The 65,015-nt window shown below is 51.3% G+C and overlaps 1 protein-coding gene and 3 long non-coding RNA genes across 8 annotated transcripts; 2 read left to right on the top strand and 2 right to left on the bottom strand.

Annotated features, from left to right (window-relative positions):
• Positions 1 to 4,875: 4,875 nt before the first annotated feature.
• Positions 4,876 to 15,776, bottom strand: LOC119877653. Its single transcript, XR_005380159.1, has 2 exons — positions 15,442 to 15,776; positions 4,876 to 5,148 (listed from the first exon to the last, which is right to left on the bottom strand). It is a non-coding gene; the product is annotated as an uncharacterized LOC119877653 (long non-coding RNA).
• A 117-nt stretch (positions 15,777 to 15,893) lies between these two features.
• LOC111092862 lies at positions 15,894 to 20,186 on the top strand. Of its 2 annotated transcripts, none has more exons than XR_005380158.1 (3): positions 15,894 to 16,036; positions 17,003 to 17,211; positions 18,142 to 20,186. It is a non-coding gene; the product is annotated as an uncharacterized LOC111092862 (long non-coding RNA). The 2 variants fall into 2 exon arrangements; XR_005380157.1 differs by having other exon boundaries at positions 16,938 to 17,211.
• An 8,542-nt stretch (positions 20,187 to 28,728) lies between these two features.
• On the top strand, positions 28,729 to 64,611 carry GALNT6 (polypeptide N-acetylgalactosaminyltransferase 6). 4 transcript variants are annotated; one of them, XM_038577704.1, is made up of 12 exons: positions 28,729 to 28,836; positions 35,180 to 35,424; positions 40,489 to 41,082; positions 42,515 to 42,687; positions 52,749 to 52,898; positions 53,960 to 54,194; positions 56,942 to 57,059; positions 58,379 to 58,579; positions 59,110 to 59,241; positions 59,814 to 59,915; positions 61,081 to 61,233; positions 62,254 to 64,611. In XM_038577704.1, the coding sequence occupies exons 3-12, from the start codon at positions 40,592 to 40,594 to the stop codon at positions 62,365 to 62,367; spliced, it is 1,869 nt and encodes a 622-aa protein (XP_038433632.1). In that variant the 5' UTR covers positions 28,729 to 28,836; positions 35,180 to 35,424; positions 40,489 to 40,591; the 3' UTR covers positions 62,368 to 64,611. The 4 variants fall into 4 exon arrangements, with proteins under 4 accessions (XP_038433632.1, XP_038433635.1, XP_038433634.1 ...); XM_038577706.1 differs by lacking the exon at positions 28,729 to 28,836 and adding an exon at positions 29,298 to 29,320; XM_038577705.1 differs by lacking the exon at positions 28,729 to 28,836 and adding an exon at positions 32,696 to 32,950.
• Positions 43,230 to 46,284, bottom strand: LOC119866361. Its single transcript, XR_005380160.1, has 3 exons — positions 46,051 to 46,284; positions 45,793 to 45,929; positions 43,230 to 44,730 (listed from the first exon to the last, which is right to left on the bottom strand). It is a non-coding gene; the product is annotated as an uncharacterized LOC119866361 (long non-coding RNA).
• Positions 64,612 to 65,015: the final 404 nt, after the last annotated feature.

The raw sequence follows: 65,015 nt of genomic DNA, 5'->3' as shown, positions 1-65,015 counted from the left end.
GGGAGAGGGACGCCGGGGAGGGGGGGCGGCTGGCGGGACCCGGGCTGTCGGGAGGGGGACGGGGGGAGGGATGGGGAGGGGGGCGGTACCTGGGCTACCTGGAGGGGGCTGCCCGGGAGGGGCCGCGGGAGGAGGAGAGGGGAGGGGAGGGGAGGGGAGGGGAGGGGGGGCGGCGGTACCCGGGCTAGGGGAGGGGGGAGGGGGAGGCGGCGGTACCCGGGCTAGGGGAGGGGGGAGGGGGAGGCGGCGGAGGAGGGAGCCGGGGGAGCCTACCGCTCCGGGCCCGGTTGCCCGGGAAACCGCCGCCCTCCCTTCGGGGGCCTCTGGGCTTAAAGGTCCTCCCGACTGCTCGCTAGAAATTGAAAATCTCGTGCTATTTGCGGCCGCACCTGACCCTCGAAAACTGGGAAAGTGTCGCTTTTGTGTCACTCTGATGTTATGACTTAGGTCAGGCCCCGGGGATTGCAGAGGGAAGTACCTGAGGAGGACCGGCCTTCTAAAATTACTCGTGAAACTCGGAACTAGTGGCCAGATGAAGAGGGCGTTGAAGAGAAGTGGGCGGGCAGTGTCAGGCCCCCTCCAAGGCTCACTACCTCTTAGGTCTTCTCCCTGGGTCTTAGGCTGGCAGAGAAGTCACAAGAGTTGAGCCCAGGTTGATGGCTGAAATCATTCTGCAAGAACGCTTCCAACTTTTCCGAGAAATGATCTAAGGCAAATTATTATCTAACAACAGAACTACTGATCTAAGGCAAGGTTAGAAAATCATGAGTAATGCATTCAATTCGATTTGGACTTGAAAGCAAAGAGATGCTGGCCACAATCCAACCAATCTTCCGTTCCCAAGAGGAGGCAAGGGGCCTTTTGCTTTACATGCAGTATCACAAAAGCCTGTAGGTGAGTCCATATTATTAGAGGGGGAAAAAACGGTCCAAAGGATTGTTGGCCTCAAAAGAAATTACGTTTGGAGAACATAATAGTCGGGTACATGTTACATTTCAACCCCTGCCTAGCACAACTTGCATTGGCCCTGACATTTGAAACAAGGTTGTGCTTCAGTGTCCCTGGGGCAGAGCCATATTTCTGATCTAAGGCCCCTGGTCCTGTTTCTAAGCCCACGGGGAGCCTGCTGCAAGGCTCTATCCCGGGACCCAGGGATCACAACCAGACGCTCAACCCCTGAGCCACCCGGGTGCCCCTGCCCATCAAAATCTTAACCATCTTCCAAAGTCAATCTCAAAGGTTATCTCTTCCAAGAAACCTTTCTTTATCCCACTCCAACACCTCTTAGAGATATCGTCTCTCCCTTCTCTGAAGCCTCACAGGACTCCATACCTTTCTTATGACAGTTACCATGCTATGGTTATTTAAGTACTTCACTTATATGTTTTTACCTTACTATATAATATTGTAAGTTTTTTTAAGATAATTTTTTATGGGGGATCCCTGGGTGGCGCAGCGGTTTAGCGCCTGCCTTTGGCCCAGGGCGCAATCCTGGAGACCCAGGATCGAATCCCACGTCGGGCTCCCGGTGCATGGAGCCTGCTTCTCCCTCTGCCTGTGTCTCTGCGTCTGTGTGTGTGTGTGTGTGACTATCATAAATAAATTTAAAAAAAATTAATAAAAAAAGATAATTTTTTTATGTCCTTCTGTACTCCACAGAGCATCAAAGAATGCTGGGCATATAGAAAGTACTCAATAAATATATGTGCTTTTAATTCAATCAAAAACATATTCAACACCTACTAAGTACAGGCCTAAATGGCACTGAAAATGCAGACATTTAAAATACAATACATGGGGATCCCTGGGTGGCTCAGCAGTTTAGCACCTGCCTTCGGCCCAGGGCCTGATCCTGGAGTCCTGGGATCAAGTCCCGCATCGGGCTTCCTGTGTGAAGCCTGCTCCTCCCTCTGCCTCTCTCTCTCTCTCTGTCTCTCATGAATAAATAAATAAAATCTTTAAAATAAATAAATAAAATAAAATATGTATCTCCAAAGGGCTTATAGTCTCATCAGGGAAACAGAAAACATGTGAATATGATGACAAGATAATAAAACATAGAATAAGAGCCATATGAGTAATGTAGACAACAAAGATTATAAAAATTCAGAAGAGGAAATGATCTTTATGACTTGGGACACTTCAGGAACATGACACAGAGGACATGGGTTAGAGCTAAATCTGAAAATAATTGAGCCAAGGTAAGGAGAGCAAGCATCTCGACTACTGGACAAAGACTTAATAATAGGAATGGGGGTGCCTGGGTGGAGCAGTCTGTTGAGTGCCCAACTCTTGGTTTCAGCTCAGGTCATGATCTCATGATATGGGATTGAGCCCTGTGTTGGGCTCCATGCTCAGGAACTGAGCTATCAACACAGAACTTTCCCTCTGCCCCTCCCCTCACTCGTGTTTGTGCGCACTCTCTCCAAAATAAATCTTAAAAAAAAAAAAAAAATAGGAATCTATGTGGCCCATTCAGAGTAAGTCATGATTTGAGCCAAAGCAAAAAGTCAGAGAGAACAGTAGGAAGTACAAATTGTAGTCTAAAAAACCAAACAGGATTGCCTGGGTAGCTCAGTCCCTTAACGTCAAGCATTGGACTCTTGATTTTGTCACTAGAAGTCCAATGCGCTATCCATTGCGCCACAGAGCCACCCTGGACTCTTGATTTTGGCTCAGGTCATGATCTCAGGGTTTTGAGACAGACCCTCCCTCCTCCCCCTCCCCCTGTTGGCTCCGGGCTGGGCATAGACCCTGCTTAGGATTCCCTTTGCCCTTTTCCCTCTCCCCCACTCCTCCCCGCACCCTCCAAGCACACTCTATGGCTCTCTCTAAAGAACAAAAACAAAAACCAACTATGGCTAAATTATGAAGAGCCACCCAATTAATTCAGACTTTACTTTTCTCCAGGACAGAAAGTAAGACTGCTGAAAGTTTTGGAGAATGCTTCCATGTACCAGGACCCAGGACCCAGGCTTTGTTGTATAAATGCATTGTGTTATGTGATATTTATAATATCTCTATTATATCTCCATTTCACTGGTAAGAAAACTGGGGCTTAGGGAAGTTTAGCAGCTTTCTTCAGGTCAGGCAATTATGAAACTGGGCTTTGGTCATTTATTAATTCAAAATACATTTCCCAAGGACCTTTGTGTTCAGGCCCATGTTACATGTCTGGGAAAGAACAATAAAACAGGCTCTTGGGGCACCTGTATGGCTCAGTCAATTAAATATCTGTCTTCAACTCAGGTCATGATCCTGGGGTCCTGGGATCAAGCCCCAGGTCATCAAGCTCCCTGCTCAGTGAGGAGTCTGCTTTTCCCTCTCCTCCCCGCTGTCCTCTCACTATCTCTGTCTGTCTCTGTCTCTGTCTCTCTCTCTCTCTAAAACAAACAAAAAACACAACAAACAGGGTCTTGCCCTGTTGGGCCTTACAGTCTAGTGGGGAGACAGTAAGTAAGTAAACAGACAACAGATTATGATGGCTGCTAAGAAGTCAATAGCAAGGTCATGTGATAGAGGGTAATTGGCATGGGGGGTGGGGTGAGCTCCTTTAGATGGGGTGATCATAGGTGAGAGGTCCTCTGAGGAGGTGAATCAAGGATGAGTCTGTCTGACTCGAGTTCTTGGCCACCATGCAATCCTGCCAGCATCTGGGCCTGGTGGGTTACAGGAGGTGAAGCTGGGGCAGGGGGTCAGATAGAATGACTCCGGCAACCTGGTAATTCTGGAGAAGCCAAGGATGCTGTTCAAGGGGAAGATGTGCCCCGAATTCCCCACTCCCCAAAAAGATAGCTCTGAGCCATGGGGGTAGGCCCCAGCGGACAGAGGAAGGGAGAGGGCTAAGGAGGTAGAGAATCCCTGGGAGCTCTGGTGGCTCTATTTTCCTCTTCTTCAAAGGTGGAAAAAGTCAGAGCCTCTGGCCCTTGACTCCAAGGTCAAGAGCCCCATCTTCTGGTCTATTGTGCAAATTACAAAAGAAATGAGGCCACAGCGCCAGTCTCTGAGGCTACGGAAGGCAGCTACTACGTGAGGCGCTGCAGAAGACAGGCTCTCCTCTGGGCAGCACTGTGGTGGTCTCTCCTTCCCGAAGGAGGCCGGCTCCTTGGCTCCATGCCTCAGGCTCTAGGATTCTAGCCTCTAATGCTTCCTAGGCTGCTTGGAATAGTGCAAATACGCAGCTCTCAATGTGGCCAGCAAACAGGCTCTAGAGGAGCTGGAAGGAGGATATTCGGCTGAGGACATGGCCTCACAATGATTATTTGTTCTAAAGAAAGCAGAAAAAACAGTGGGATAGAATGCAGAGCTTCTTGAGGCCTGCACAGGGTGCTTGGCCCAGAAGGAGGCCTACAATGCGCAGGAAAAAGCAAAGTGTGCATAAACAGAGACTACACGCAAGAGCCCACACACACCGACAAGAAAGCAAGGAGGCATGCCACTCGGATGACCTCAATGCTTGCATCAACTTCGTGGGGTAGGTTCTATAAGCCCATTCTATAGGTGAGAAAACTGAAAACTGAGGCTTAAAGATGTAACTTGCCCTTGTCACACAGCGCGGTTAAAAAAATAAAGACACAGGGCTCTGAGCTCGGATGTATCTGATTGCAGAGTACACATGCTTACCCGCTCCCTGCCTCTCCCATGGGTCTGTCTGGGGAAGAGAGCATGTCTTGGACCCCCTGGGGACATGATAAAATCAGTGGGACTCTCTTTTCAGGTAAGTACACAAAGCCCCAAATTTCTCATTTCATTGTAAGGGAGTGTTCACAGCCTTCCCAGGGAAGCACCAGGCACCTTACATGTATTATCTTTAAATATTGGCTGAAAATAAATAAATAAATAAATAAATAAATAAATAAATAAATAAATATTGGCTGAAAAACATTAAAATTCTTTTATTCAGAAACAAAAAAGGCAAAAACACAAGGAACTCAGAATGTCTGAGCAAATGCTCTCACATAATTGCAACCAATCTCTTCATCAAAAGCATCTTAGGGGATCCCTGGGTGGCGTAGCGGTTTGGCGCCTGCCTTTGGCCCAGGGCGCGATCCTGGAGACCCGGGATCGAATCCCACGTCGGGCTCCCGGTGCATGGAGCCTGCTTCTCTCTCTTCCTGTGTCTCTGCCTCTCTCTCTCTCTCTCTGTGACTATCGTAAATAAAAATAAAAAAAAATTTAAAAAAAGCATCTTAATTTCCCTATCATGTTACCATATCCCTTGCTCCCTTTAAACTGCCAAAAGAGCCACCAGAACCGAGATTCTAGTCTTTACTTGCTATTAAGTAGCTCCCAATTCCCAGCTGTGCCGTATACCTGATTTTTGTCGCCCCCACCCCACCCCACCCCTTCCTCTTAATCACACAATCTAAACCCAAGCACGGATTAGAGGAAAAGGCGTCAGGATCCAAGGAAAGACTTAATTAGGGCTTGGTGGTGCTGCCGTCTGGGAGCGTTTCCTGTGAAGGGAGGGGGAGAGCCAGGCTTCCTTGTCAAGCTGATGAGGTTGTGCAGGTGCATGACCTGCCTTCAGCCCTTTGCCAAGCGTGCGTTCAGTTTCTCCGTGCACAGCGTGCTGCAGGCTGGGACGCTACACGTCGAGGGAAGAACAACGAAGTGCCACAAAGACTGACTCCTGACTGGCAAATCCTGCCCCCTCGGTTGGTCGTCGTCAACACCATCCACAGAAATTCCCAGGCTGTGCTCCTTGACACGCTGCTCGGGACTAAGGCTGTAGTGGACAGAACCCACCTACGATGGCAAAAACCTACCCTCTGCGTTTTCTAGAATCACGAGGAAGTGGTTTGGGCCGAGGCAGAGGCCGGGGAAGGGGAAGGGACCAAAGAGGAAGCAGAGCACAGAGGAAGGCAAGCCTTTGAGGAAAGAAGGCTTGAGACTTCCAGATGCAGGTGGGCAATCACTCAGGGATTGGGGAGAGCTGGGTGCTCGCCGAGAGCCCTTTGCCAAGTCCTTGATATCAGATCCAAATACGTTTGCATTAATTAAGCACATCCGTCTTCTCTGTTTCTAACTAAACCCAGTCCTGCTTCGAAATCGGGTGGTTTCAGGCAGCCCTGGTGGCCCAGCGGTTTAGCGCCGCCTTCGGCCCGGGGTGTGATCCTGATGACTCGGGATCGAGTCCCACGTCGGGCTCCCTGCATGGAGCCTGCTTCTCCCTCTGCCTGGGTCTCTGCCTCTCTCTGTGTGTCTGTCATGAGTAAATAAATAAAATCTTTAAAAAAAAAAAAAAGAAATCAGGTGGTTTCATTCCACATCTTACCTGCGTGGAGATAAGACCTCTTGAGCTTGAGCTTGTTAGACTACCTACAGAAATTCTTGCTTCACTTTTAGCCAACGTGCCTAGGATATCCTTAAGGTGGCAGCACATTCAGTACCTCGCATTTGTATAATCCTATATGCTCAACCTTCTTTTTATTTTTTAAGGATTTTATTTATTTATTCATGAGACACACAGAGAGAGGCAGACACAGGCAGAGGGAGAAGCAGGCTCCCTGCGGGGAGCCCAATGCAGGCCTGGATCCCGGGATCACAACCTGAGCCAAAGGTGCCCCTCAACCTTTTTTTTTTTTTTTAATCACCTTATCCCATTTCTCTTCAATGGGTCTGTAAACGTACACAGAAGCATGAGCTTGACTAGACAGCTGAAGTGTGGCTGGAGTAGGGACTTGCCCAGGCCAGTTAATAGCAGAGCTCGGTCAAGAACTACTAATGCTTTCCACTTCACTGTGTGGCTTCCTAGAAATATAATTCCACTCAGCCACTTCCTGCACAAAATTGAATTTATTTCAACTGAACAGCAAAAATGAGAATCAACTTGAGAATTGACATTAACTCCCCATAGCAAAAGCCCAGAGTCCCTCCCCGGCTACCCCTTTCCTATCAGATGACAGTTTCATATAATTTCCACTTTGGGAAGCTTGTCAGTGATACCCATTCATTAGTTTACTGAACAAACTCTAGTGAACTTCTGGAAATAACTCTTACTGCTTCTTATCTCTAGAAGCACGCGTTAAGTAACAGATATAAATTCAGTCCAAGCTACTTACTCCTGGAGAAACATCCCTGAGGTCTTTCATTTTGTAGTTAATAAAAAAGAGACCCATTCAGACATTTGCACTGGGGCAAAATGGAATAGACATAGATTTTGATTTTGAATGTATTTCCCTGATTTATCCTTTCCTACCTTTAATCTTTTGCCAAACTGAAAAGGCCAGCCTCCTCCTTAAAGAATGCAGAGTTTCTCTGGTCTTTTCTTATAAAATGTAAGAGGGAGTATTTGCTAGCTTTACCAAGAACAACCAGACCTATGAGATGGGAAGCCAATGAATAGCAGAGAAAAAAGTCCTTAAAACAGATATAGAAAAAATCAGCGGGGATCCTTGGGTCACCTTCAGCCCAGGGCGTGATCCTGGAGACCCAGGATTGAGTCCCACGTCAGGCTCCCTGCATGGAGCCTGCTTCTCCCTCTGCCTGGGTCTCTGCCTCTCTCTCTCTCTGTAGCTCTCATGAATAAATAAATAAAATCTTCAAAAATAAATAAATAAATAATTTTAAAAAGAAACAATCAGCTTTGTGTGGGATAGACAAAATGAACTAAGGTTGAGGCGCCTGGGTGGCTCTGTCAATTGAGTGGCTGCCTATAGCTCAAGTCATGACCTCAGAGTCCTGGGATCAAGTCCCACCACCGGCTCCCTGCTCAGCGGGGAGCGTGTTTCTCCCTCTCCTGCTGCCCCTACCCGCCCCACTCATGTTTTCTCTCTCTCAATAATAAATAAAATCTTTTAAAATTGAAGAAAAAAAAAAGAGCAATATAGGTATAGAAACAGATACGCCTAGATAGAGAGGAATAAATATGGCAAGATGTCAACAATTGTGGAATCTAGTGGAGGCTTTACAGATGTTCATTGTCCTTGTTTTTCATATTCCCTCTATGTTTGAAATTTTTCATACTGTATATAATTCTTGAACCACTCTGTTGTACACCTGAAACTAATATGTCCACTATAGTTCAGTTTTTAAAAATGTTAAAATCATACTGTTCTCTCTCTTTTTAAAGATTTTATTTTTCAGTCATCTCTACACCCAACATGGAGCTCAAAACCACAACCCCGAGATCAAGAGCTCGATGCTCCACTGAGACATCCAGGTGCCAAGGTGTTATTCCTTAAAATAAAACAAAACAAAAATTTCTCCTGAAAAAAAAGTTGAAAACCAGAGGGCCACAAAAGGTGGGGGACAAAAGTGAAATAAAGACATTTTTGAAAACACAAATAATTAAACAAAAAAAAGACCTCCATCAAACAGGCAAATTCCCAGTCCAGTAGGCACTACTTTAGGACATCTCTGCCCTGAGCTGGCCAAATGCCAAAAGTACAGATTGTCCCCCAAAATATAAGAATCATGCCTAAAGCAAGATGACTCAGTGAGTTTTAAAGATAAAGGATGGACAAAAGCATGTCACATAAGTGAAAGAAAGAAAGGGGCCGGGGGGAAGAGGAAGGAAGAAAAGAAGGAAGAAAGCAGGAAAGCATGATCTTAGCTTCTGGTAATTCAGATTTCAAAGCAAAAATTACAGGCACTTTATAATAATAAAGATTTACTTTACTGGGATCCCTGGGTGGTGCAGCGGTTTAGCGCCTGCCTTTGGCCCAGGGCACGATCCTGGAGACCCGGGATCGAATCCCACGTCGGGCTCCTGGTGCATGGAGCCTGCCTGTGTCTCTGCCTCTCTCTCTCTCTGTGTGTGACTATCATAAATTAAAAAAAAAAAAAAAAAAAAGGGTCCCTGGGTGGCGCAGCGGTTTGGCGCCTGCCTTTGGCCCAGGGCGCGATCCTGGAGACCCGGGATCGAATCCCACGTCGGGCTCCCGGTGCATGGAGCCTGCTTCTCCCTCTGCCTGTGTCTCTGCCTCTCTCTCTCTCTCTCTCTGTGACTATCATAAAAAAAAAAAAAAAAAAAAAAAAGATTTACTTTATTGTGGGGATCTAACAAATACCTGTGCAACCAAATAATATAACAACAAAGTTTACTAGAAATACAAGAAAGAATCAACACATGTATCATTAGAAGAAGAGTTTCTTTTACCCCTCTTAGACTGTGACAGAGCAAGATAAAAATTTAAAAATACACTTGAGTAATACAATGATGATTGATCTGATATACATTGAATTCTATATTTTGAAAACAAAAAATATATCTTTTCAAGGGCTTATGGAAAAGTCACCAGAATTGATTATTAGGCCAAAAGAAAATGATATAAACTCTATAGAGTAAAAGACATTCTATTACGATGATGTAATAAAACTTGAAAAATTGTTTTAACTCCACTAAATAGAATTTTTTAAACTCTTAAGTAAGTCATTCATAGGAAATGAAATTACAGGGGCACCTGGGTGGCTCAATCGGTTAAGTGCCCAACTCTTAATTTCAGCTCAGGTCATGATCTTGGGGACGTGAGATGGAGCCCATCAAGGAACCTCACCTTGGGCACTGCTGCTCTATGCTCAGCACAGAGTCTGCTTGTCCCTCTCCCTCCTCCACTGATCCTCCCCTCATTCTCTCTTTCTGTCTCTAAAAATAAATAAATAGGGGCACCTGGGTGGCTCAGCATCTGCCTTCAACTCAGGTGGTGATCCTGGGGTTTGGGGATCGAGTCCCACATCAGGCTCCCCTGCAGGGAGCCTGCTTCTCCCTCTGCCTATGTCTCTGCCTCTTTCTGTGTCTCTCATGAATAAATAAATAAAATCTTAAAATAAATAAATAATCTTTTTTTTTTTTCTGGAGGGGGTAATATCCAAAATGTATAAGGAACTCATACAACTCAATAGCAAAAAAAAAAAAAAAAAAATGATCCGACTTAAAAATGGGCAAAGGACATGAACAGATATTTTTCCAAAGAAGACATACATATGACCAACAGTTATATGAAAAGATGCTCAATATCACTCAGAGATCTGCAAAGCAAAACCACAATGAGATACCACTTCACACCTGTTAGCATGGTTAGTATCAAAAAGATAAGAAGTAACAAGCATTGGTGAGGATATGGGGAAATGGGAACCTTTGTGTACCGTTGTTCATGGGAATATAAACTGGCATAGCCACATGGAAAAGAGTATGGTGTTTCCCCCAAAAAACTGAAAATAGGACTATCATGTAACCCAGCAATCCCATTCCTGGATATACACCTAATGGATATGAAATACTTTTCCAAGAAATACCTGCATCCCTATGTTTATTGTAGCATTATTCACAATAGCCAAGGCATGGAAATAACCTAAGTGCTCATAGACAGATGAATGGTTAAGAAAATGTAATATATATACATACACATACACACACATAGGAATATTATTTAGGCATGAAAAAAGAAAGTAATCCTGCCCTCTGTGACAAAGTGGATGGACTTGAGGGCATTACAGAGTGAAATAAGTCAGACAGCAAAAGGAAAATACTATATAGTATAGTATAACTATAACTATAGTTATATAGTATTATATAACTATAGTTATATAGTTATATAACTATAGTATAGTTATAGTATAACTATAACTATACTATATATAGTATATAGTATAACTTATATGTGGAATCTAAAAAAGCCAAGCTCATAGAAAGAGTAGAATGGTGGTTGCCAAGGACTGGGGCGGGGGTGGGGATAGGGAGATGTTGGTCAAAGTGTACAAAAGTAAGATAAGTTCTGGGGACCTAACGTACAGCATGGTGACTATAGTCAGCAATAATGTATTATATGCCTGAAAGGTATGTGAAGTGATGGATGTGTTAACTAACCTTATTGTCGTAATCATTTGGCAAGCCGTCCAAGTCATGTATCAAATCACCACATCGTACTCCTTAAACTTGCACAAAGTTATACGTCAATTACATCTCAAAAAAGCAGGGGAAAAAATGTACTCAAAACTAATTCTTGAGGCACCTGGGTGGCTAAGCGGCAAAGTAGCTGCCTTCTGTTCAGGTTGTGATCCCAGAGTCCTGGGATCGAGTCCTGCGTCAGGCTCCCCACATGGAGCCTGCTTCTCCCTCTGCCTATGTCTCTACCTCTCTCTATGTGTGTCTCTCATGAATAAATAAATAAATATTTTTTAAAAAAGAAAGAAAGAAAAAGAAAAGAAAGAGAAAGAAAAGAAAAGTAAAGAAAAGAAAAGAAAAAAAGAAAAGAAAGAAAAGAAAAGAAAGAAAAGAAAAGAAAAGAAAGAAAAGAAAAGAAAAGAAAGAAAAGAAAAGAAAAGAAAAGAAAAGAAAAGAAAAGAAAAGAAAAGAAAATCCAAACCATGGAGGGCAGTGGGCAGGCATAGGGACAATAAGAAAGTTTCAAATACCCTCCATTAAAAGGAGAATGAATTCAAGCCCAGAAGCTTTTGTGGGCGATTCTTACCAGAACAATCCAAGCCACCTTATTCTTAGCAGGAAAACACTACAAGTATTCCAGTAGTCAGAAACCAGTTAAGAATGATCACAATCACCTCCATTACATAATGGATAGGAAGGGGTTAGCCAATGGATGTCGGTAATAGAAAAAAATAAAATATACAAAAAAAAAAATCAGAAAGGAAAAGACTGTATAAGCCTAGAAAACCTACAAGAATCAACTGAAAACTATTGCAAACAATAAGACAATTCAGAAAAGTGGCTGGGCATAAGATTATTCTACAGAAATCAATACCTTTCCTACACACAACTGATTAGCTAATAGAATGAGAGAAGATTCCAATTACAGTAATAAGCAAAGAGAAAAAAGGTCTTAGCAAACAAGCAACATGCGAGAACTGTATGAAAAAAAATCGAGCACTACTGAGTGGCCCAAAAATCTTGAGTAAATCGCAAGACACACCCTCTGTTTGGTAGGAAAAACTCTATTTTATTAAAGACGTTAATTCTTTTACTCTTCTATAAATTTTAGGACAACACAATAAAATTATCAACTGGGTTTATTTATTTTGAGGGCAGGCAAAAATATCCAGGGAATCTTGAAAAAAACCAAAAGCATTATACTGGGAGCTTCGTTCCTTGAAGAACAGCTGGGAAAAGGCCCTGCAATGGCTCCCTTGACAGGAACACAGCTCTATGCCTCCCTCCAGACCCGCAGTGCTGCTGTGGCTCTAGCAGCCCACACCTTCCTCCAGCCACAATCCTGGGCAGCCTTGGGTCTCTAAGTAGAGACGTAGGGACGCCTGGGTGGCTCAGCAGTTGAGTGTCTGCTTTCAGCTCAGGGCGTGGTCCTGGGGTCCTGGGATCGAGTCCCACATCGGGCTCCCTGCATGGAGCCTGGTTCTCCCTCTGCCTGTGTCTCTGCCTCTCTCTCTCTCTCTGTGTCTCCCATGAATAAATAAAATATATATTTTTTAAAAAGCAGAGACATAAACACCATGTTCCCACTTCAGAGCACTGGGAGCTCCAGTCCTTACTGTCTGAAAGCTCTGCCACACATCTGAGAGATGCTGTTCGTGCTCTAACTGGGCCCTCTGCACCCACCCCCAAAGATGCTGAAATCCTAAATGGCACCCCCCGCCACCGCCACTGCTGCCCCATACCTCAGAATATGACTTTATTTGGAAACAGAGTCGTTGCAGGTGTAATTATTTAAGATGAGGTCATAGTGCAGTAGAGTGAGCCCCTGAGCCGTGTCCTTATAAAAAGACAGCCATATGAAGACACAGAGAGACTCAGGGCGACAGCCATGTGGACGCCAAGGATTGGACTATCCTCCTCTTCTCTCTACAGTCCTAGAAACTACCAAGACTGCTGGAAGCCATCCGAAGCCAGCAAGAGCCAAGGAAGGGTCCCCTACAGGTCTCAGAGGGAGCCCTGAAGATTTCTCAGGACCGTGTGACAATACATTTCTGTTTGAAGCCTCCTAGTTTGTGATATTTTGTCATAGCAGCCCTAGGAGACTAACACAATGTCTATGAGCAGGATCTTTTTTTTTTTTTTAATTTTTTTTCTATGATCAGAATCTGTGCGCTGCATACCACTGGGGCAGGACACTGAGCAGCTGGCTGTGGGAAAACAAGAGGGTTTTCAATGGAGGTTTCTGACCAGTTCAGCTAGGAGTGTGCTTTCCCAAGCAAGGAGCCCAGGTTGAGGGACACACCCTCAGGGCCTGACATGGCCCCGTACCTTTGTCCTTTCAAAGGCCTCCAGCTCACCCAGCTTCCGCCTAAGGACTGACAGGTCTGGGCTCCCGGCCCAGTGCTACAGCAAGCCTGTTGAGCCAGCACCACACTGGTGGTTACTCAACACTTGTAACCCCAGGGTTCCTGGGGAGAGAGTGCAGCCCCACAGGACCCCAGACTGGACTTTTGGATCTGATGTCACTGCAGATAGGGCCTGGAGCACGAAACTCGGTGGACTAGCTGGGGCATGTTATTTGTACTCCAGATTAGGAGGGCCACCGAGGTCACACACTCTACCTGCACCTCTCCCACTCACCCGCCTGGTGAACTTCTATTCATTCTTCACGAGCTACGTCATGTCACCTTTTCCTCCAGCAGATGAAGTCAATGGCTCCCTCCTTTGTGGTCCCCCCACCCGACCTCCTACATATGTTCCTCTGCTCCTGTTGTGATTCTGTAAAGCTGTAAATACACCAGGGCAAAAGGAATAAAAATAAGAGAGGAATAAAAATAAGAATCAAGTCTGACGAGTATCTGTCCTGCAGAAAGGTGTACACAAACAAAGGAATTCTCTAAAGAACCCCAGTGGGGAAGAACTACTGGGGTAAGTAGGGGATCAAGGTTTTTGAGGAGAAAGAGGCCAATGGGATCGCTTCTTACGGCCTTGCGCTGTGGTCTCTGTGGCTTCCCTCACTTTCTTGGACATTCTAAAGAAATCACAACAGAACAGAAAGAAAGGGTTCGGCAGATAGGGACTCTATATGGGAGGGAGGGACTCTGGTTCCCATCTCGGGCTCCCTAGCACATAGCACTGTACTCCCTACTTACTCCATAGTGGTCACGCTCTATGGCTTCCACGGTGCTTTCAAATGCATTATAACCTCTCCAAAGGCGGATAGAATGCTAGAATGTTCTTGCTTATTCCAGGACAAAAATCTCTCACCTGAGATCATTTTATTTGTAGCTGGTGATCTCCCTCATTAAACAAAGAGTTCCCCAAGAGACATGCTTGTTCTTTGCCTTGCTCTGGCCCTCACCCCATTTACACTGGAACCGCCCTCAGTAAATGCAGCCACCGTGGCTGCCACCACCACAGTTCTTACTTTCAAGGAAGCACCCTGATAACCCCATTACTTCTCTCTGGTGCTTTCTATCCCATTTCTCCCGGGAACCAGGCACTCCAATTTGTTTAATGCCATGTGATCGGCTGCATCCACAGCACACTTTATGGCCTTAATTTAATTTATTATAGACATTGTGACAGGAGTCTGTTTTTCTGAAAAGCAGGTCACCTCTTACTTATTTGGCCATCAGCCGTCTCCTAGTTGCCAAGGGTGGAAACTTTTTACATCTCTTTTCTAGTAATGGATAATATTTCCTCCTGGAATAAGAATCAAAACCTTAATAATGTCTGTAGCCTTTGACCCAGCAAGTTCCACTCCTAGAAGTTGACCCTAGGAAAATGACCAGAGCTGTGCATAAAGGGGATTTACAGCAGCACTATTTACAGGTAACAGTGGAGACCCCAGAGTGGGATTTGGGTATAACCTTTCCAACGTGAAGGACATGTTTGACCATAGAACATTAACAGCCCTGAGCCCAAGGTTGAAATGAAGTAAAGAAATGGTGATGTGTCCCGCTGAGCCAGCACTAACAAAGACGAGGTACGGCAGGCCCTGAGAGGCTTGGAGATAGGCCAGACATTTGACCAGACTCTTGACTCTCTAATCTTGGGGGTCACCTTGTCTCCCAAGGGGAAGTCCACCGGTTCCCCTGGTTTCCCGTGTATCTGCAAGTCCTACCAGGGAGACGGTCTGGTTCAAAGGCATCTCATAGGCTAAAGCCTGGAAAGATGAGTGATCCATCCTTCCCACTCGGATATGTCCTCACCTCCCACACTATGACTCACCACTTGGCTCCCCTTCTCTGCTCCCTAGAGATCCAAAAGCATCATTTTCTAAGTGTTTCCTGAGAGTTTCTCTCGGCTTCCTCCCTGCCAGGCTTGGTTTTAAGTGAACACAGACAGAACACTTTCACCAGATCCCCCTAGCAATAAGTTAATTCACCAGATCCCCCTAGCAATAAGTGTATATACTATTTATTGGTCCGATTCTTTGTTGCAAATAACGAAAACACACTCAAACAATTTCACCCAAAATAAGAAGAAAAGAAGAAAAGGAAAGGAGGAAGGAAGAGAGAGGAAAGAAAAAAAGTTGAAAAGGGAGATGTCTAGGAATAAATGGCTTCAGGCACAGCAGGATCCAGGAGCCCAAAAGTCTTGCTCTTTACCTTTATGCTCTGCTTTCTCAGTGTTGGCTTCATGCTAAGGCTGACTCTCCTTCCTCATGCTATGGCCAGGATAGCCATTAGCAGCTCTCAAATGACATCCTCTTCCCAGCTGATGATTCCATACTGGTTGTGTGGGTGAGGCATAGGACACATGGGCAGGGGGAAGGGGATCCTTTTTTTCCTTTTTCCTGCTAGTTCTAGGAAATATCTCAGAGAAGGTTCTGAGTGGTCTGGCTTGGGGTTTAGGGCCCAACCCTAAACCAATCCCTGAGGCTAAAGGATCCCAGGTCTACCATCAGTACTGGGGAGTAAGTTGGGCCCCATCCGAACTTCATGGACTGGGAATCAAAGAGAGGTTGTCCCCTGATGATGTGCTAGACAAGGAAGGCGGTCCTTTGCGCTTGTCTGTCCCAACCCCTCGTGCTTGGTTAAGCTTCCCAATCTCTCCTACATTTGGTGAGGAGTCAACTTCTAAAGACTGGCAATTTTATGCTCAAGCGGCGGCCCCGGGTTCCAAAGCTGTTGTCAAGCTGCAGGAAGCCCCCGACACCAGATTTGGGTCTACTCTTAGAGAAACAGCAACAACAGCTAAGCAGTAAGAGTCCTAGGGTTTGTCCTGCTTCCCTTAGCTACCCGAAGACACAGACCACTACGGCAGGCCCTGGGCAGGAATGGGGACTCCCGGGCCCTGACCCCTGGGCTGGCACATGTCATTGCACAGCTTGTGTCCTGACACAGGTCTGCATCTGCCCAGAGGAAAGGGGGGCCTTTTAACAATCCATACAGCTTTTAAGAATTCGTGAGGCTTCTTAGGAGCTAATGGCCACTTACACGCAGCTGGGGTACAGATAGGGGGTGCTAGTCCCAAGGCTGACACAGGAAGAATTTCAAGTTTGGACTTAGACCTGAGTGACGTGGCTTGAGTATCAGCATGATTGCTTTATGAGGTGTGTTTGTGTTCCTGGGTATGATGTGGCTGGGCTGTAAAGGTAGCGAACCCGCAGTGCTGCGCTGCTCTGGTCCTGCAGGCATCTTGCTCCCCATCGACTGCCAACGCCTCCAAACTCTGGGGTGGGCGTGTCTCTGTGAACTGACGCAGGAGGCCGTGGGGAGCGGCCACCACCCACCTGGATGTACCTTTGTCTCGTTTCTATCCTGTGCCCTGCTTTCAGTGGCTCTGGGAGTAAACCAAAATGAAAGAACTTTGAGCCAGGATCCAACTGGTCATTCTTGCCTAGCCTCAAACCCAGACCAAACTTCATGGGTCAGTCAAGTTCATGGAGCTGCAAGGCTCCTGCTCAGACTCTGAAAATGAGTAAATAGAACTTTCAGGTGGAGTTACAGATGCATACCAAGAAGTCTACACGTTGACCCTTTTAGGCTTGAGTGGCCCCAGCACATTTAGTAGAGTTCAATGGCTCTCCTGGCGGGGGGAGAAGAGTGGCCTTGGGTGCCTGTGTTGTTATTGTTGTTGTTGTTGTTGCTGTTGAACACAGAGCGTCTATCATCTCTGAGCAAGTAAGTGATTTGCATACATCATCTCCTCTAAAATTCACGGCAGACCCACATCATCTCTGAGGTTAAACAACTTGCCCACACGACAGAACTGCCAGCCCCGGAGAGACTTCACGCAATCACCCTCTGACTCTTCAGAAAGGAGCCTTGGAAAGGACTTGGAAGCTCCACACCTCTTCCACACACCTTGCCCTACCCACCTCTTCCTTTTGGCTGTTCCTAAATTATATCCTTTGATCACAAACCAGTAATCTAGTAAGTAAAATGTTTCTCTGACTTCCATGAGCTCCTCTAGCAAATTAATCGAACCCAAAAGTGGGGGGATCTTGGGAATCTCTGATTTATAACTAGTCCGTCAGAAGCACGGGTAACAACATGGGTCTGCAACTGTCATCTGAAGTTGGGGTGTTGGGAGGGGGCAGTCTTGTAAGATCGACCCCTTAACCTGTGAATCTGAGACCAGCCCTGGGCAGTTTCAGAACTGAGTTGAATTGCAGGATAGCCAGCTGCTGTCTGAGAACTTGTCGATGTAGGGAAGACTACACACGGGCACGCACGCACGCGCACACACACGTCAGAAGTGGGCCCAGGAACAGGACTGTGAAAACAGGAATGTGTTTTCTTTCCCTCACCAAGCATGGATTTTTCTTAGTACCACTCCTCACCGAATACCAACTCCCCTGTCTGGCAGCAGGTCCCACCTCTGAGAAAACCTGTGCACATCCCCATTGTGTCCAACTGTTCCCACCACCTGTGGGGAGTTGATGCGGCCACACTGATAATCAGTAGTTGCTTTTTTTTTTTTTTTAAGATTTTATCTATTTATCCATGCGAGACAGAAAGAGGCAGAGACACAGGCAGAGGGAGAAGCAGGCTCCACGCAGGGAGCCCAACGTGGGTCTCGATCCCGGGTCTCTAGTTCACACCCTGGACCAAAGGCAGATGCTCAACCGCTGAGCCACCCAGGCGTCCCTAATCAGTAGTTCTTTAAAGTGTTTCTGTAAATCTCTAGTTTTAAATACCAAAATCTATTTTAACCTGCTCTCAGAAAACATGAGCCACACTCCTTTCATGGAGAAAGAAAAGCTGATTCTAGTTTACAGTTTGCTTCCTTTTCAGTCTCTCCTCCTGATCTCTGGGTGTTCAGAAATCACTGAGATCAAAGCCCTCTGGATTTCTCCACAGCTCCAGGTGGAACCAACCCAGAAGAGAACAGAGGGATGGTTCTTGGCTCTGTGCGTCCATCCACTCTCCCCACCACATCTGGGCAGGAAGGACCACTCTGTACCCACACCCTGCCTTTGGAGAGTGCCTCATTTTATAAAGGCTGGATTTAAAAATCAGACATCTGGTAGCTGGAAGTGCCAGGATTCAACCCAGGTCTCGCTCCAAAACTGTTTGCACTTTGCCAAAATTCTATGTTGTTGACATGTCTGTCTACCTAGAAAGCCCAAGAGGATCCATCAAAACCCTATCAGGGCGACAAAGAGAGCTCAGCAAGTTGACTGTGTTTCAAATAACTTTAACCATTTCAGACAATATGATGAAACAATTTACTCCTTAAGGTACCTGCTCAGATCGGGGTGACTCCTTCTCTGGGCTATGTTTCTAGAATCAAAAGAAACCAGCAAGGGTGGCTGCCCCTGGGGAGGAAACTAAGTGACGGGGAATGGGAGTAGGAGGGAGATTTATATCTCACTGTTCAACGCTTGATTGTTGTGCCCTATGAATATGTTACCTATTGAAAATCAAAATTCCATGGGATTAATAAGCGGTGAGGCAAAAAGTTCAGGATATCAGAGCATCTGGCTGGCTCAGTCGGAGCAGAGGAGCATGCGACTCTTAATCTCAGGGTCATAAATTCGAGCCCCACGTTAGGTGTAGAGATTACTAAAAAAAAATAAATAAATAAATGTAAAAGAACTTTTTAAAAAATGTTCAGGATATTAGCAGGGATATTAATGGGACATTAAACATCAGGACGTTAGAACTACTGTTGAGTTATTCTATCACCTCTGAATAATTTTCAACCTAAAAGAATATTAAACAAGATTTAGATGCTACTAGGTACAGAGGTAGAAGCCTCTCTAATGAAATTTACTGTTTTTTTTCAAATGTCTAAGAAGATAGGAACTCCCCCTCCTATTTTTGGGGGATAGATTAACAAAGGTTTTGCTGTTACCTGGAGGTTACTTTGCTCCAGAGGATAGTTTATTACTCCTTTTATTACTTCCCTCTGGATAAAATGACTGTCAGGTTAAGATCCAATTACCTCTGTCTCAGAAGGTTCAATGTGCATTTCTCTTTCTCTCTCTCTCTCTCCTTTTTAAAGAAAGCTATTAAACAATAAGACATCATTAATTTGAGGCAGAAAGAGTTCTCACAGCAAAACCTTAAGAGCATTTAAATGCTTTATTCTAATAATTAAAGTTCTCTCTTGCAAAGGGTACACTTAGATCCAGGGCATCTTGAGTGCTTTTATGGAGAGGAGTCCATGGTCACAGTTCACCAGTCCCATGAGATTTTCCAAAAGAGGAAGAACTATTCGTTGTAACATGGAAGGAGGCTTCTGTTATGTAGAAGAAAAACTGACCAAGCGTCCTCTGGAATAGATAATATTTACACCAGCAACCAAAATATAAAATACCAAGAGATCTTTTAAAGAACTGCACAGGGGATCCCTGGGTGGTGCAGTGGTTTGGCGCCTGCCTTTGGCCCAGGGCACGATCCTGAAGACCCGGGATCGAATCCCACGTCGGGCTCCCGGTGCATGGGGCCTGCTTCTCCCTCTGCCTGTGTCTCTGCCTCTGTGTGTGTGTGTGTGACTATCATAAATAAAAATTAAAAAAAAAATAAAGAACTGCACAGATCTGGGAGGGAAAACACCAGGAAAAAAATTTCTGATCATCAAAAAATAGGGACTTGAATAGATGGAGGGATTTGCAGAAAGTACCGACAAAGACCTCATACCCTGGCGTCACAGGCACCTGCTAAGCCTATAGACAGACAGCTCACTTGTAAAAATGAGGTGCCTCGCAGTACCTGCTACAGCAGTGAACATCAGAGAGATGCCTGCAGAGCGGGGGCACTGGTACCTGTGAGGCGGTCTGTGTCACGCTGGGTTTCACAGAGGATAAAGATGCCAGCATTTTCCTCAATCAATGGGGCAGAGGCCTAGACAAGTTAGGTTTCTTGACAAACTGTATTTTCTTTTTTTTTTTTATTTTTTAAAGATTTATTTATTCATGAGAGACACACAGAGAGAGGCAGAGACACAGGCAGAGGGAGAAGCAGGCTCCACGCAGGGAGCCCAGTGTGGGACTCGATCCCAGGACCCTGGGATCACGACGTGAGCTGAAGGCAGACGCTCAACCACTGAGCCACCCAGGGATCCCCTTGGGCAAGTTTCTTAACCTCTCTGTTTCCTCAACACAACATGAAGGCAATATCTGCTTTCAAGGACTGTTGTGAGGGTTAACAGGTGCCCCAACAAGCTGTATTTTCGAGCGGATTCTCCAATGTCCACAGTCACACCTCCTGCACGGCTGCCGTGTTAGTCAGATTCTCTAGAGAAACAGAACAAGTTATGCAGAGAGAGAGAGAGAGAGAGAGAGGTTTATTTTAAGGAATTGGCTCATGCGACTGTGGGGGCTGTCAAGTCTGAAACTAAACTTGCAGGGCAGGCCAGCAGACTGGAAACCAAGGCAAGGTTTCTATGCTGCAGGCTTGAGGCAGAGCTGATTCTTCCCAGGAGAAGAGGAGCCCTTCCAGCCTTCAAATGATTGGATGAAACCCACTCATGGGCCCCCCCGGGTGGCTCAGCGGTTTAGCACCTGCCTTCGGCCCAGGGTGTAATCCTGGGGTCCCGGGATCGAGTCCTACATTGGGCTTCCTGCATGGAGCCTGCTTCTCCCTCTGCCTGTGTCTCTGCCTCTTTCTGTGTGTGTCTCATGAATTTAGAAAGAAAGAAAGAAAGAAAGAAAGAAAGAAAGAAAGAAAGAAAGAAAGAAAGAAAGAAAGAAAAGAAACCCACTCATATCATAGAGGATTATCTGTTTTACCTAAAGTCCACTGACTATAGATGTTAATGACATCCACAAATACCCTCACAGCAACATCTAGACTATCATTTGACTAAACAATTGGGTGCCATAGCTTAGTCAAGTTGACACAGATATTGATCATCACAGCCACCTCTTAATACAAGGGGTTCTCCTGAACCTACCACTCAGACTATTACCTCCTTCCAGGAGGTGTCCAGGCAGGTATCTCCTTTGAGATTCCCCTAACACAGATGGAGCTGTGGCATCTCACTTTCCTATGGCTAGATGACTACTTTCTGTGGTCCCTCCTTGCTTCCCAGGGTCGTTATCACATACACACACAGACACCGACACACACACACCTACTCTTGGAGGTAAGGAGCTACTTCAAGCAGAGGTGAGGTATCCCACAAATACCCACCAAAGTGGCTTTCTGGCTCCTGTCACCCTTGAGGAGCCAAAAAGAAGGAAAGAAAAACATGTACAGATTCAACCTCCAGCTACACATAAAAGAAAAATTTTTTTAAAAAATGAGCCTTAGTCTCCTGCAATAAGGGATCGGCTAGAAAAAAAAACAAAAAACAAAAAAAAAAGACTTGTCTACATAACAGACCACTATGCAATGATTAATGATCTTGCATGAGATTATTTCATCACCTCACAAAATATTGAGAAATACTTAGTCAGAAAATCAGGTTATAAAACAGCATATTCAGTATGATCCCAGCTTGTAATATGCATATAGTAATTACATACATATGTAACTCTGTACATATATATAAAACTGCATGACTATTTATATAGTTACTTGACATAGATTTGTAATACAAATTATTATTTTATATACCAGTAAATGAAACATTGCTAATCAAATTATAATATCATCATTTGTAGATACATCTTGATCTCCAGGTGCCTGATGGCTCAGTCTGTTAAGCTGACTCTTGATTTCTGCTAAAGTCATGATCCCAGGGTCATGAGATGGAGCCCAGAATGAGGCTCTGTGCTCAGTGGGGAGTCTGTTTGAAATTCTCGTCTTCCTTTCCCTCCACCCTTCCCTGCCTCACTATTCACACTCCTTCTCTCTTAAATAAATAAATCAATCCTTAAAAAAGACATCCTGATCTCAAAAGTGTAAAAAAGTGAAAAAAAAGAAGCATCTCAGAATTGATGAAATATATATGTGCATGTGAATTATACATAGAAAAAGCCAGAACATATTATACCAAAATTGTAACAGAGGTTATTTTTAGATGTCCTAATTATGAATAGCTTATTTTTTGCCTTTGTGATTTTCTGTGCTTTCTAAATTTTGTATGTAGAACATATGACATTTGAGTAGTTAGAGAAAACAATAAATAAACAATATTACCCACCCCTGCAACTCTTCTAATCCTCTTCTCTCTTATGCCCTGCTCCATTCTCTTCAGGTTCTCTGTCCAGCCCCCAATCTCAGGCCATGCTGAGCCACACGGAACCCTATGGGAAAAAGAAATTGGCTTTCATGCAAGCAGACTTATCAACAATATTTTTAAAATCTAAGTCCTTGCTTATTGCACTTTCCAGCGAGACACTGTCATGTTTGACAACTTCTTTTGACCAAGTGATCATCTCAAATAAAAATTTTTTAAAAGATTTTATTTATTCATTAGAGACAGAGAGAGAGAGAGGCAGAGACAGGCTAAATGTTTAAACTGAAAAAAAAAAAAAATGTTTAAACTGAAAATAAGGGATCCCTGGGTCGCGCAGCGGTTTGGCGCCTGCCTTTGGCCCAGGGCGTGATCCTGGAGACCCGGGATCGAATCCCACGTCGGGCTCCCTGCATGGAGCCTGCTTCTCCCTCTGCCTGTGTCTCTGCCTCTCTCTCTCTCTCCCTCTCTCTCTCTGTGTGTGACTATCATAAATAAATTAAAATTTAAAAAAATAAAAATAAAAAATAAACTGAAAACAAGGTCCTACTTCTCAATTTTTCAATAGTTTCTCAAAGACTTTAACATTCTAGAAAAACGTACCACTGACAAATATAGCTTAAAATATATATGGGGTGCATGCGCCTTTTCCTTTTGCCTCAGGCTCCCACAGGGCTCCGCAGGGAACTAGGTGTTTATTTTAAACTGTTGATATTTTGGGGCACCACCAAGATGCCAGCTTGTCACTCTTCTCTCACAACCCCTGACCTGACACGACATTCACTGGAAACAAGGCACCGTGGCCTATCCGAGGTCGGGCCAAAGGAGCTGCCCTGACAAGAGGGTAGAGACATGATGGCTGATGCTACCCATTCCTTCACGGCCTTGTCTTCTTCAGAAACCGATGGAACCTCCATATCCATAACCCTACGGTCGGAGTGTAGGATGAAAGTCCAGAAGCACAGCTCCAAAGCCAAGGTGGGAGAGGCAACGGGCTCACCAGCAATCACTATTTTGCTCATGCCCCGAAAGCCTGGTTTGCTACGCCACGCAGCTTATGCCAAGCTGGCATGCTGAGGGCCTGCCTACGAGCAGCTGAGGCAAGAGGCGGGACCCAGCCTCAGGACGTTTCTTACCCTCAAGATGATCCACCCAGCAGGTGGTGGACCTGCTTGGTAAAGAGCCTTTAAGGATCTGGACAGTAAAAAGGAGCCCAAGCAGACACCGTCTCCACAGCCCTAGGCAGCATTTTATAGCAAGATATACACAGTTCTTTGCTTTTATTTGATAAAGTTTCATACAGAAGAGAGAAAACGGCATGTCTTTAAGAGCTCTTTACCAAGAATTTGGGTGGAGGAGGGAAGAATGGGTTCTTAAAGGATGACTTGAAGTTTTCTGCAACGTAAATAATTACCAAAAAAAAAATTCTAACATTTCAAAAAACAGTTGGTGATATTTTGTCCAAGAAAGAATTTTTTTTGCATCAATTCAGGTGTATTAAGATATTATATGAAATATTACTCGATTCATGAGGTTTTCGGTGTCTACTTCAATTTTGCACCAAAGGCTAGTACCTCACTCATCTTACCCCAGTCCTGGCTCTGCCCCAGTCATCAACCTCTTGACGTTTTTTTTCCTGTCCCACTAACAAATTTATTTTCTATAAAGCTGTTTTGTAAAATGGTTTGTGTAGGTTTATACATTTATCAGCCTCCCTTCCTCTACTCTAGGTGTCCTGAACAGAGAGATGGGCTTATTCACCTTTCTATCTCTGTCTCCTACCCAGTACAGAGGCTGGCATATGGTGGGCTCCAACATCATTTTTTTTTAATATTTTATTTATTTATTCATGAGAGACACAGAAAGAGAGAGAGGCAGAGACACAGGCAGAGGCAGAAGCAGGCTTCATGCAGGGAGCCCGACGTGGGACTCGATCCCAGGCCTCCAGGACCAGGCCCTGGGCTGAAGGCGGCGCTAAACCGCTAAGCCACCTGGCCTGCCCCAGTGTTGTTTTCCTAATGGTAAAAGAGGAAGAAAGAAAACAGCTAATGACAATGGCCAACATTCTAATATTTACCGAGCGTTTTTTGGGTAAACCGGCGTTGGGCTAACCATTTTGCTTGTTTCATCTAACAACCCAATAATAAAAATAATATCCGTGCCCATTTTACAGATCAGGAAATTGAGGCCCACCAAGCTGAGTGACTTGGTAACACATGAGGGGTTAGGGCAGAACTTGAGACAGCTCTGCTTGTGTTCCTAAAACATTTTTGCCGTGAGGGTTTCTCTTTCAGGCGTGAGTGAAGTGAGATGAGAAGGAGGAAGGGGAAATTTGGGGGGAAAGATAAAGAAACAGATGTAATAGAAGAACCAAATTATCACACTTTCACATCAGTTATGTGCTCGGGCTTTACAACAACACTGGGCATCATTAACTTCACTTTCCAGATAAGGAACGGAGACATAAGAGGTTCCCAGGGACCCATTCAGTTCCTTCTGCTGGTTAGCCACCTGCGGGAGGCGGAGGTGGGGTGCAGCGACAGCTAGGGTGGGCAGGCTACCGCGCAGGCCAGCTGCACCCCCCCCCCACTATCTACCTGGCAAACTCGGGGCGGCTTCCTCTGTAAACTTTGCCTACAGGGCGAGTGTCCCTCCTCCCGCCCCCTCTGCAGGTGGGCGTCCCCTCTCTGGGACTCTATGTGGACGCCAGAGACTTGATAAGGGCCCACGCTGGTGTCAGCGGCCTCCAGGGCTGCCCTTGTCTCGCTTGTTTCAACAGAGCTGCTCCCCAGCGCATTTCCTGCCGTAAGGGGGAACCCCCTAAAACACGCGGCTGTAAAAGGTGAAACTCAGAACGCCCAGAAACACAATCTAAAATGGCCAAGAAATAAAAATCAGACAGTGAGAAAATAATGAAATTCACGGGACTTCTGGAGGCACGGGGAATTCGGGCGTGTTCTACGGAAGAGCTTAGTGATGGGAAGTTTCGGTCAGGAACATGCACAGAAAGGTCTCGGGAGGGAGAAAACGTGTCTTCCTTTTTGCAGTGCTTGAAAAACTTTTTTTAACCACGTGCCTATATAACGTCTTCAATTAAAGAAAAAAAAATTTTTTTTTTTTAATGGGCTTGCCACCGGGGACAGGCTGAGGTCACAGTCACCATTCTGCAGCAGCTCACCTCCAGGCCTTCCTGGAGCGGGGGGCAGGAGCCCAGGCCGTCCTCCCAGCCAGGAGAGAACAGCTCGGGGTCTGACACACCGGGGGCGGGTCACACATCCTGCACACTCATGCACCTCCAAATTAGGCCGCTAATTATTCTAAAGCTCAAAGTCATGAGTAAGATTTGAGTGCGCTGAAGTAAAATGGGATGAGTAATTTGCTTCCGGAACGTGGAGCACACAACACAGACTGATGCGGCTTCCTTGAAAGGCCGGACACCACCCTCTCAGGAACTCCAGGCTAGGGTTGGTGGCCGCGACTCTGTCGGGATCTGGGCCAGACTGAGGCTGTGAGTCCAGCCTAGCCCATCACCCGCAGGTCAGGTTGGGTCCTGACTAAGGCTCAAGGGCCAGGTCAGCAGCACACGACCCCAAGGGTCCCAGAGCGGAGTTCGAGGAAGGGCAGGGCAGAGACAGAAGGATCTTGCCACCCAGGAGTGTCCAGCCCCCGGGCAGCGGCCCACAATCTTCTATAGAAAATGCCCTTGGTCTGAGTAAGACACTGTGGAATAAGGCAAGTGACAAGAATGGTAGCAGCTGGAGAAGTGGCAGTTACAGCCCTGAGGGTCTGTAAAGGGGCTAAGGTGGACGATCCAGGTAAATTCTGCAGAGGGTCTTTCTTCAGGAGTTTACAACCCCAGAGAGTCTAGTGTGAAAGCAAGGGAGTTGGGGGTGGGAGGAGAATGGAGGTCAGAGAGGTGACCGGCCAGGAGTGCATGGACGCCTCCTCTCCTTTCCCCGTTTGGGGAAAGTCTGTCCTTCGTAGTCCCTTGATCTAGTGTGGCGGGGCAAGGTCTTCAGGCTCCGTCGGGCTGCCTCCTGTCTCCAGACCCCATCACCTGGCCTCCTTCTGAAGAGCTTGATCCTACCTCGGCGTCCCAGATTTGAAAATAAGATTACTTCCCCGAGGCCGGCTGTGGATCCCCAAGCGGGGTCCCTGCCCTTCCCAGTTCGGCGAGAGCGGTCTCCTCGCTCAGATTTGCCCACCCGCCCCTGTGCTCCCGAGTCTCACCCGCTTAGAAATACAAGCACCTTTAAATACTCAGAAAGAAAACCAGAATCAGGGGTCCAAGCTCCTACCAGAGAAAACTTCCAAACTACTAGCTATTTTGTAGTCATCCGTGTTACTTCTCTATAACTGAATAAGGACCTAAAAGATGACATCATGGAAGCCCTAGAACTGGACAGAACCAAGTGGGTGGCCCGAGGCCTGGCAGGAGGATTCAGAGCAGGTGCTTTAGCACTGAAGACACTGAATCTTTTTTTTTTTTTTTAAGATTTTACTTATTTATTCATGAGAGACACAGAAAGAGAGAGAGAAAGAGGCAGAGACCCAAGCAGGCTCCATGCAGGGAGCCCGACGTGGGACTCGATCCCAGGTCTCCAGGATACCGCTGCGCCCCCCAGGGATCCCCCAAGTCAGAGATTCTAAGTCTAGCCCTGCCGCTACCTGTTCACTGGTTCTCAGAGCTGAGCGTGCGCCAGGGTCACCTGGAGGTCTTTTAAGAATGCAAATTGCCGGGCCCCGTCCCCAGAGTTTCATATTATTTAGGTCTGGGGTGGGGCCCAACAACCTACGTTTCTCCCAAATTCTCAGATGAGGCCGATGCCGCCGGTCCGGGACCCACACCCAGAGCAACACGCTGGCCCCGCGAGCAGCCGTCTCCCGCGCACACCGCGCTCCCAGGCGTGCAGTTGGCCGGGGCTGGGGTTTGCTAGAGCCCCGGGGACCAGGCCCTCGCGCCAGGCCCTCGCGGGGAGGAGTTGAGAGTGCGCCGCACCGAACTGCCTGCCCTCGTCCTGGACCGACCGACGGACGCGCAGAAGGGACGCAGCGTTTGGCCAAGACACTCCCCCCGCCCCCTTCCCCCGCAACCCGAAGCAGATGCGGGACTGCGCCCCAGGCCCCGCGCCGCCCGCCGCACCCCTCCACCCCGCGCTGCCAGCTGCGCCCCCCAGTCCCGCAGCCCCAGCCCCGCGCCCCCCGTCATAGTCCCCAGCCCCACGCCCCCCAGCCCTGCAGCCCCAGCCCCGCGCCCCCCGCCGCACCCCTCCACCCGCCGCACCCCTCCGCCCAGCGCCGCCCGCCGCAGCTCCCAGCCCGCGCCACCCGCCTCACCCCTCCGCCCAGAGCCGCCCGCCCCAGCCCCACGCCGCCCGCCGCACCCCTCCGCCCAGCGCCGCCCGCAGCACCCCCCTGCCTGCGTCCCCCGCCGCACCCCTCCACCCGCGGCAGCCCCCAGCCCCGCGCCGCCCGCCGCACCCCCCAGCCCCGCGCCCCCCAGTCCTGCAGCCCAGCCCCGCGCCCCCCGCCTCACCCCTCCGCCCAGCGCCGCCCGCCCCAGCCCCACGCCGCCCGCCTCACCCCTCCACCCAGCGCCGCCCGCCCCAGCCCCACGCCGCCCGCCGCACCCCTCCGCCCAGCGCCGCCCGCCCCAGCCCCACGCCGCCCGCCTCACCCCTCCGCCCAGCGCGGCCCGCCCCAGCCCCACGCCGCCCGCCTCACCCCTCCGCCCAGCGCCGCCCGCCCCAGCCCCACGCCGCCCGCCGCACCCCTCCGCCCAGCGCCGCCCGCCCCAGCCCCACGCCGCCCGCCTCACCCCTCCGCCCAGCGCCGCCCGCCCCAGCCCCACGCCGCCCGCAGCACCCCTCCTGCCCGCGCCGCCCGCCTCACCCCTCCGCCCGCCGCACCCCCCCCAGCCCCGCGCTCCCCAGTCCCGCAGCCCCAGCCCCGCGCCCCCCGCCACAGTCCCCAGCCCCACGCCCCCCAGCCCTGCAGCCCCAGCCCCGCGCCCCCCGCCGCACCCCTCCACCCGCCGCACCCCTCCGCCCCGCGCCGCCCCCCGCGGTTCCCTGCACGCGCTGCGCCCGCCGCCCGGTCGGCGCCTCTGGTCTTTGGGGTGACCGGACGCTCGCATCTTCCGGCGCCGAGACTGCAGCCCCGGGTGGCCGAGGGCTGGGGAAGCCGGGCTCCCAGCAGCGGCGGGGCGGGGGGATGCCCGGGGCGGGGGCGCCCTCCCCCGGCCTCCGGGCCTCCGGGTGCAGCGGCGCTCGGGGGCGCGCCGGGGTCCGCCCGCACCTCGCCGGGGAGGGGCGCGAAGGGCGCGCCCCAGTGGCCGTGCACGGCCCGCCCCGGCCCCGCCCTCCAGGACGTCCCGTCGGGAAACCCGCGGCCCCGCGGAGCGGCTGCGGCTCTGCCTCGGCGGACAGGTAAGTGGCCGGAGCCGCCGGCGGCCCTCGCAGGCCCTCGCGACCGCCCCCGGGGCCCGCGACCCCGGCTCTCCGCTCCTCGGGACTTGCGCCCCACCTCGCCCCTCGCCGACCTTCTCCCCTCCACTTCCTCCTCCCCCCACCCCGTAGTGAAATGAAGGGGTTGGGCCAGACGGGTCCCCACGTGTCGTGGCGGCTTCAGCTCCTCCCTCGGCAGGACCCCCCCCCCCCCACCTTTGCGCCTTCCTTAAAAGATGAATGAAAAAGCTCAGACCTCTGGCTCTTGGAGGGCTGGGTGGGTGGGAGAGGCACAAGCCATCGCAGCCCCTCCCGGGTGCTGCCGCCTTTCCCCCTCAGCTGCCCTTGCCCCCCCCCCCCCCCGCGCCCCTTCTGTTCCTCTTCTTGGGCCACCCCATGCGCTCTGCTACAGAAAATCTTTCAGAGACGTCTCTTCCTGCCAGTGCTACGTTGCTCCGGAATAGAGGTGCGGTCTCGGATGTCCTCTCTGGTTCTTGGGCCTTTTGGGAGTGGGAGCTCTGTGGTATTCTGGGAAGGGAGTCTCATGGCTGTTCATGCCTGTGACCGTCACCAACTTCCCGATTTCCCCGTCACTTGTTCCGACAAGCCCCAGGCTAGCCCAAAGGAGAAGCCATTTGTTACTTGCCCCCAGAGGTGGCTCATCATCCCAGACCCTGACTTCTGCAGAGGGTAGGACAGGACTGTCCCGTGTGTATGGGGAAAGGGGGGCTCAGTCTTCAGCAAAGCTTGAAACAGACCCCTTCTGTTGGCCAACACCTCTTAGCAGCAGTCCCAGGAAGGGTTTTAACGCTGCCCCTCCAGACCCACAAATGCAGTTTACATTTGTGCCTGGACGAGGTTAACAGCTCTAGACCCACCAAAGAACCTGGGGCTTCTGCTCATTTTACCAGAGATGTGTATGCGCTGCGCAGGCCCTCCCCCTCCCGGTCACAGGAAGGGCAAAACGCATGAGACAGGCAGATTCACGTGGTGGGTAGCACAAGGTAAGGTGAGGGCTTCAATATATACTTTGGCTCATATTCTCCTGCACAAGCCAGTATCAGCAGATACCTCCCTAGTTCCCGTTCCTCAACGATACCATTCCTGTAGGACACAGAGGTAACAAGAGCAAACTAGCTTTGGAGACATCAGGCCAGAAAGGGCAGGACTGTGGAAGAGAAGAGTCCTCTGCTGGAGCCAGGAGAACCATGAAGGATCCCAGGCTACCCAAGACGGCCTCGTCCCTGGTCATCACTGCCCACAGTTGGCAGGACGGCTGACACCTACCCTCAGCAGTGTGGAAGGACTCACGCCTGCAAAGGGGAGATGCCGATGCATGTTGGATGCCGTCTGAGGTCAGAAACATCTCGGCCCCAGTTCAGCTGGGAGAAACCTGGAAAGGACAGATGACCAGAGGCTTAGTCCAGGTGGCCATGGCCTAGAACAGAAGTCAGGTATAGGAGGGGCAGCTAACCCTAGAACCCGGGGCCTCCCCTGCGGGGAGGCAGTTGAGAGTCACCAGGCAGCTGACTTGGCACTGTCACTAGTTTAGCTGTCTAACCTTGGCCAAGTCGCATAAACACTCCCTGGGTGGGGCGCAGAGGAGAAGGCGTATAGGAAGGTGCCCTGGGAGAGCTCCGGGCAGCGGCCGGATAAGAGACAGTGCGGTGTCACGGGCTTTGGAGAGACGTGGGACTGAGTGCAGATTCTGCCGCTGTGACTTCCTTGCTTTGTGACCTTGATCAAGTTACATGACCTCCCCGTGCTTCGGTTTCCTTCTGTGTAAAATGGAAAACTTAACTGTCTCTTGACTTGCAACGGAGAGTGGTGCTATCGAAAGTGCTGGTGGTATCGCCCTCAGCCTCCTCGGGCCCATGCAGACCTCACCAGCTCTGGAAGCGAGGCTGAGCATCAGAGAGGGTGTCTGTGGGCCGGAGGGACCCAGCCAATGGCCATGCCAAAGACTTGGGTGAACTCAGTGCATCATACAGCCCTCTGTCCCCCTCTGGGAAAGCCCAAAACGTCCTTTCTCATTCAATGGGAATGAGAGCGAGGGTTTGAATAAATGAGAGGTCAAGTGCGGGGCACTGCCTGTCTCTGTGTTGAGTTCAATGCTCTAATTGTGCTGTGAAAAGGGCTCGCAGAGTGAACAAGGTTGGGTTCGGTCTGGGGAGGGGAAGGACTGTTAGAAGACTCTTTTGTGGCACCTGAGAGCCCCAGGGGGGCGGGTACCCTGTGCAACCTGGTCCTGGGCCCTAGGTAGGCTTGAAGGAAGGAAGAAACCCAATCCTTACCCTCAGCTCTACCTATAACAGAACAAAGGACAGACAGACCAAGGCAGTAGAGTAGCATGACCAAATTCTTCAGGGCTGTTGGGGTGCTACGAGGCTGAGGAGGCCAGGTGGGTCGGCCAGGAAAAGCATTCTGGAGGCTGAAGAGTGAGGACCAGGAAATTTGAGGACTGGGAAGGACAAAGCCAACAGGGTCTAGGCTACCCGAGTCTAGGCCTATTGGTTCTCTCCCTCTCTCACCAAATCTAATGGGGCAGTCCCACAAGGGGGAAGTGTGGGCAGTGGATCTCAGATACACCGCGACCGTGGGGGCAGTATGATGGCCCTTAGTCTAGGAAGGATTCTTGGAGGAGAGTCAGGGGAAGAATTCCGAAGAGAAAAGAATGCAGCTGGTTTAGCGAGACTATGAGGGGGAAAGGTACGCCAGGGAGGGTTGGGAAGCCTTCCTCCCGGGCCCTGGTTCTGCTCCTGGCAATGTGCTAAAGGAGTCAGAAGACAGCTTTTCAGATTGTGGAAGGGAGAGGGGCCGAGGCAAAGGAGGCGGCCCCAGCTTCTGCTGATCCTCCAGATGTTGGGAGATAAGGAATGCAGGCTCCGGAGGTGGTGACAGTTTGGAGAGAGAGGAAGAGGAGGATCCGAGGCCGGGAATGAATCAGCGGCCCTGGGAGTGGGCGTGACGCGGCCTCAGAGTGGGGCAGGGCTGCCTCCAGGACTCCCAGGCCGCTGGCAGCACCCCGGAAATTGGGAAGGCCCCCCAGCTTAGAGGTGGGGCAGGTTGAGTGTGGGTGGTCCTGGGCGCCGGTCCTCCCGGGAGCCCCATGTGGGGTGAGGAGAGAAGGGGGAAAGCCCCAGTTCTGCTGACTCCCCTCACCTCCCCCTCATCACACCTGGGGTCCAGCCCAAGCCTTCCAGAATACCCTTGGGGCTGGCCTCCCCCCACTCCTCCCCCCCCACTCCTCCTTCCCCCCCCACCCCCCACGGAGGAGCTGCAGGTTCCAGGCTGCCTTCGAGAACAGTTGCACATCCCCGCCCGGCCCGGCGGGCCTGGAGGTCCTCCAGTGAAAGCCCTGGGAGCTCCGAACTCTGCTCGGGCCTATTATTCTGATTTTCAGTGGCTTTCGCAGCCTTGGAAGAAATCACCAGACATTTCCCGGCCGCGTGGCCTGCCCTGTTGTAGGTACACCTGTGAGCAAATTTGGGTTGAGTTTTTCCGTGGAATATCCGTGTTTGGGTAACCTAGGATTACTAGACTGTTCCGCAGACAAAATGAACCTAGATACCCGGGGGAGGGGGGGTGGATAACTTGAGAGACTGGCTACAGAAATAACTTTTCAGTGCATCTTTCTGGGAAAACACGCCGCAGGACGGCAGCCTGAGTCTTGGTGGAAAGCTGAAAGGTCTTGAAGGTGTAATTAAGGGGAAAGTGAAAATCTCCCAGCGTTCTGTAATCAAAAGGGTCAGAGGGTGGGAGGAGGGAGGGGTTTGCAGGAGAGAATTTGCTATTCACTAGAACAGAGGAAGTGAAATGAGTGTTGTGTGTGATGCAGAAGTGCTGGTGACAAAGAAAGACTCCTCTGGCCCCGAAGGGCCTCTGGGTGCCCTCCCCCACCAGCAGCTCTGAAATCGACCTGTCCCCTTCCCAACATGATGTCTGGCTCCGCACACCTGCGCCCTGGGTGAGAACGGCGACAGTCATCACTTTTGGAAGAACCTGTAATTGAGCCGTAGTCTGAGTAACTTAAGCAAACATCCCTGTGGTGGTGTCGACTGCTTCCTTCCTGGCTGCCACGTCCCCGTCCCCGGAGGTGAGCAGCTTAGCTGATAAACAGAAAGAAACATTGTTACAAAAAAGGCCACCTGGCCAGCAAGGGCGTGTTCTCGGTGGCTGACTCTGGTTTTCACAAGAGCTGAAACTTTGCCTGCGACTTATAATTTTGTCACTGTTATAATTTAGTCACTGTTAGAGCGTCTGTCGTCCTAGATAGGATTTCGGGGAGGGCCGGGGCAGGGCGGGGAGGGGGCTGTATGACAGTGGAGTGGTGGGTGGTGGCGGCGGGGAGATTTGGGAAGACTCTCAAGAGCCGAACCCAATCCCCAGGCCCTCCCCGGGGACCTCCAAGAGGGAGGTAAGAGTGTGGGGACAGAGCAGCGGCCTGGGAGTCGGGGGACTGGCATCTACTCCTAATGATGTAATTCTGGAATATAGGTATGTCACACACACCCCACCCAGGAGTGGGGGGCCAGGGCTCTGCGGGGTGTCCACTGGTGCTTCGTGCCCAGCTTGCCTTCTGCTCCCCCATCACCAAGAGCCACTAGGCGTGCGATACTAGAGAAGTCACCTAACAACCCCCCCCCCCCCCCCCCCCCCCCCCCGGCCTCTCCTGTAAGGGCAGGGCGCTGGACTCACAGACCCAGAGTGGCGCACTGATGCACAAACAACAGAATATCGTGCAACTCCGGGGCTTGCTGTGTGTAAGTGCATTCAAGATCTTGTCCAGTGAAGCCAGGGCGTACCCTTGGAGCCCGGGACAGCTCGCTCTCACCCCTCGGGCCTCATCTCATTTAACAAGAGTTCATGGAATAGCTCTTCCCTGAAAAACTTGGGCGAGATTTTGCGAGTGATAGAGAAGGTGAGAACGAGCTGCCCCTCTGGCCAGGTGGTCCCAACCGTGTAAGAGAGAGAACAGACTCCTCGGACACACCTGCAGGGAAGCCCGGACGCAGAAGGGGCTGGACAGGGGAGACATGAATTCTGCTGGGAGATCCGAGGGGGCTTCTGGAAGGAGGCGGGGATATAAAGGGGAGGGACTGCACTGCATCACTGGCTTTCAGACTTCGAAGTTTTTTTATTTATTTTTAAAAGATTTTATTTATTTATTCACGAGAGACAGAAAGAGAGGCAGAGACCTAAGCAGAGGGAGAAGTAGGTTCCAAGAGGGGAGCCTGATGCAGGACTTGATCCCAAGATCCCAGGATCACAACCTGAGCCAAAGGCAGACACTCAACCACCGAGCCACCAGGTGTCCCAAGTTTTATGAATTTTAAATAACGAAATTTTCATTTTAATTGTATATCACGATATGTTTATCATCTCCACTGAGCGAGGACAAGCATTAAAATAAAAATTTGTTATTCAGAATTCATAAAAGTCAGGTAAAAGAAGTCTTAATAAAACTTCCAGATGACGTTTTTAAGTCTGTAGTATTTATACTTCTGAAGGTGTTAAAGCTTGAAACTGCTACGACTTTTGGTCTTATGCTCTACGTGCGTATATGTAATAACTGACCTGATATTTTAGCAAAACAATACTTACCCGTACTGCCTGCGATACACTTTGGTATTTTCTTTCTTGTTCTGTTCTATTCTGATCTTTTAAAGAACGTTTTTCATGCTGATTTGGAGCACTTTAAATTTATTCCACAATCCCACAATGGGTTGTAATCAGTGGTTGGGGAGACGCTGGGCTGGGTGAAACCTCAGTGAGAGAACATAAGTTTGTGTTCTGCCTCGTGGGGCCAGAGAAGCAGGTCCCATTTGTTCAATCTAGGAAAGCTTCCTGGAACAAGAGGTTTTCTGGTGTCCTCTTGGTACCGAACCCAAGGTGGTTCCATGTGGGGCAATCCCAAGGGTGGCTGGAGGAAAAAGAGTCGAGAATGAATGCTCAGCAGTAGCAGGAGGGGAGTGGATGAGGGCCATGCACACGTTGGCCCGAGGTCCTGGAGGTCCTGGAGGCCGGGTGGGGGAGCTGTCCGCGGCATTGGGCGGAGGACCCTGTGAACCTGACCGCGTACTGCCACCTACGGTAGGGGCTGCTCCTCTTCCAGGCTGGTGGAGGGCTGACTCCCCACCCTTGCTAACCACACTTCTGGGAATCTCCCACGCAGAGGTCAGGAATCCTTAATCCCAAAGTCTTCTGGCTTCCATCCCATCCTGCGTCCCTTCTCCCGGACTCTTGCCTATGGCCCACATGCTGAGCAAACAGAGACCTAGTCCCTACTGCCACGGCTAATCACAGGTGTCTCGTTTCATTTCAGGATGTGGTTAGTACCTTGAGGAACTGCAGACTCCAAAGAGCAAGGCTTAGACAGGCAGGCTGGATTGAGAGAGCAGACGCCTGGGAAGGACTCAGTTTAACCCTAGGTCTCTCTCTCTCCGGGGGAAATAAAAGGAGCAAAGGTGAAGCCCACTGCAAAGGACCACGAGGCAATGCCAGGACGAGGGAATTGGAGTGACCTGGCTGATTCTGAGTGAACCAATCAGGGAGGCCATCCTAGCGGAGGTGAGTCTTGAGCACCTGGAAGCAGCTGGTGACTAAGCTGTTACCAGGTCTTTGTTTCCCACTGTGCTCCCTCTTCCTTGTTGGAGTGGGAAGGTAGACAGGAAGGATCAGGGAAGGTGCAGGGGGGTTCGACACTGCCCTGGCAAACACTTCCCCACTTTTCGGGCCCTGTTGTTTGTGCTTAGCTGGGGCAGTTCCAGAATTGAGGAATTGTCTGGCTCAACCCTTTGGGCTGGCGCAGCATAGCTCAACCTCTGGGGAGAAAATCTACCTCTACACTGAATCCCCATTCCCTCCTCGAAGCCTTCTTTAAGCCCAAAGAGACACCTGCCTCTCTCAACTTAGCACTTACCGTCTGTACTATTACTAAGTTTTAATTTTATTAATTTTTGAATAGGTAATGTAGTCAGGGTTCAAAGTACAGAAGGGTGTTCAGTGAAAGCTCTTTTTCCTGCTCCCGTCTCCTCCCTGGAACAGGTGCTACCTGGACCCGGTGCTAGCAGTTCTTATTCTCCAAATAGATCTTAAAATCCTTTGGGGTCGGGGCGCCTGGGTGGCTCGGTCAGTTGAGCATCTGCCTTCGGCTCAGGTCATGATCCCGGGGGCCTGGGATGGAGCCCTGCATCCGGCTCCCTGCTCAGCCAGGAGTCTGCTTCTCCCTCTCCTCCTGCACCTGTGCTATCTCAGTCACTATCTGTTTCTCTCTCTCAAATAAATAAAATCTTTTAAACCATATAAAAAAATTTTTTGATGCAAAAAATCTAAAACTAAACAAAAGATAAAATAAATCCCTTGGGGAGAGAAATTCTCTCCTGTCCCTCCGCGTCCCTGTGTCCCAGCTAGGGCAAATTCACCCATCCCGTCACCCAGGAGTGTTTTCCTGGCACCATGTGCTCCGTCCTCATCCACACCCCAACCTTCCTGGGTCAGACCGCCCCCTCCCCAGGTCCTGTCCTCTGGCCATCCAGCTGCCGACCAGATCCATCTCCTGGACACCCTCCACCAGCTGTCGTACTGTTTTCCTGTAATGCTGCCTAATCTTTTCTTTTCTTTTTTTTTAAGATTTTGTGTATTATTCAGGAGAGACACAGAGAGGCCGAGACACAGGCAGAGGGAGAAGCAGGCTCCCTGCAGGGAGCCCGATTCGGGATCCCAGGATCAGGCCCTGGGCCAAAGGCAGCAGCTCAACCGCTGAGCCCCCCAGGCATCCCTCTGGCTAATCTTTTCTTGCTCCCATGCCTCAGGTCAAGGGCAATCTCCAGGCCCACCGTCAGCTATCCTCTGCGACCCCACACTCCCTCCCACCCTACTACCAGCAGAGCCCTGCCTGGCCGAGCCATCTGCTGCCTCCAGGCCTTAGTCTGAGCCCTTCCCTCTGCCTGGAATGTGCTCACCTGGTCGGGCCAGGCCTCCTGGGGTCCGTGCTCAGCCCAGGCCCCTCCCTCCCTTCGCGGACCCCGCCCTCTCCCACTTTCTGAGTTTCCTGCCTCCCCTCCTGGGGCATGGGGCTGCCTGACTCCCTGGGTGATCGCCAGGTAAAATCTGACTTCCCAGCTCCACTAGACTTCAATTAAAAAAAAAAAAAGAAAAGAAAAGAAAATCTGACTTTCCCAATTGACTGTATGCAATTTGGAGGCTGGGTTTGTGTGGTCTCTGTCTCTCCCATTGAGATGAAGAAGACAGCTTCGTTTTTCTGAGCTGCTGCCTCGGCATTTTACAGTACGATAACCCTACGCACATCCAGAGCCTGGACATTTAGTTGAGCACTTGAGTTTAGAATACCTGCCGAAAGTTCTGGCTTTGCTTGTAGCGGGGCACCTTTTAAAATAACCACCTAGGGGGCCTCTGCGGGGCTTAGTGGTTGAGCGCCTGCCTTCGGCCCAGGGCGTGATCCTAGAGTTCCAGGATCGAGTCCCACGTCAGGCTCCCTGCATGGAGCCTGCTTCTCCCTCTGCCTGTGTCTCTGCCTCCCTCTCTGTCTGTGTCTCTCGTGGATGAATAAATAACATCTTAAAAAAAAAAAAAAAACACCTAGGGGGCACCTGGGTGGCTCAGTCCATTAAGCGTCTGTTTTCGGCTCAGGTCAAGATCTCGGGGTCCTGGGATCGAGCCCCGAGTCCTGTTCCCTGCTCGGCCTCTGCCCCTCCTCATGCTCACGCCCCCTCTCTCGCTTGCTCTCTCAAATCAATCAATCTTTAACATAAAATAACCACTTAGAGTTAAGCCTGAGAAAAGTTGCTGACCTCTGTCCCAATCTCCTTTAAGTGTAGGTCCTAGCTGTCTATCTCTGTCTCCTGCCTGCTGATGGCCCGGCTCCCAGGACTGCCCTCCCCACCCCCCCCCCACCCCCCCACCCCCGCCCCGGGTCACTGCGCCCCCTTGCTTCTGAGCTCCATAGGTAATAATAAATCTTGTGCCGCTGCTTCCTTTGTGTGGGTGTGTTGAAACTGGGCATTCAGTCAGAATGACCCCATGGGTTTCACTTCCCCAAAACGGGACGTCAGAGGCCGACGGAACTACCTGCGGATGCCATGCGGGTGGCTTGCGCCTCCTGATTCAGCAGGTCATAATCTGAATATTCGTAATTCAGTACATAAGCTCGCCCTTAACACACCCATGGGGAGAGTACCTGGCAGGTAGCAGGTATTCAGTCAACGCAGAACACACTTCCTCTCCCGTCTCCCAGACAACTGCTGATACAAAATAGTTGCTCGAAGAGATTTCGTTTCATTTGATTTTGATGATGCTGTTGAATCCGCTGTTATAACAGAAAACCACCTGTCTGGCCCTGCTGCCTCTTGAGATCATGACAGACGCCTGTTCCCCAGATCCGAGTGACTCCAGACACCAGGCTCCTCTCCGCAGGCAGGAAGGGGCTTGTGTGTTTAAACAACAGCATTAAGTAGCTCAACTGGCATTAACGTTAAACAAGACATGCCATGGGGGATGAATGTGGCTTTGGCCACGGACCAGGTACTCAAGGATAATTGCTGGGAAGCTGAGCAGGGATTTATTAGTTATAATAGTAGAAATAATTGATGGCATTTATTGAGGGCTTACTATGTACCGGGCACTCTGCTGAGCATTTTACGTGCATTATCTCTGATTTCATTCTCACTGCAACCCTGTGCATTAGGTATTAGTTACCCTCACCTTTTAAATGAAGAAACTGAGCCTTAGAGAGATGAACTACTTTATCTCAGGGTCACGTAGATGCTAATCATGGAAACTGATGCTTTTTGAGAACTCACCGTGTACAGAGACTACTAAACTTTTTCCATGAATTACCGAACTGTAATACTTACAACACCCTAGAAGGTAGGTGCTTTATTACTAGAAGGGGCACAACTGGGATTTGTACCCAGGTCTCTTGCCACCAACATCTAGCGTGTAACCGATGAACCTTAGGCTTCCAGAGTTCCCCACAGAAGTTTTCCAAGTACTCATCCTCTCATCCTTTGAGCCATGGGACTATGTGCCTGAGGGTGGAAGCTGATGAACATGTGATCCCATGTCTGTCTGAGATGTTGTTGTAGAAACTTAGGGTTTTTTAAATTAAATATGAGTAGGGCAGCCCCTGTGGCTCAGCGGTTTAGCGCCGCCTTCAGCCCAGGGCCTGATCCTGGAGCCCCGGGATCGAGTCCCACGACGGGCTCCCTGCATGGAGCCTGCTTCTCCCTCTCCCTCTGCCTGTGTCTCTGCCTCTCTTTCTCTCTCTCTCTCTCTCTCTCTCTGTCTCTCATGAATAAATAAATAAAATATTTTAAAAATAATAATAAATTAAATATGAGTAGATACAGAAGAAATATGTAAGGGTGTAGAGAATAACAGTTCCACCATCCACTTAAGAAAAAATACTTTCAAATCTATTATGTGCCTCTATTCCCATACATTTTCCTCCCTCTTCAGATATTTAGGTTTTATTATTCTTTCAGGGGTTTTTTTCCTTCATTTTTCTTTATAGCTTTGCCACATATTCTTTTTTTTTTTTTTAAGATTTTATTTATTTGAGAGAGAGCAAGAGCACATGCACAGAAGGAGAGGGAGAAGCAGACTACCCGTTGAGCAGGAAGCCCGATGCAGAACTCGATCCCAAGACCCTGGGATCGTGACCTGAGCTGAAGGCAGACATTTAACCCACTGAGCCACCCAGGTGCCCCACCACATATTCATTTTTGTGTTCATAAACAGTATATTTATTTTAAAAAAACAGTATATTTATTAGTTTTACAGGTTTTCGAATTTTCTATAAATGGATTCATACTCTATGTATCTTTCTGCAACCTTCTGTCTGGTCTCAGCAATTACCCCACACAGCTAGCTGCTTGTAGAAGTGGCTCGTTCTTTGTCACTGCTGTCAAGTACTCCGTGCTGGGGTATTTCATACTTGTTCATTCTGTGGATGGACATGGGATTGTTTCCAATTTTTGCCATTTTAGTCAGCGCTGCTAGAAACCTTCCTGTATATGCTCATATGCGCAGGAGTTCAGCTGGGGTATAAAACTCGTAGAATTGCAGCATCATGGGGTGTGTACGTTTTTTTTCTTCTTACCAATTTTTTAAAAGATTTATTTATTTATGAGTTGAGAGAGATAAAGGAGAAGGGCAGAGGGAGAGAGAGAGAATCTCAAGCAGACTCCCCACTGAGCGTGGAGCCTGACATGAGGCTCGATCTCACAACCCTGAGATCAGGACCTGAGCCAAAAACCAAGAGTCAGAGGCTTAAGCAACTGAGCCCCCCTGGGTGCTCCTGGGTGTGTACAGTTTACATTTTGCTTGATAATGCCAAATTGTTTCCCAAAGTGTTGCGTCGATTAAACCTCTTCATGCAGGGTTTCGGCATTGGGTAATCCTAGATCCATAGTGTCACAATCTTAGAGCAGGAAAGAAACACTGAGACTGGTTTCCTTATTTTACAGATAGAGGAAATTTAGGCACAGAAAAGTTAAGTGACCGGGCCAAGGTGTTGTCACCACTCATCAGCAGAGCCCCAACTCAAGTCCCCTGGCTCCCTCCACACCTCTGCCTTGGCTCATTTCTCTCTCTCATCTCTTCCCTTCCCAGGCTGAGGCCCCAAGGCGTGACCACCACAACACATCAAGCTACTTCCAAGGCCGGGCCCCGCACGCAGAGCTGACCCAGCCAGGGTCCCCGTCGGCTCCCGAGGATGCGGCTCCTCCGCAGACGCCACATGCCCCTGCGCCTGGCCATGGTGGGCAGTGCCTTTGTGCTCTTCCTCTTCATCCTGCACAGGGATGTAAGCAGCACGGAACAGTCCACAGAGAAACCGTGGCTGAGGTCTTTGGTGAGCCAGAAAGACCACGTCCTGGACCTCATGCTGGGAGCCGTGAACAACCTTAGAGATTCGATGCCCAAGCTCCAGATCAGGGCTCCGGAGCCCCAGGAGACCTCGGTCTCCACAAACCAGTCCTGTCTTCCTGGCTTCTATACGCCAGCTGAGCTGAAGCCCTTCTGGGAACGGCCACCACAGGATCCCAACAGCCCTGGGGCAGATGGGAAGGCATTCCAGAAGGACAAGTGGACCCACCAGGAGACCCAGGAGAAGGAAGAAGGCTATAAGAAGCACTGCTTCAATGCCTTTGCCAGCGATCGGATCTCCCTGCAGAGGGCACTGGGGCCAGACACCCGACCCCCCGAGTAAGTAGCCCCCACGTCCTGGGGTGAGGCCAGGGCTCTGCCAAAGAGGGGGTGGTATGGTCATGGCCATGGGCCAAATGCCAGGTAAAGAGCTGATGCTCATTTTAGGATACAGGCAGGGCTTTGCTCTAACCCCTCCCTTCTTTGCCTGACCTTATCCTCGGGGTTGGTGTCGTGGTCAGGCCCGGGGCCCAGGGAGACTGTGGCAGTAAAATGACAAATTATGAAATTATGCTTGTGAAGGTGACAGGATACAGAAGGAGGAGCTCAGGGCTTGGGAGCAGGCCCTGGCAGGAGGGCACCTGGGAGGCCTTGCCCTCCGCGGAGCCTGTGGGACTCTGCTGCTGAGCTGCTGAGCAAAAGACATTTCCTGACAACGGCCTGGAAGGCCAGGACTGTCCCCACGCTCCCGGGCTCCTTCCGTGAAGGGCCCACAGGAGCACGAGTTCATCCCACCTCTATTTGAAGCCCTTTGTCCTTATTCTCTTGGGCTGCGAACCAGCACCCGGACGTCTGAGCCACCTCACCCCGAGGCCGGCCGTGCTGTGCTGCCCCTGTCCTCGGTGTGTCCTCAGGGATTTTGTCTTTCCCAACTCCAGAGTCCACCCTTTCTGGCCTTTCCTCGCGTGGCCGCCCCTTTCCCCGAGCTCATGATTCCTTCCGTAGGGCCGTGAACCCGGGGACCAAGGATGGGAGCCCTGGAGGGTGGGGCCTCTCGGATTCTCAGGAGCTCCTGGGGGGCATCGGGCATGAGGGCAGCCAGTGAGGAAGCTGGGGGTCCCTTCTGGAGGATCCATAAGAGGTCTCTCTGACGGCAGAGGGACGGTAGGAAGGTGTCAGGCCCCATGATTCCCTGAGGTCTGGGACTCACGCTCTCTCCCCGCTGGCCAAGGTGGAGCGTCAAGAGCGTGGCGGCGTGGACATGCCCAGCATAGCTGCGTAGACGAAGACAGAGAAAAGGTCACAGGAAATTGTGTGTGATGGTAGCATCGGGTTACAGGGAATTCGTGAGGAAATGCGTTAGAGAAGCACTGTAAATTGTCAAGAAAAGAGCCTTTTTCTCTCCTCGACTAAGGAAATTGTGGTCACTTTTCTCAGATGTCAAATTTGCCCTTTATTACTTCCCCCTCGGGGTCCTCGGGACTGGATGACCCTTGCTACAGGAGGCACATGACTGAGGAAGGGAGGGAGGCAGCCCTGGGAATGCGCAGAGCAGATGAGGGAAGGGGCGGGGGGCACTGAGCCGGCCGCGGGGGGCACATGGAGCGGGTCCCCAGGACCTGTGCAGAGGCCCAGGTAGGTGGGAAGCCAGAGCGAGGCAGGCGTGGGCAGCAGAGAGCAGAGGATGGTTGTGGCAACCTGTGGGCGAGCCTCGCCGCCCCTGGAGCCCCCAGGGACCCGGAGAGCCACCTCTACGCTTGCATCCTTCCAGATGTGTGGACCAGAAGTTCCGCCGCTGTCCTCCGCTGCCCACCACCAGCGTCGTCATTGTGTTTCACAACGAGGCCTGGTCCACGCTGCTGCGAACGGTGTACAGCGTCCTACACACCACACCTGCCATCCTGCTGAAGGAGATCATACTGGTGGATGACGCCAGCACTGATGGTGAGGTTGGAGGGGGCCCTGAGGAGGGGGCCGGTGTGCCCCCGGCCTCTGGGAAAGAGGGTGGGCTCTCTCGGGGAGCAGCGAGCCTCACACCCGCTTCCTGGCCCCCCTGCTCACCAGGAACGCCAGGAGCCGGGCGAAGGCAGGTGCAGGTGATGGGGAGGAAGGCAGGGGACGGGGGCAGGCGGTAGACCACATTCCCAGAGCCTGAATTGTATCCCCGCTTCGGCCTGTGAGCTCCGAAAGCTCTGCATTTCTGACTTCTAAGACCCTTAGAGCTGCCAAGCCCAACCCCAAGCCAGAAACGCTGGGCGAAGTCAGGGCAGTGGGTGGAGACGGGCCTCCCCCCGCTGCTGGAGCACTCTTCCACTCTGGAAAGAATCTACCCCCCAGGCCCTCTTTGCCGTAGTTGGTGAGAGGTAAGTGAGGTCGCTGCCCAGACTTCCACCCTTTAAGGAAATGCCACTAACATCGACTGAGTAGGCTGCCTGGCATTGACCTCGGCATGGGGGATACACTGACAAATGGGACGGACCTGCCCCGAGAAGGCCAACAACCCACGTAGGTCAGAGGCCGCTTGCAGCACCAGTCACAGCCGTGTGGCCCAGAGCACACCCCCAGCAAACATGAAAGAGCTCGGACTTGAGGAATTCAGATCCTAGCTCTGACGCTTCCCAGCTCTGTGACCTTGGGCAAGATGCTTACCCTCTCTGATCTTCAGTTTCCTTTCCCAAAGATGAAGAGGACCGACTCCCTCACGTGCTGGTCCAGGGATCAGAGAAGGGGGATAAGTGAGATCATTCAGGCGCCACAGGGAACTTAGCAGAGTACGAGCTCCATAGGCAGTAGCTGCAGGGTTTTCTTTGTGTGGGAGCAACGCGCCCCAGGGTGTCATCTCCGAGGGAATGGCATAAGCAGAGTCCTGGGGACGTAGGTGTGGCTGTGAAAAATTCAGAGGTTTGATGTGCCTGAAGCTTACGCCTCTTGTAGGAAATGACACTAAAACTATGTTGAATTGAAATTCGTGCCAGGCTAAGAGTATTTATTTGGGACAAAAGAACGAGGAGTCCTCGGTGTTTAAGCTGGAGAATGACCTTGTCTTAGAAGGGATGATGGCTTTGGGGGAGGGTCAGCGTCAGGAAGGGAGGCAGGGGACCCCCCACTCCAGAGAGGAAGGTCTTAGAGTCACTTGAGAGTGGGATGAGGGGCCGGCAGGAGGACGGGGGCTGTGGGACCAGTGTGTCCTCATTAGGCTTGGCGTCTCCCCCTGCGGCACATGGCATCTGTGGCTCCCCTGGCTTGGCCCCCAGGGCCCCTTCTCCCGGGCAGGAACTGATCCCACACGGCCCAGTGTACGCCCTGGGGCCACTCGGGTTTTCTGCTCTCTCCTTGCCTTGTTGCCCAGTCTCCCTCCTGCCCTAGAGTAAGGCTGATGCCAACAAACGGAAATGGGGGGGGGGGGAGCTGAGTGTGAGCACCCCCGAGTCCGTGTCTTCCGGGTGTTCGCATTTCCCCGGGGAGGACAGACACCCAGCAGCAGCCCTTAACAAAAGCAAGGGCAGACGGGTATCAGGGGTGCAATGGTAGGGCCTAGTGGACAAGGAGCTGGGGATTGGTCTTCCTGGAGGAATGAAGACTTTAGCCGAGATGGGGGGGCGTCGGGGGGTCCTGCAGGGAATCTCAGTTGCAATGGGATGGTTGCACCGAGAGCAAGTGTATCACCTGCCCCTCCTCTCAAACTGGGGTCTCTGGAGACCCTTCTCTCGCAGGCCTTGCGCACCCATCCTGCAGAGGCCGCTTGCCTTGAATCACATGCGGTGGAAGTTGCCGTCCAGAATTTTGTGCATCCGCAAGGGACAGCTCTTCCCACCAGGCAGCGCAAGTGACATACCGGCGGGCTGGCACGGGCACCACGGGCATGGCAGTGTGTGCCCGGTGGGCGGGCTTCTCCGAACGGCCTGTCCCCCGGTCGGGCCACCGGACACGCGCTCCCATTCTCTGTGGCTGTCTTAGAGCCCGTTCCAGGAACCCGGAATCCCCCGCCTGGAAAACGTAAAGCAGTTGTTCTTTTCTTTTTCCTTTGCACCCTGGCCTCTGTGAGAACCTGTTAAGAGCTGAGCCCCCCGTAGAAGAGCGGACGGTCGCCACGTCAGTGTGCGCAGGGCCGCGTGTAATGCCAGGCGATTTACAGACCCTCCGATAACGACCCCCCACCCCACCCCCACCCCCGGGCTCTCAGGCTCCAGAGACACTGGCAGCAGCGTTCAGGTCAGTGGGGGAAAGGGAAAACCTCAGATCTGTGCTCAGAAATCTCCACGGTCCACGGCAGGATAGAGTTTCCCACCCGCCCGACGGCTTGATCAGATCAACGGGCTCGGGGCACGCGCACGGACCAGGCCCGTGTCTCTGCAGAAACACGGCGACCGTGCCCTCCTGCCCTCCTCCTGGCGCCGCCCGCAGGTACACGCGTGTGACACCGGGCTGGGGGCGCCGGGGCCTGGTGCCAGGCCAGGGAGCTGTTTCTTCCCCACTTTGGAGTCCGAAGCCCGGGCACGGATTTCCTTCCAGGTCCGCTCGGGTCTGGCACACTCCGCAGGCTTCTTGAAAGCGGCCCTGGAGGCCCATGGGTGCGCCGTGCCCCCAACAGGGCACCCCTGTGCGGAAAGCCCTGTCCCGCCCCTTGGGCAGGCTTGAGGAGGAGATAACCTAGGCTTCCACCCTGTGGGGATTTGCTAGACGGATGAGAGGTAATCAGACACACCAGGGCCGGACCCTTAGGAGGTGAGCAAGTCCCCGAGAGAGAGGAGTGAGGAGTTGGCGTTGGCCAGCGCGGGGTACAGTAGGAAGGGGAGCCCCGCCGTTGGGGAAACACATGGTGACAGCCGGGGCAGAGGCGTTTGGAGAGCACTTTGGACTAGCTCGGGCTTCCCCCCACTTCCATCTCCCCTTGCTGCGCGGAAGCGGAGCAGCCGGGCCTCTCAGGGCCTCCGAGACTCCCAAGTCCTGCAGGTCGGGAGTCGTTTCAAAGCCTCCGATTGTAGCTGGATCACAACTTCCAGTGTGTTTCTCAACCGGTAAAGTCGCTTTGTCACCTCTATCTCCTACCTCTGTCCTGGTTTATGATATCAGAAGGCCTCTCTATAGGAACTCTGTGTCCTGGCGTCGCCGTTTTCTTCTGTTCCTGCCCGTAGAGAAATTCCGCTTCCACCTGTCAATTGCGTCTGCTGCTCTACTGCTTCCACCTGGAAATGGAAAGCGGCCGACAGTGAATCTTGATTCTAATCAGGTTTGAAGATATGGCCCCGTGTCCTCCTGTTCTTTCTGGACCAGTGACTTGCAGTGTGCCCCCAAGGGGTGTCGTACTTGCTTATTTCTCCTTTTATCCTTCCAAGTGGATTAATCAAGAAAAATTTCCCCGTTGCAGCTAGACTCAAGGCTGGATAGAACACAGATGGGCATGGAAATAGAATACAAACAAACAAAACAGGAGGGATGAATGAGGAAGTCCTGATTACAAGAAAGGCTTTCTGTTGTTGTTTTCTAGATTTTTCAGAAGCTGAGAAGAGTGGGACAGCCCACAAGAGAAGAGTAAACAAAGCCAGGCATTCTCTGATTTGCTTAATAAATATTTTTCTTAGTTACCTCCCAGGTAGCACACCCTGTGCCAGGCCATGGGGGTACGTACAGCAGTGAACAGGTTGGGCAAGGTCTCCATCTTCTTAGAGCTTTACTTTTCCTTTTTTAAAATATTTTATTTATTATCTGAGAGAGAGAGAGATAGTGAGAGAGAACAGGAGCAGAGGGGGGAGGGAGAGGCAGGCTCCCCGCTGAGCAAGGAGCCGGATGTGGGGCCCCATCTCAGGACCCCAGGATCATGACCTGAGCCGAAAGCAGACGCTCAACCAGCTGAGCCACCAGGCACCCCTACAGCTTACTTTTTTAATGGGAAAGGCAGAAAACAAATACTTGCAGGAAATAAGTGCTCTGAAAAATTAGAGGAAAAAGAAGAAAAAAAAAAGAATGCAGGGTGATGGGCCAGGGAATAATCCGGGAGCTCTTTGAGTCAAGGTAGCCAGGAAAGGCTCCTCTGACTGGTCCCCCTGCAAAGGGAACGGCAAAGGCCCTGAAGCTACGTGTGCCAATGGTACAAAGGGAGTTTAAGGGGGCAGCCCGGGGGGCCCAGTGGTTTGTTTTTTTTGTTTTGTTTTTTGTTTTTTTTTTTTGGCCCAGCAGTTTAGCACCACCTTCAGCCTAGGGCGTGATCCTGGAGACCCGGGATCAAATCCCACGTCCGGCTCCCCGCGTGGAGCCTGCTTCTCCCTCTGCCTGTGCCTGTGCCTCTCTCTCTCTCTCTCTCAAGAATAAATAAAATCTTTAAAAGAAAAAGCTTAAGAGGTGACTCACAAAACTGAGTCACAAGACCTTTGTGAGCAATGATCAGTGTTTGGATTGTGTGTGCGTGTGTGTGCGTGTGTGGTAAAATATGCATATCATAACATTTACCATCTTAACCATTTTTAAGTGCACCACTCAGTGGCATTTAATACCTTCATACTGTGAAACCATCGCCACCATCCATCACCAGAACTCCTTCCTCTTCCCAAACTGAAATTCTGTCCCCTTTAAACAATGGTTCCCTCCGCCCTCCTTCCCCCAACCCTGTCAACCAGCATTATATTTTCTGCCTCTGTCAACTTGACTACTCTGAGTACCTCCTAGAAGAGCAATGATTCGGTATTTGTCCTTTCGTTCCCGGTTTATTCCACTTAGCATCATGTCTTCAAGGTTCGTCCGTGTCTTAGCACGCGTCAAGATTTCCTTCCTTTTTGAATTTTTGATTGAAGTGTAGTTGACGTACAATATTGTGTTAGTTTCAGGCACATAACACAGTGACTGGACGGTTATATACATCATGAAATGCCTGCCATCTGTCACCAAAGTTATGACAATATTACTACATATTGTGATATATATTCCTCATGCTGTGCGTTTCGTCTCCATGACTTGTCCTCGAACTAAAAGTTTGTACCTCTTTTTTTTTTAAGATTTTATTTATTTATTAATGAGACACACACATACATACACAGAGAGAGAGAGAGGCAGAGACACAGGCAGAGGGAGGAGCAGGCTCCACGCAGGGAGCCCGACGCAGGACTCGATCCCGGGACTCCAGGATCACGCCCTGAGCCAAAGGCAGACACTAAACTGCTGAGCCACCCAGGGATCCCCCAAGTTTGTACCTCTTAATCCCCTTCATCTATTCACCTATCCCTCTACCCCCTCCCCTTTAGCAACCACTGGTTTGTTCTCAATATTTATGATTCTTTCTCTCTCTTTTTTTAAAGATTTTAATTATTTATTCATGAAAGAGGCAGAGACCCAGGCAGAGGGAGAAGCAGGCTCCATGCAGGGAGCCCAACGTGGGACTCGATCCCGGGTCTCCAGGATCACGCCCTGGGCCAAAGGCAGACGCTCAACTGCTGAGCCACCCAGGCATCCCGACTCTTTCTCTTTTTGTTGTTGTTTGTTTTAGTTTTTAGATTCCACGTGTGAGTGGTGTGCGTAGGTAGTTTAGTCCGTTGAGCCTCTGAATCTTGGTTTTAGTTCAGGTCATGATCTCAGGGTCCTGGGATCGAGTCCCGCATCAGGCTGTGCGCTCAGTGCAGAGTCTGCTTCTCCCTCTTCCTCTGCTCCTCCCCTCGCTCATGCTCACTCTCTCTATCTCTAAAACAAATAGAAAAATTACATCTTTAGATTCCACATATGAGTGACGTCATACAATATTTGTCATTCTCTGACCTATTTCACTTAACGTTTTACCTCTAGGTCCATCTATGTTGTCACAGATGCCAAGATTTCATTACTTTTGATGGCTGAGCAATATTCCTTGTGTATATATACCACACCTGTGTGCCTTCATCAACCAGTGGACACTTGGGTTGCTTTCATATGTTGGTGGTTGTGAATCATGCTGCAGTACACATAGGGGTGCATGTATCTTTTCAAATTAGCATTTTTGTTTTCTTCAGGTAAATACCCAGAAGTGGAATTAATGGATTGTTTGGTACTTCTTTTTTTTTAGTTTCCTGAGGAACCTCCATTCTGTTTTCCATGATGGCTACACCAGTGTCTGGTCCCACCAACAGTGCACAGGGTTCCCTTTTCTCCACATCGTCACCGACACTTATTTCTTGTCTTTTTGATACTCGCCATTCTGACTCGTATCAGGTGATATGTCGTTGTGATTTTGATTTGCATTTCCCTGATGATGAGTGATGTTAAGCATCTTTTTTTTTCATGTGTCTGTAGGCCATCTGTCTGTCTTCTTTGGAAAAGAAGATGCCCACTTATTTTTTTTTTTAAGATTTTATTTATTTATTCATGAGAGATACACAGAGAGGGGCAGAGACACAGGCAGAGGGAGAAGCAGGCTCCATGCAGGGAGCCCGATGCGGGACTCGATCCCGGGACTCCAGGATCACGCCCTGGGCCGAAGGCAGACGCTCAACCACTGAGCCACCCAGGTGCCCCCTCTGCCCACTTTTTAATCAGATTATTTGGTTTTCAGTGTTGAGTTGTATGACTTCTTTATATATTTTGGATATCAGTTCTTTACCAGATATATCATTTGCAAATATCTTCTCCCTTTCAGGGAGTTTCATTTTTATTTCGTTGATAGTTTCCTTTTCTGTGCAGAAGCTTTATAGTTTAATGTAGTCCCAATTGTTTATTTTTGCTTTTGTTTCCCTGGGGAAATATGCCTAGGGAGACATATCCAGAAAAATATTGCTGAAGGTGAAGTTCAAGAGATTACCACCTATTTTTTTTAGGAATTTTATGATTTCAGGTCTTACGTTTGGGACCTCAATCCATTTTTATTTCATTTTTGTGTAAGGTATAAGAAAGAGGTCCAGTTTCATTATTTTGCATATGGCTGTCTAGTTTTCCCAACACCATTTATTGAAGAGACAGGTGTTTTTTTTCTGCATTGTATAATTGTGCCCCCTTGTCATAGGCTGACTATATAAGCTTGGGTTTATTTCTGGGCTCTGTATTCTGTTCCATTGATCTATGTGTTTATTTTTGTGCTTTAAACACACTAGCTTGCAGTTTGAAATCTGTAATTTTGCTACCTCTATCTTTGTTATTCTTTCTCAAGATTGGTTTGGCTATTTGGGATCGGTGGTGTGCCATGCAAATTTTAGAATCATTTGTTCTAGTTCTGCAGAAAGTGCTACTGGCATTTTGGTGGGGACTGCATGGAATCTCTAGGTTGCTCTGGGTGGTATGGACTTTTTTTAAAAAGATTTTATTTATTTATTCATGAGAAACAGACAGAGAGGCAGAGACACAGGCAGAGGGAGAGGCAGGCTCCATGCAGGGAGCCCGACGTGGGACTCGATCCCCGATCTCCAGGATCACACACTGGGGCGAAGGCGGTGCTAAGCCGCTGAGCCACCCGGGCTGCCCATAGTATGGACATTTTAACAATATTCACTATTCCAATCCAAAGGTGGTGTATCTTTCTATTTACTTGTGTCATCTGCCATTTGTTTCAACAATGTCTTATAGGTTTCAGAATATAGGTCTTTCACCTCTTTGGTTAAATTTATTCCTAGATATTTTATTCTTTTTTTTTTTTTTTTTTTTTTCAAAAAAGAGCTTATTTATTTGAGAGAGCATGAGCATCAGTACTGGCCGACGGGCTGATTGTGATGGGTGAGAAAAGGGAAGGATGCAGCAACTCCTGGGTTAAAGCAGCCAGAGGAATGCTGGTACCACGTACTGAAGCCGGAAGACGAGACAAGGCAGGTTGGCAGGCAGTCTGTAGTTGCATTTTGGGCGTGTTAGGTTTGTGGTTCTGTTCCACACCCAGGTGAAGATGGCAAGGCCAGTAGAAAAACCCTAGGAGCCATCTGCGACTTCACACCGTGGGACTGAGTGATGCATGTGTATTAGAGGTTCCCAGGAGTCTCATAGACCCCAGTCAGGAGGAATGGAACTGTGTTGGGCTGGTGGGTTGTTGAACCTGAGTTAGAAGGTTAATGCCTAGGGGACATAAGAGAGTATGGATGGGTTTGCCTGTGTCTCCACACTTCGCGGTTCTCATCTCCCGGGCATATGTCCAGTGGATCCAGGGGTGTGACAGGAAGGACAGCAGTTACTGAGGGGAGTTGTCTCACTCCCCTAGAAGGGCCTGAGGCTCATGCTCAGAATCCCCAGGTCCAGCCTGACCCCCTGAGACTGGAAGGAAGGCGTGGGAGAAGGGCTTTGTATTGCTTAGCACCCCCTGGGGTTCAGCGCTTCTCAGTCTCTTACCACAAAACCCACTTCCTATGATGCTTTGTCCTTAGGTTATCTCCACCACCATGAATTTCCTCTGAGCACAGTTAAGCTAGTTCTCAGGGGAAACATGAACCTCATGCTGAGAAGGTGAGGCTCCTGGTTGGTGCTCCCCCCTCCTCCTCCCTTTTAGAGCCAGTACTTGGGACTGTAGTTGGATTATGAATCCAGAAGCTTCCTCAGGGCACGACCAGGCCGGTCCCTGCCCTGGGTGATGTCTGGCAACCGGGCAGTGTGTTAGCACGTGTTTTACTAAGTGCTGGACTGAAGATGCCAAATGAGGCTGATTTTGACTCCTAAACATCAGAAACAATGCCCAGATTTCAGAACATTTTAATCTTTGTAGAAAAGATTAAGTAAGAAAGTCAACATGCAAGAACCTGGTTCAATGACTGGCACATGGTAGGTGCTCAAGCATTTGGGCATAGCATGTGGGTATGTGTATGGGGGGGAGAGAGAGAGGAAAATGAATCACACACCCCCAAAATTGATTGATTTGAGGCCCTACATTTGTTATCACTGCCTTTGAAGCAGGGCCTATGCACTGGGCTGATCCCACAACCCCAAACAGGGCGGCCACACTCACCTGTGGCGCCTGCCCTCACCACCTCTTCTGAAACTCTAGGCAACTCCATTCTGCACAGCCAGGAACAGAACAGCGGCACGGATAAACCATACAGCAGTTAAAAACCAGAAGTAAGACTTGGAATATGTTTCAAGATGGATTGTTTCAGAATAGAGCTGTTCTGAAAGCCCTGAGGATTTCAGAATGAATAACAGGGTCATGAAGTAAGCCCCTGCTCAGAAGGAGCTGGAGATCTCAGCAGAGCTATCCCTCCCCCCACATTCGGGACGGTTGTGCCCATGGCAGGCTCCCCCAGCCCTGCACTGCCGCTGGCAGGTCACTGATCACCTACCTGCAGTCGCTCGCCACGTCCTGGGCAGCAGGCTCACCACTGTGCCCGGCACGGGGTGGACACTTGGTACATGCTTTATTTAATCTATTTTATTTTTTAAGATTTTATTTATTTATTTGAGAGAGAGAAGGAGCGTGCACAAGCAGGGCAGGGAGGAGCAGAGGGAGACGGGGAGAAGGAGGGAGCCCGACACGGGGCTCGATCCAGGGACCCCGGGATCATGACCTGAGCCGAAGGCAGATGCTTAACCGACTGAGCCACCCCGGATCCCCACGTTTTTTTAATTTAGTAAAAAAGCTGCTCCGTCTCTTTTCATCTTCTTAAAGATTTCTCCATGCGGAGGAGTTAATAAAGAGGATTAGAGCACGACTTCTTGCTGCTGACCAGCAAGCCAGGAATCACCATTTGCGTGTGTGTGCCTGTCGCTCACTCGGCAGAGCCCGGGAGGCGGGGAGTCACAGCTCCTGAGAGATGATGCCACCACCCCGGGTGCGGAAGGGCCAGGAGACTGGGTCACGGTTCCGAAAGATGGTAGCTAAGAAGAGGCAGAGACCAAGGGGCCGCTGAGAGCCTTTGGTGGCAGTTTATACTTAATTTTGAGACCAGAGGAACCCAACCCCGGGTCCTGGCCCTGCTTAGAGGGGTTCCTGGGTAGATGGGCCCAGGGTGGGAGCGGCGGAGCAGTCTCCCGGCGCGGGGGGCCCGGCTGGCAGGGGGCCGCACGCGGGCCTGCACGCTGGGTGCTCCCGGCAGGTTGGCGACACAGTGATGAGCTGGCACCAATGTCGCTGTCCCTTCCAGAATACTTAAAGGAGCAGCTGGAGCAGTACGTGAAGAAGCTGCAGGTGGTGAGGGTGGTGCGGCAGGAGGAGCGGAAGGGCTTGATCACCGCCCGGCTGCTGGGGGCCAGCGTGGCCCAGGCGCAGGTGCTCACCTTCCTGGATGCCCACTGTGAGTACGAGACCAGCCTGGCACCCGGGAGGCCTGAGGGTGCCTCACGGGACCCCTGCTGCTCTGGGGCTCGGGGTGGCTTGGGACTCACTCCAGCTTCTCATGCCCTCTGCTCATCCCTATCCCAGGGATGTTTGATCGGCAGATGCACAAGGCCCTAAAATAATTGGCGCCCCGCAGTCACAGGGCGTGTGCTCTGGAGCCTAGATTCCGCCGCCCCCCCCCCCCCCCCCCCCCCCCGCTTGCTCTGTACCTCATTCTGAGCTCAGCCCCTCAGAGAGCCCACTCGTCACCACTGGGAACTGGTTTGTGTGGAGCTTCCCCCTAGAGCCACGCGGAGCCACAGAGGCCTCCCCTTTGCCCCAAAAGCCAACACCTCCCCACCGTTGTCTGGGAAGAATCTGTTCCCCGAAAGTGGTGATATGTTAGGGAAAGCGCTAGATTCAGAGTGAGGAGACCTGGGTTTGCCTCCTGGCTCTGCCAGTAACTGAGCCTCAGTTTCCCCATTTGTAAAATGGGAATGAGGAGACCAGACTTTACTCACCAACAAGATTAACTATTCCAAAGGCCAAATACAGTAATCTGTGCAGTTTACTGAAAATCCCAAGGGGCTAGAGCAGTGGAAGGGATGCTTGTTCCACAGCTGGAGCTGGAGCTTGAGGTTTGGTCCCCTGGGGAAAGGGGGTACCCCCCCCTTTCTGAAATCCACATGTGAGTGAGAAGGGCTGATTGAGTAGATAAGCTGGAAACCCTGAAGGGTGGGTCCCCCACCCAGGGCCTTCCCCGTGGTTTGCATCATTTGAGTTGACCACATTACTCCCCTGAGAGCTCCACTCTTCCCTTCGAAGTCACCTCCACCTTTGGGTTGGGTGAGGGAGGGTGGACAGGAGCGTCTCAGGAAATCTCTCTCTGCTTTCTACAACTGTGGAGCTTGCCTGTGTGTCTCTAACCCCGGGGAGTCTGCGGAAGGTTCTCTGGTCTTCCCGAGCCTCCCTGCTGGCATGGGGCATGGGCTCAGCCGCGGGCCGACCCTGACTGCCGACTCCTGGTCCCCACTGCAGGTGAGTGCTTCCATGGCTGGCTGGAGCCGCTCCTGGCTCGCATCGCTGAGGATGAGACGGTGGTGGTGAGCCCGGACATCGTCACCATCGACCTGAACACTTTTGAGTTCTCCAAGCCCGTCCAGAGGGGCAGAGTCCACAGCCGTGGCAACTTTGACTGGAGCCTGACCTTCGGCTGGGAGGCTATCCCTGCCCACGAGAAGCAGAGGCGCAAGGATGAGACCTACCCCATCAAGTAAGGACCAGAGCCTACCGAGCCCCGAGCCGGCTCCCAGGGACCGTCTTAGGCCCGCGCGTATGGGGCGCTCCATGAAGCATGTGACACACTTCCCTTACTCGTCCCCTCCGAGCTGGGGGCTGGCATTAGCCTGTTTCACAGGTGAGAGCACGGCCTCCTAGGGATGGGCAGCGGCCCCAGATGATGCAGTAGCACACGGTGGAGTGAGCATGCCCATCCCGGCGGCCGGACCCAGCCCGCGCCCCACCCGCGGCCCTGCTCCGCCTCCCACCACCGCTGGCCCTTCTTCACCTCTCACCGTGGGCCAGGCGCCGACTAAGGGCCTCACTTGTTGCCTCTATTTATTCCCCCCTGCACGTAGAAGGGCATGACCGGGCCATGCAGAGGCCCCGGGAGATGGGGCGTAGAGGCCACTGTGGAATCGCCCTTGTCACGGGGAGGCGTGGACTCCCAGGTCACCGGGAGTCTTTGCAAAGACTAAAAACCTATTGAAAGCAAACAGACAAGGGTTCCACTGTCTGCGCTGTCACAGTTGCCCTGAACTTCTCCGCGAGGGGGCCAGATAGCAAGGAAGTTAGTTTCTGCCAGCTGCGGACAGCCTGTTGCATATTATTCCTTGTTGGCTTGTTTTTGTTTAACAACCGTTGAAAGTGTGAAAACTCATTCTTTGCCCAGAGCCTTATGAAATGAGGCCAGCTTCGGCCTGTAGGCCATAGTTTGCCCACCCCTGACCTATAGGGCGGAGACTTGAAAGCTCACCCACTGTTTCGTGCCCAGCTGGGTCTGCCGCTCGCTCACCCACCCCCTCCTTCCCTCTCCACGTCACCCGTGGTGTTGCTAGAGATCACAAGTTTATGTCGTTTTATTTATTCATTGTTTTTAAGTAGACTCCGCGCCCACCATGGGGCTTGAACTCACGACCCTGAGACCAGGGGTCGCATGCTCTACCGACTGAGCCAGCCAGGCGCCCCCACAAGTTTATTTGAACAGGTGTCTCAGCCAAACTGAGCTGGGCAGTGACTTTTAGAGAATCCCCTGGTTTGGGATCGCCTGTGTCATTGTTTTCCCACACTGGCCGGGAAATTTAACCGAACGTACACCAGGGATGGAGGGAAGCAGAGGTTGGGGATGCGGGGAGCAGAGGGTAAGAGGGAAGGCCTGAAAGGAGAGGGTGAGCTCGTCCCCCGCCCCAGGCCCACAGCCTCAGAACTGCTGCCCAGAGCCTCAGTGAAGTGCACCCGTGGGTACCCAAGGGAGCAGCCCCGTGGATCCTGGCCGGCCAGCTGCTCCGTCTCCACTAGAAGGAGGAAAAGAAGCAACCACAGGGGGAAAGAAGAAGAGATTAGGCAGGAGAGAGAAAAGAAATCTGAACTCCCCATCGGCCCTCTGCTTGTTTCACGGAGGTCTTTTGTTTGCTGTGCTCGACAGCTGAGCCCCCCCCCCTCAAACCGGGGAGCCAGGCACCTGCTCCCCGCCCATCACTGCTGTCCCCTGCTCCAATGTCCGAGGACCACGCAAGCAGAAGACAAAGCTCCAGTGTTTGAGGCATGAATTTGCTCCCTGGGCTCAGTGCCCCCGCGTGTGGGGTCCCCCCAGGCATTCTGCACAGCACCCCCGCCAGGAGGCCGGCAGGCAGTCCCCTCCCATCCCCCACTCTCAGAGCTCACGGGTGGCCAAGGGGAGAGGTAAGGGGCCCAGAAGGAAAAACAGGGTGTCTCCGGAAGTGGACTGGGTGTGGGGCTGCACGGAGGCTCCCCGGGCAGGGTTTATGCCCGGAGGTCATCTTGGGCAGAGAAGCCTCTCAAGGCCAAGAGACGGGCCGGTCAGAGACACCCCCCAGAAGCAGCAGAGAGCTGCACAGTGCTCATCCGAGCCCCGCGCTCCCCGGGCCTCCCCAGGACTCATTCGGGGTGCTCGGAGTGCCTGGGGGAAGCCAGAAAGCCTGCCTGAGCATGAGGGTCTTCTGATTGAAATTCCTTCTGGAAAGTGGCTCTGGGAGGCAGCTCCTGCCCGGAGCAGTGACGGGAGCAGCCGCAGGTTGACGCCGGGCCAGGCTCCTTGGCCCATGAGTCGGGGGAGCCCTGGAGGAGGCCTGCTGGGCCGTAGCACACGGAGCCCCCCACCGAGGGCCCCGAAGCCCCGTCCAAAGCCCGGCTGACCGGGCGGGATGCCAAGGGCTGGCGGGGCCTTCCCTCCTTGGAGCCTGCAGACGCTCCCACGGCCCCACCTGAGCTTGCCTCCACGTCCCCTCTACTGCTTCCAGGAGCGCCTGTCACCTGTCACCTCCGATGCCCGCGCAGCGGCCGGGGCCCCCGAGCACGGGCTCTCGAGTCCGTGGGAAGGCCCGGGGTTCCGAAACAGAATGGGGTCCCTCCCGGCTCATTCGTTCGCGGTTTGCTCCCCCTTCCGAAGACAGCTCCGCGCAGCTCTGACAACTGAGGGTCTGTGATGCTCTAGAACTTTGCTGCCTCTGCCGCAGGCGGCGGGGACCGAGCTCCCACGACAGCGCGCTGGGCCGCGTGGCTGCGCCCCGTGGGTCCCCACGGCCCGTGAACGGGTGCCTCTCCGCGGACGGTGATGCTCGCCTCCTGGGGCTTGACGGGCCAGGAGGGGGGAAGAGCCCAGTGAAGCCCGGGACACTTGGGCTGAATGAGTGACCCGGGGTGGTGGCTGCGGCGGGGGCGGCCGTGGGTGGCCCGGCTTCCCCCTGAAAGATGCACATGCTTCTCCCTCTGTCTCTCCAGATCCCCGACGTTTGCCGGCGGCCTCTTCTCCATCTCCAAGTCCTACTTTGAGCACATCGGTACCTATGATAATCAGATGGAGATCTGGGGAGGGGAGAACGTGGAAATGTCCTTCCGGGTGAGAGTGAGGAGGGCTTGGGGGGGAGCCACGGCCTCCCGGGGAGCCCAGCCCGAGCCCCTGTCTCCCAGGCGGTGGCAGCCTCAGGGATGTGACATCTGGAGCTGGACCTAAAAGGGTGGCTCTTTCCCGTCGTGGCATCACCTTTCCTCTGCTCCCCCCACCCCTGTCCGTAGCAGTAGGGCTTTGGGGATCCGAGTGGACAACTTAGAACAAATTACCAGAATGTCTTAGGGGAACCAGACATCTGGGGCCTGGTGACATCTTTCTTGAGGTCTGTGGGAAAAGTGTTAGGATGAGGGTGGGAAAGATCAGCCAGCAGGTCAGAGGACACAGGCCCTGGTGGCCTCTGAAGTGTCCCCCCCAGCAAACCCTGCATCGCTGAAGATGGAGGCCCAAACCCTGGTGGACCCCACAACTGAGGGTTCCAGGAGTAAGGCAAACCAGGATTGGGTGAGGAAGAAAGATTTCCTCTCCGTGCCGTCCACATGAACCCCCACGCTGGGGTCATTAGCGAGCAGATGAGCTCATTTACGAAGTGACTTCTCACGGTGCCTGGCACACACCAAGCGTGTCTCTGGTGCCTGTGTTGTTATGACTATGATCACGTATTTCTGCTGCTGCTGTAGTAAACCGAATAACAACACATCTACTAACATAAAATGTAAAAAAGAGAGGACCCGGATGTGGGGGGGGGGCGTGTCTTAAACCAGCCCACTAGCATAGAGAAGGGGCACCAGGTCAGTCACCGGAACTCCCAGGGTTCTGATTCTAGGCTCATCCATGAGCCTCCGACCGCTGTTGAGTCTCTCTCAGGAAGCTAATGTGCTAACGGCCCAGGTGACTACCACAGCCCACCCGGAAACTGACGTCCTTGCTATAATTGATGCGCCAATGCTCTAGTTGGGTCACAAGTCCATCTTGATTTGAGGGAGCTTGGGTTTCCAGTAACACCTGGGTGAGCCGATAAAATCACATTTCCAGGTCAACAAGCCAAGTGGCCGGAGCTCGGAGTAGGTATACAGACACAAAGTTAGCCAGCTGTTTTTTCTCCAATGTGGGCTCTGACAACCCGGAGCACCCTGCAGATTTCCATTGGCCTGAATCAGCCTTGAACTACCATCATAGAGCCAGGGATTACATAGTCATGGGCCTACGAAGAATCCTGGTCGATGTCCTTTTTTCTAGGAGAGAGCACCATTTCCCTGAGTCCTTAGACCTGGGACCCTCACACCCTGGGAATAGAACAGAGCTGCTTTGGGGGGACAGTGACCCCCTACCCACCCCTCAAGGCTCTATCTCTTGTCTTCTTTTGGCAGGTGTGGCAATGTGGGGGCCAGCTGGAGATCATCCCCTGCTCTGTGGTAGGCCATGTGTTCCGTACCAAGAGTCCCCACACCTTCCCCAAGGGTGTCAGTGTCATTGCTCGCAACCAAGTGCGCCTGGCTGAGGTCTGGATGGATAACTACAAGGAGATTTTCTATCGGAGAAACATGCAGGCAGCAAAGATGGCCCAAGAGGTGAGAGGAAAGGGCGCTTGGGAGGTGTTTGGGTGAAGAGCAGTGTAGCATCCCAGACCCTCATCAGGGACTTAATGGTAGAAATCCGCACGTCTCTACTACCTGGTGCCTCCCATCACCCCTCAGACCCCGTGAGCTCAGGGAGGCCAGAGCTTGAAGGCTAGCACTGAGGACAGGAGCTTCTGTTACCCCCCCCCCCCCCCCCGAGAGTCCTGGCATCTTTTAGGAGAGGAGGGAAAAAGATTTGAAGAACCTCTTCCAGGAGGAAGGGCTTTGCTCTGAGAGGGCTCAGAACTGAGGTCTGGGAGAAGACGGATAGGGAAGTCCCGGGAGATGGGGGAGGAAGGAGGCCAAGGGGGGGGGGGGGTCGGTTAGATGGGATAAGCCAGTAGCCCCAACAGGTGCTGACCAGGAATGAGCAGGAGACCCGTTCTGGGAGCAAGTGACCGCAGAACCTCTGGGCTACTTCAGCCATACGGGCAGGTCAGGCCCGGTGGAACTGACCCTTTGGGGGCTGGCTTCGTTGACAGAAATCCTTCGGGGACATTTCGGAACGCCTGAAGCTGAGGGAGCAGTTACACTGTCACAACTTTTCCTGGTTCCTGCACAACATCTATCCGGAGATGTTTGTTCCCGACCTGAAGCCCACCCTCTATGGAGCTGTAAGTCTTAACAACCAGCTTGCCCACCCATCATCACAGGAACCCCCAGGGGTAGTTCAGAAGCACTCGCCCCACAAGGGATGGCACACTCCCTACACCCCTTTGAAGGAAGACTGAAAGGCCACTGGGACTTCTAGAGATTAACCAAGAACTTGTAAGTGGGAAACAGCCCATAAGCAGTGGTTCTCAAACATCCACCTGCAGCAGAATCACCTGGAAGGCACGTTAAAACAGATTGCTGATTACTGATTCAGTAGGACGGGAACGGGGCCTGAGAATTGACATTTCTAACAAGTCTTCAGGTGCTGCTGACGGTCCGGGGATCACTCTCGGAGAATCATTGCTCATGAGGAAATTCCCACGCACTGAGGGCTCCTCTGAGACCTGGCAGCCTGGGAGGTCCCCCAGCCTCTGGGCTCAGCGCCTCCCCTCGCTGTTACCTCCAGGCCTCTAGGGTCATGAGCAGAGGAGAACACCGGCCATGCACATTTACACCAGTTGAGCCCCACACTGCAAACCCCAAAATTCCTAACTGTGTTATCCCGGTTCCCCTCTCTCTCACCGTTCTGCAGATCAGGAACCTCGGCATCAACCAGTGCCTGGATGTGGGGGAGAACAACCACGGGGGGAAGCCCCTCATCATGTACACCTGCCATGGCCTTGGCGGCAACCAGGTACCCGGCCCTACCACACCGGGCAGGCCCAAGAGAAGCCCACTTGTGAAACAACCCCTCTTTACAGGCCTCTTCTCCACTCAAAATAGCCCTTTCCTGGGGCACCGGGGTGGCTCAGTCGGTTCAGTGTCTGACTCTAGATTTCAGCTCAGGTCATGATCTCAGGGTCATAGGATCGCATCCTACATCAGGCTCGGCTGGGAGTGTGCTTGAGTTCAAAACAAAAATAGCCCTTTCCTGAGGATTAGGGTCGGGAGACCCAGGGAGAGAAGGAGATAGGCCCCTGCCCTCAGCTCCCAGTCTGAGTTGGAACATATGGCAGAGATAGACAAGGTCTGAGGCATGAGGTAGGGACACCCGGGGAGCACTGGGCGTTGGCGATAGGTGACAGAGAGGGGGCGGGAGGGCAGGATTGTTTATCAGGAAGACTTCCTAGAGGGTGCCAGGTGCCGAGTGAGGCTTTAGAGTAAGTATGGAAACTGTGAGCACTTGCTTAAACCCACGCCCAGCTTTAATGCCTCCCCTGCCCAGAAACTGCTGCTCTGACTCTGTCACCCAGCAGTGACCCCAAATAACAACCATCTACTGACGTGTCACAGTTACCTGGCATGCTGGGAATTTACCCCATGCCTTACAGTGCCCCGGCTCTTCCCCGAGGGCTAACTAGTGACCTCCCGGAACCCAGTCCCTCGGCCTGCCCCGAATGCCCAGTGTCTGGTAAGTACACTTGGAACAGAGCCGAAGCAAGGAAAGGAGTGGCGTGAGCCACTGCACAGGCTGCCAGCATATGCAGCCAAGACCAAGTCATCATCAAGCCATTTCCTATACCACCGGCCTACACGACCATTTTAGGTAGTACATCGGTGAACATTTGTTTGTTTTAAACAAAGAAACCAGCACATCAAGCCCACATGATTTCACAAATAACACATAAAAACGAAGCTAAGTAAATTTTTTAATGATTTTAAAGAAAAAATATTAAGTAACTGTTATCCCAGTAAAACCTAGGTAGTGGCCAAAATCCCAAAGGTAGCGCAGGAATTACTGATGTTTTGGCCCCCGCTCGCTTCCTTCCCCAGAAGGTCAGCTGTGGTTGGAGTCTTAGGGCAGTTGGCTCTGGAAGATAGTGGGCAAACTCTCCGCCTCCTCTTGTCTTGACTTCTAGTACTTTGAGTACACAACCCAGAGGGACCTTCGCCACAACATCTCAAAGCAGCTGTGTCTACATGCCAGTGCTGGCACCCTGGGCCTGAGGAGCTGTCACTTCACCGGCAAAAATAGCCAAGTCCCCAAGGATGAGGAATGGGAATTCACCCAGGTGAGTCAGCTGCCCGGAAAGCTCAGAATCAAGAACGTGCGGCCACAGCTGCCCCCCTCCTTATTTGCTGCATCTCCTGCCGTACGGTGGATCCCGGGTGGAGCGCAACAGTGGAGGAAGTATGGAGAAAGTGGGCTTGGTGACAGAAAGGGTTCTCAGGGCATAAGTAACGTCTGGTGAGGTCTGGCTCTGGCCGATAGAAAGTCGAGATTGGGAGTTAATGGTCCATGGCCATCGCTGTCATGGCTCAAGGGTTTTTAGCTGAACCCAAGTAGATGGAGGTGAAGATTCACGCGTGGTTCCTCCCTGCCCTCTGTGTGCCAGGTACAAAGCTGTGTACTCACACGCACCGAGTGTGGTTAATCCTTCAGAGGCTCTTCCCAAGCATGTGTCTAGATGAGCCAGTGGAAGCTCAGCAAGTTTGACCGGCCCTAGCCCCACCACTAGTTAGTGGCAGGCCTGAGATTCAGACCTAGATCATTCTGACTTAAAAGCCTGGGTTCTTTGTAGTGTACCACACTGCCTCAGGTTATGGAATGTAACTTCTACAGTGCTGGACCCAAACTAGCCCTACCCATGAGCCTCCACAACCCACCCTACCCCAGTCTTCAGGCTCTGGCTTAGGGGGAAAGAAGCCTGATGTTGGGGCCGCAGGGAAAGGAAGAGTGTAAATATGATCGAAGGCAGAAAGTGGGGGTATACAACAGGGGCTCAGGCCTCTGAGCCTGGCCGTCTGGAGGAGGGGCCCTTGAAAATACTAGCCCCATGGTCCTACCTTCCTCTATCCCAGCTGCTCTGGCTAAATCCTGAAGTGGGAAATTGATACCGAATGCAGGTGGAAACTCAGGAACTCATCCCATCAGGGTATCTGACACCCCAAGAAAAAAATTGAAGAGTGTTCTCTTTGTGTCTTGTTGCATTCCCTTTGCTTTTTACTTATTGCGCCCCATCTCATTGCCCCCTAGTAGCACCGTTGGCTCTCTGAAGCCCAGGTTGACTTTTTGCTGTGTCATCTTTTAGGACCAGCTAATCAGGAACCGGGCATCCGGGACCTGCCTGACGTCTGAGGACAAAAAGCCAGCGATGGCCGCCTGCAACCCCAGGGACCCCCACCAGCACTGGGTCTTCAACTGACACCCCCGATCACCCCCGTGGGAGTTCCCGTGGGGAACCCAGCCTCTCAGGAAACAGGATTTGGGGGAAGCTGATGATTGAGAGCCTGATTACCAGCTTCTCCGTAGGCCTTAAAGATGGATTTCTAAACCCAGCAGATATCAAGGCAGGACCTTCCCGTTCCTTGCAACAACACAGGGCCCATTTTCCTTCTCTCGTGTTGGTGGAAGAACCCGTTAGAACTTGCAATACTTGGCCTAGCGCTTGCCTTCTGTCCTTGAGACAGACTTCCAGACAGAGAAGGCAGCCTGGGCAGGGCCCAGGGCAGGGCCCAGGGCAGCAATGCTAAATTCAAGAAAAGTACCTCTGCGGCCAAGTCCTGAGTCCTCTGTCGTGTGGAGCACTCACAGGACCAGTGAAGTGGCACCTTCTAACGGAGACACTAGAGGTCTACAAGAGTCTCCCTGCTGATATTGCCCGATGTTGGTAGAGCCATTCGTTTACAGAAAGCACCCTGACAGGAGTCCTTTATCTTATTCCGCCTGCACAGTAAGCCTGGGAGCAAGACAGGGCGGGAACCCCCATGCCCACTGTACAGATAAGAAAGCAGAGGTAGAGATAAAGGGGCTTGTCTGTCCCACAGCTAGTGGATGGCGGGAGCCAACTGAGACTTGATTGCAAACACTGAGCCAGAGCTCCTTCTTCCACACCCCGAGAACACTAGACATCAGGCGTAAGCCTTCCTCTTTCCCTCCATGCTGATCACATCTGGCTGGTCTCCGTAGAGCCTAGAACAGTGGTGCCAGGCAGCCATGAGGCCGGCCTCGTTTGGGGATCCTGGGATGTTAGTGGAAAGCAAGCTCACGGAACCAGTGATTCTCAGGTCTAAGAACCTCCCCCCCCCCCAAGCCTTTTTTTCAATGCTCCGTACATAAGGTAGATGAAAAGCCAAGTGGCAGTGGGTGAAGTTGTTGGTAGGTGAAGACCGTGCCCAACAGCCCCAGAACTTCTAAAGGTCTGCGAGCAAACATCTGAAACTTGTTTTTATCCAACCCTGTCATTTTCATATTGTGAAACCAAGGCCAGATAAGTAATTTGTCTGACACCACACGGCAAGGTATTGGCAACCCGAGAGCAGAACCCGGATGAGGCTAACGAGAGCCCTGGGAGGTGTGAGGAAGCGGGGACGGTGTGTAGAATTGAGCGTGACTGCATAACCAGCCATGATTGCTGTACCTGCATGAAGTCCCCATGTGGAGCGGACCCAACATGCGTGTCAGCTCTTCTCCAAGCAAGTTGGACCCCACCACACATGGGCGCTTGGCCTGAACTAGAGAGCCCGGCTCCCTAGAGGAGAGTTCACATTCCTTCCAGAAGGCTCCAGACTTTCTAGCAGGCTGTCATCTTGGGCTTCACCACGTGAGGGTGCCATGGGATCACAGCTGCCTCTCCCTGCCCCCGCCCCCTCAACACTGCAGGAGGTCTCCTAAATTCCCAAGAGCCTTCAGGACCCTATAGGGGAAGCAATCTGGGGTAGCCCAGTCAGAGGGAGAGGAGAGACTGGCCAGGATATGGCCACAGTGGAAAAAGGAAAAACTGGACCTAAGATCCCAATAAAAATAAAGGTTTTATGGCATTGGGAAAGGAAACTCACCTTTGGTTCCTCCTCTCCCGTTGTCCCGTGGCTGACCCATTGGAAAGTCAGTTGATTCAGGCTGTGTAGAGCCACACACATCTGAAAAGTTCTATCACATCACTGTCTCTTATCCCCAGACATCCTCTGGCACCCGATCTAGCCTGCATACTGTGTGTCAAGCCCATGTAGACATGAGATGTAAGATGAGACTTGCCCCCATGGAACCCATACTCCAGCTGGGGAAGCAGATGGAAGCAAGTCAGGACAAGCCTGGAGGTGTTCAGAGCTGTGCTAGGTGAGATGGAAAGGACAATTCCTTCCATCTAGGCGAACCGGGAAGGTCTCACAAGGATGGTGACATTTGACCTTTGGCCTCAGGGATGAGTCCTCAGGTGGGATCTCACACAAGCACTGGTCTAGAATGAGGAAAGTCACAGAGAGACAAAGCTGCAGGTGGCTTCCCAAGAAACCAAGGGACCATCAGGGCGGCCGAGCAGTGGATGTGAAAGCTGGAGGGTTGGGGCCACATTGTGACTTTCATGGGACCTAGGTCCCTTTGTTTTCACCAGAAAATTCTTAAATTGTGTTTTATAACTGCATTGGTATAAAGATGAATATGATTCATTTTATTTCTTCTGATTTTTTTAAAAAACTAAATCTGTGGGTCCTGGGCACTGTGCCTGCTGTGCCTGCTGCGCTACTGGTTACGTCTATCCTGTAGAACAGCGGGTTGGGGCCCAGTTGAGAAGGCTTTGAAGGCCATGCTAATACAGTAAACCATAGGGAGCCGTGGTTCCTGACTCCAATCCTAGCCCTCCTCTTGGTTGCACTAAACATCCAAACACTTAATCAGGTGTTGGTTGTTTGCCTTTTATCCCAATATCCCTCACACTCTCTATGGCATCGCCCAACAGCCCTCCAGCCCAGTCTTAGGATATAGGCCCAACCAATGTGCTCTGTTGTGGCCCCAAGTTTCTTCACCCCTAACACAAAAACACCATAACCTCTCCGGGGGGCAGTCAGCTAAGAGTAA

This window comes from Canis lupus, chromosome 27, assembly GCF_011100685.1.
Source record: "Canis lupus familiaris isolate Mischka breed German Shepherd chromosome 27, alternate assembly UU_Cfam_GSD_1.0, whole genome shotgun sequence".
In the NCBI taxonomy this organism is placed as follows: Eukaryota; Metazoa; Chordata; class Mammalia; order Carnivora; family Canidae; genus Canis; species Canis lupus.
This window is presented reverse-complemented; position numbering and strand designations above follow the sequence as displayed.

Excerpts from the sequence above, each read along its gene's own strand:
- GALNT6 (XM_038577704.1), top strand. The coding sequence starts at position 40,592 with ATGCGGCTCCTCCGCAGACGCCACATGCCCCTGCGCCTGGCCATGGTG. Across the intron at positions 57,060-58,378 it reads ACGTGGAAATGTCCTTCCGG|GTGTGGCAATGTGGGGGCCA; the intron begins GTGAGAGTGAGG and ends TTCTTTTGGCAG. Across the intron at positions 59,242-59,813 it reads AGCCCACCCTCTATGGAGCT|ATCAGGAACCTCGGCATCAA; the intron begins GTAAGTCTTAAC and ends ACCGTTCTGCAG.